Source organism: Giraffa tippelskirchi, chromosome 13 (genome assembly GCF_054371585.1).
Source record: "Giraffa tippelskirchi isolate mGirTip1 chromosome 13, T2T-mGirTip1v1.2.pri, whole genome shotgun sequence".
Taxonomy (NCBI): Eukaryota; Metazoa; Chordata; class Mammalia; order Artiodactyla; family Giraffidae; genus Giraffa; species Giraffa tippelskirchi.
The window spans coordinates 99,735,147-99,805,465 of NC_137287.1; the positions used below are offsets into that span (position 1 = coordinate 99,735,147).

Consider the following 70,319-nt stretch of genomic DNA (forward strand, 5'->3'; position numbering starts at 1 on the left):
CAAAGTAAATGAACTCATTATGATCGGCTTTTTATTCCCAGCTTGTCAAGAGTCATAACTGTATGAAGCTTTCTCCATCTCGATCAATTGGAAAATCAATACCTCTGTATTTGCAGAGAGCATCTCTGATGGGGAGAAATGAGAGGAAATGTTTGGGAGACAGGGAGGAGATGTTATCTACTCCTTCTGACAGGTTGAGTGAACAAGCAGGCCCCCCTCCCTTCATAAGAGTTGGTGCTGAAACCAGTGTTTTCTGTTGGGAAGGGGCAGCTTGGCGGGCTGATCACCCAAACCACAATGCTGCTGGAGAACGGCACCTGGAGGGTCTGGGTGTCCAGCAAAGTTGTCTGCCTAGCGGGCAGCACCGGGAAACAGGGCTTCTGCCCCAGACGGCACTGACGTGGGTTTTCTGTGCTTGGCGGAACCAGCTGGCTGTCCTGGCCCTGATGCCTCTGGAGGTGATGGTGAGCCAGCACCAGAGCGTCGTCCGGCTTCGGGAAGGACTGCCGGGGCCCCTCGCCAGCACCATCGCGGACACCGTCACCCGGGCGCACCTGGACCACAGGCTGCTGAGTGCATTGCAGTATTTTGTCCACTTTGGATTTTACAAGTTTGGGCTTGAGGTAGCGTCTCTGCTTTTGCTTCCATTTATCAATTCCTTGTTTTTTATTTCTTTAAACAAGAGAAACATCTGGCATACACAAAAGTAGAGAGAACCATACCATCAGCTGCCATGCATCCTTCAGCATCTTTAGTGATGATCAGCTCACGGCTCACCTTGTACCCTTCTGTTCCCTCTCCGGGGTGTGTGTGTGTGTTAGTTACTCAGGAGTGTCCAACTCTTTTGCGACCCCATGGACTGTAGCCCACCAAGCTCCTTTGTCCATGGGATTTCTTGGGCTAGAATACTGGAGTGGGTAGTCATTTCCTTTTCCAGGTGATCTTGCCAACCTAGGGATCGATCCCAGGTCTCCTGCATTGCAGGTGGATTCTTTACCAGCTGAGTCACCAGGGAAGCCTCTCCCAGGATCCAGGCATTATTTTGAAGAAAAGGCCATACTTCATACTTCATGGTCATACTTCAAAGGTCATACTTCATGACTACTTCCGTGTTTATCTTTCAAAGATGCAAATTCTCTAAAATACAAAAAAAAGACCGTTACCTGCCCATGAAAAATGAACCATTCCTCAAAATCAAACATCGAATTTGTGTCCAGATTTTCCAGATTGGCTTATAACTTGAAAATTTGTCCCAGTCAGGATCCAAATAGACTACACAGTGTGACTGGTCACTTGGTCGATACATCCTTTGAGCTCTTCACCTAGAGATTCTCTATCACTGCAATTTGTGTAATCAAGGAAACTGACCAAAGGCTGTGGGATTTTTCATCATCTGGACTTTGCTGATTGCATCCCCATGGTTTCCTGTGAGACGGAGATGTTCTGGGTCCATCATGAGTTCTTTGTTTCGTAACTAAAGACTTCTATGAAGACAGACATCCTCTCCCCAACTATTCGATTTCCCTGAGATGCAGTTCGTTTTAAGTCAAGAACCATGCTTACAATTTTCAAATGTGGGAGCTGGTTTTGTAGAACCCTTCCAAGAAGCCCAGTGAGTTTCCAGCATTTTAATCCATTGTTATTGTTGTCCCAATAGTGCTCAGACCGCCCCATCTCTGGCTGGTAGGAATGTCCTGCTTTCACGGCCAGGGGGACTTTATAAGGGGCCCTGCCCTCTGCCTTGCTGTCTTGTTAAATCTCTGACCCACCAAGGGCCCTATGGAGCCACAGTGCTGACCACAGACTGTCCCCCAGTCTCCATAGCCCCTCTAAGTTGAGACTCTGCTCTTTTTTCTCCCTGGACCATCTTGAACAAACTGATCTTGTGATTTATCCAATTTGCTAACACATCAAATGATTGTGATGAGTTTCTGGGCTGTGGGGGCGCTTTGTAAAAGCAATAAAGCAAAAACAAGTGAATGAGCCCCGCTCCCCACGGTCCCCAAATCCCAACCACCACTTCATCCTGGGATGGTGGGGGGAGACAGCCTTTCCTGTCCCTGCTGTCTGCTTATTCATGGCCTCAGCTGCATCTCTCGCTCTGCATTCCAGCTGTGTTTCGAAGCTGCCCTCCACGCCGTGGGGCAGCGCATGGATTTCTATGCCCTCATCCACATCATCTGGCTGGTTTATCTGCTGAACCTTCGGTGGAGAAAAGCCATTGCTGAAGTCTGGCCCAGATGCTGTGGTTTCCTTGTCAGTCTGATCATCTTCCAGTATCTTCTGTGTATGGGGCTGCCTCCTGCTCTTTGCAAAGGTAAACCAACCTGCCCACCATGGGACTTTTCCATGGAAACACTGAGTCTTGGCAAATGCTGACTTTGCCCTGGATGTATCAGGTCCTCAGGTGGAAGAACTAGGGTTCTGTGCCTTTTGTAGGGAGATCCCTGCACTGAGGAGTCACAGGGCCTCGGAGATGGTTTGGCCTAATACCTGGACCATCTGGTTCTGAGGATCAACAGCCACCATGATGTGGTCCCAGCACAGTCAGACCCACCAAGCTAACCCAGAGTTGCCATGAGAGGAAGGGTTTGTCCAACTCTGCCCCAAAAAGCAAATTAAACTGAAAAGAGCAGGAAATGGGAGGAATGATGCTCTTCCATCCCATACACCCTTCACTTTGCCCTGCTCTTCCCCACAGCAGTCCTGTCCTGTCATGTCAGTCAGACGTCTGCATCCCCACTGAACAGATGAGGGAGCTGGGCTGGATGGGAAGGGAGTACCAGCAGCTGTCACCTCTCTACTGGGGAAAATGGCTCTTGGGGGCCCAGGACTAAGGAGGACCCTGTCTGCGGACTTTGATCTGGGTCATCTTTCCTGTCCCCAAACAGTAAAGAGTCAAAAACCTTGCCCTGAGTCAAATTGACAGTCTCTTCTCTCTTCTTGGGTACTGTTTTCTTGGCTCACACAAGTGATGTCTGCTAGTGACCCTCCCAAGGACATGTCCACCGTCTCCACCCTATTCTCCAGGCAGAGCTCCCTTCTCCCCCTCCCCCTCTCCTCCTCCCCCCTCTCTTCCTGCTCCTCCTCAACTCTTCCCAACGTGAGATTCTTCTTCCTTATGTCCCCTCTTCTCCTCCCGTCTCTTTCTCTTGCCCTCACTCTCCGCCCTCCCTCTCTTTTTCTCTCTCTGGTTCCCCTCTAGGCTCCTTGTTCCTTACCTTTCCACCTTTGCACAGTCTCATCACTTTCCCTCCTGTCTTTGCCCCCTTTTTCTCCCAAATCAAGGCTGAAGATTTTAGCCTGATCACGTCTTCCCCTCACCCCATAGCCTTCCTCGGCCCCCGCCCCTCAACCCTCAGCAGGACTGGGGAGTCCACCCGGGTCTGCCCCCTGCAGATGGAGCCTGAGTGGACAGCTCTCTCCAGGAAGGACCCCCAGCACCACGAGGTAGACCCCTTTGGGGTCCCCAAGCAAGTCAGCCAACGGGGGTCGGAGGTTGAAGGAATTCCTAGCATCCTCTGAACTTAAAATCCTTCTCTTGACCCAAAATCATATCTGACACCTTAGTCATTCCATATAATTTGAAAGAAGCATTATTAGAACACAGACTTGATGATCTTTAGAAAAATAATGAAGATGAAAAGACAATTCCTCCTTCCTTTACAGATTACCCGTGGAGAACCACAAGTACAGAAATACATTCAAATCTCATTAAGTGGTTCTATCTCCCTGATTATGCCAAGAAGCCAGATGCCAATCTGTTATTCTGTGAGTACTGAGGGGGTCCGAGTACTTCTACACTCGGGCAGTTGCTGGAGAACTTGGGACATGCCAACTGCCATTTCTGACTTGCTTCTTCGTCAACCTTCCTTCCAATATTTCTCCATTTCATCTTCTTGTAATCACCCAGGCAGTACTCAGCGAAGAAATATAGTTACCAGGTTCCAAGGTCTCAATCTAATTAAAAAATGCTTGCGTCGGAGAGAATTTTAATTCATAAGCATTATTCTGATGGGGCTGGGGTGGGGAAGGATTTTTCAGTAGATGATTTAAAATCCAGAGATTCAGTTAGACCCTAAATACAAAGTGGGTGGCTGATTTGCAAATCAGATTTCCAGCGGTTGCCTCAAAGAAAGCCCTTCCAAAACATGGATATTGTCAGCTCCACCCATCCCAGAGTGAGCACTCCATATTCTTTTCAGGATTTGTCCATCTCAGTCTAGAAAACAGCCACCTTCTTGAACATAGGCTGAGTCTTACGGAGAAGATGTAACTGGAAGCTGTGGAGATGGCCTATGTTTTTATTTCCTTCATCCACCTCTCACCTTTTTGTTAAATTTGATCCTGTGCAAAATCCATTTTTTCATTCACCATCCATCCACCAAATGCTGATAGACCCAGACTGTGCGCCCCTCCCCAACCTTGGAATCCAGTGGTCCACTGGGGCCGCGTTTCTCTTTCCGCCTGTGACTTGGATTCACGCTTTGAGTGGAGTGAGAGGGTTCCAGGAGTCACAGCACCCTTTGTGACCTTTGAGGGCTCCCAGTGACCTCTGGAAACTCCCACAGTGTTCCTGTCCTATGTGCCCCACCAAAGGCGATGGGGGCAACCAAGCTCCCATGTGATGCTAGAGAAGGATCAGGCCACCTGAACACTCAGCCATCCTGGCCCTAGGTGGCTCCTTGTGCTGTGGACGTCCAGACCATGGGCAGGGCAGCCCCTCCTGAGGACCACGACCCCTGCCTCCTGTCTTTGCAGTTGACTTCCTGCTCCTCCTTGCGGCCTCCCTGCAGTGGCAGGTGTCTGTGGATGAGAACACAGGGTCCATGAGGCTGTGGGCAGGGGACAACATGGAAATCAGCCATGAGCTCAGGCCGGCCAACCTCGCCCAGCTCAGCCCGGTCCTCAGCTTCATCTTCTGCTGGTGAGAACTGGGTGCCTGGTGGGTGGGCTGTCTCCACTCCTGCCTAGCATCCTGGGCTCAAGAATTCCTTACTTTGGCAAGGAAGTTACTAGGCTTTTCTTTTTAAATTAAAAAAATTGAATTGATGTCTAATTTCCATACAGTGAAACATCCAGATCAGAACTGTAACATTCACTCAGGTCTGGTGGGTGTGTTTCAGGGCACAAACCCTCCATCCGCCCAGAAACACCCCTTTCTCCTCTTCCTAGGGAGTTATTTCCTCAGGCTACCACTGACTCGATTTTTGCATGCAGCTTAATTTTACCTGTTGTAGGATTTCATCTGAATGGAATTGTGTGGGATGTGCTTTTTTGTGTCTGGCTACCTTTACTCATCATAGTATATTTTAGATCCATCCATTTTTCAGCGTGTTTCAGTAAATCATTCCTTTTTATGGCTGAATAGCATTCCCTTGTATGAATATTCCACATTTTGATTACCCATGAGGAGCTGAAGAACATCAGCTGGTTGTTTCCAGCTCAGAGCTAATATAAATAAATCTTCCAAGAACATTCCTGCACAGGATTTCTGTGGACATATGTCTTATTTCTCTGGATAAATATTTAGGGGTCAGATCGCTGGATCATGGGGGAAACGCGTATTATTGGTTTAAGAAACTGCCAAGTAGTTTTCCCAAGTAGTTGTATGACCTTCTATGAATTTCTGAGTGTCCCACTCCTAGAAACATACCACAAGTTGACTGGGTCCCTGCCCTGTGCTATCCATTCATTCTCACATTCTAAATTATTTATTGAGCATCTGTTATGTGCCAGGCACTGTTTAAAACTCTAGGAATTCAGCAGGAAGAAAGATCCTTGCTCTTACCCAGCAGGCATTTTTTTTTTTTTTTTAAGAAATCAATAGGGACTTCCCTGGTTGTCCACTGGCCAAGACTCCATGCTCCCAATGCAGGACCTCGCATGCCACAACTAAGACCTGGTGCGGCCAAATAAATAAACAAATATATATTTTTTAAAAAAGAAATTGATAAATTTATACGGACAAGCAAAGGACCTAGGATATCCAAAACAATTACAAAAAGAGAAGAACAAAGCTAGAGTACTAATATCACTTGATTTGAAGACTTTAAAGTCCAATCACCAAGACTATACTATTGGTAAAAGGCTAAACACCTAGATCAATGGAACAGATGGTTCAGAAGGGATAATCTTCTTATGGAAGGTGCTGGAACATTTTTGCAGCTTAATTTTACCTGTTATGTGCATCCCCAATGCACAAAGAAACTTTTATCTGTACTTCGCATCATATGCAAAAATCAGCTTGAAATGGATTGTGGGCCCAAATGTAAAACCCAAAACATTTATTAAAAAAAAAATTGGAGAACTTCTTTGTGACCTTGAGTTGAAGAAAGATTTCTTAAATAGGACACAAAATGCATGAGCCACCATAGGAAAAAATTGATAAATTGTACTACATCAAAATAAAAAATATTCTGCTCTTCAAAAGACACTGTTAAGATCATGAAAAGATAAGCCAATGACAGAGAGGAAAGATTTGCGAAACACATGTCTGATAAGGACTTGTATCCAAAACATATAAAGCATGTCTATAGTTCAATATGAAGGAAACAATGCAATTTTTAAAATAGGCAGAAGATTTGAACAGGCACTTAATCCAAAAAGATAAGAGAATAAGCATATTTTGAAATGATGCTCAACATCATTAGTCACTAGGGAAATTCAAATTCAAATTAAAGAGAGATCATACTAACACACTTATTAGAATGGCAAAGATTTTTAAAAACCCCAAACACCGAAAACCTGACAATACCAAGTCCTGGGAAGAATGTAGACAGAAGAAATGCTCATGCAAAGCTAGGAGGAAGGCGGCATGACAGAGCCACTTTGGAAGATAGTTGGGCAGTTTATTTTTTTTTTTCAGTGATAACATTCAACTTTCATGCTGATCTTACTTGCTTTAATTTGTAAAAGTAATGACACTTACTTGCTATAATTTGTAAAAATAAGAAAATTATAAAGATTTCCTTCCCATTTAGGTCACCACAGAGCGCTAAGTAGAGTTTCCTGAGCTATACAGTAGGTTCCCATTAGTTATCTATTCTATACATAGTATCAATAGTGTATATATGTTGATCCCATTCTCCCAATTCATCCTGTCTCCCCTTTCCCCGCTTGGGGTCCCTATGTTTGTTCTCTACCTCTGTGCCTATTTCTGCTTTGGAAATAAGATAATCTATAACATTTTTCTAGATTCCACATATACAAGTTACTATACGATATTTGTTTTTCTCTTCTGACTTACTTCATTCTGTGTGACAGTCTCTCTGTTCATCCACATCTCTACAAACGACCCAAGGAAATCCAAAAAAGTGGGGATGTGTGTATGCATATAGCTGATTCACTTTGCTGTCCAGTAGAAACTAACATAACATTTAAAATTAACTACAATAAAAGCCAATAAAATAATAAGCCAATAAAAAGTTAATCTGAAAAAGAAAATCACAAAGAAACAGAAAAAAAGATTATTGTAATTTCAGACATAGTTTGTTAAAATCTTAGCATATTTCCTTCCAGTCTCTTAAAATAATTTTTATATAGTAGAGTTCATGTCCTGTGAGCAATTTTGTATTCTAATTTTTTGCTAATAACAGCCACCACAGATAGATCATTTGCCATTGACTTGTAAGCATTTATTCATGACTTCAAATGCTTTGTAATCATAATTGTAAAGGCTATTTTATATTCCATCATTTGAATATGTCCTAATTTGCTTAATTGGAAATTACCTTGACATGTAATTATTTAGACTGTTTTGACTGTTATAAAGTATGTGTGTATATATAAATATATATATATATATACTATATATATATATCATTGAAGTACAGTTGATTTACAATGATGTGTTAGTTTCAGGTGTAAAACAAATGATTCAAATATATATACTGTATATATACACACATTTGTATATATATTCTTTTTCTATGGAAGTGTAGTTGATTTACAATGTTGTATTAATTACTGCTATTTAGCAAAGTGATTCAGTTATACATATATATACATTTTTAAAATATTCTTTTCCATTATGGTTTATCAAAGGATATTGAATATAATTTTCTTTGCTCTACAGTGGGATCTTGTTTATCTATTCTATATATAAAAGCTTATATCTGCTAACCCCAACCTCCTACTCTATCTCTCCCCCAACTCCTCCCCCTTGGCAACCAATAAATTCCTTTTTAGAAGGTATTAAGTATAGTTCCCTGTGTTATTCAGCAGGACCTTATTTTCTGGCAGGTTTCTTCTAATGTTAAATGGACTTTGGCTGTGTAACCCAGCCACTGCACTCACAGATATTTACCCAAGTGAAATGGAAACTTAGTTCCATACAAAAACCTGCCCATGAATGTTTATAGCAGCTTTACTCATAATCACCGAAAATTGGAAACAATCCAAATGTCCATTAACTGGTGAGTGGCTAAATTGTGGTGCATCCATACCACGAACCACCACTCAGCAGTAAAAAGGGATGACTTATTGACACGCATGACAACCCAATGGGACTCGCAATAGCATCGTGCCACACACAAAAGGTGACACGCTGCCTGGTGCTGTCTGCGTGCTATTTTGGAAAAGACAAGACTATAGGGACAGAAAACAGATTGCTGGTTGCCCGGAGGGGCGGGGGGGGGGGGGAGGATTGGCTACAAAGGCACAGGGAAATTCGAGGCTGATGGAAATATTCTGTATCTTGATCAGGATGGTGGTTACAGGACTGTATTCATTTGTCAAACCTCAAAGAACTATACCCTTGAATGCAGTCTGCACCTTGATAAGCCTGACATTGCAAAAGACCCTAGGCTCGTGGATGTTCCCATCTCATGGGCATGGCCATGGGTCTCTGAGGGTCTCCTGCTCGCTGCATTTTTCTCTTTGTCTGTTTTCTGTGTTTCCTTCTATTTTAAAATGACCTGTGGGAGGTACCTTTGTGTCTGTTAAATGACATCATCTTTCCTTTTCACTGGCCTCTTCAGTCTTCCAGCTCCTATCTGGACATGGTCAAGGTCGCTGTTTTTCGCTATCACTTCTGGTTTGTGCTTTGCCTGGTGTTTCTTGTGGGAACGACATGGATCCATGTCCTGAGTGTCGGGTACCTGGTGGCCTTTGGATATTTCATGCTGCAAGGGAGCCATCTCCTCCTGCAGCCAGTGAAGACCATCCTCCAGCCGTGGGACCGCCTGGTCGCCTGCTCGGCGCTGGTGGTTGCTGTGAAGACTTTCCTGTCGGTATGGGATAGTCCTTCTCTCAAGGCTGCTCTTTGTTTTCTTAGCCTGACTGTCTTAATACCCTAAAAAAGGTACTGCCAAAACCAACAGTCATCTTAAAAGGCCTTTTTCAAAGATATGTTTACCAAAGGTGGAAAGAGGTAAAACGATCCGCTGTGTGTCACGCACGATGCCGCCCGTGCTTCGGGGAGTAGCTTTTGATGTTGAAGAGCTCTGAACCCAAGGAAATCAGGAGGGGAAGGGGAGGACGCACAACAGAAAACACGCTTTATGGTCTAGCTAATCACCTTAGACGATGCTCCAGAGAACCCGTGTTCATTGCGCGGGACCGCGCTCACATTTCAAAGGGAGAAGTGGAATAACAGAGAACCGTGTAGATTAATGCAGCAGTTTGAGGGCTAGGAAAGTCATAGGTCTGAAACTGGAAGGGGCCTCCCTCCCTGCCCCCATCTTGGGTTGGTAGAACTTAAGGTTGCCACACATGAGATGCAGACAGAGAAATACCAGAAGAGGCCAGTCCAGTACCACCCCCTTGTCTAGCAGACCCTGGGAGCCCTGTCTCCAGACCCCAGTGCTGGTTGTTTGCCTGACTGGCTGTGCCTTGGGCACAACTCGCAACTCAGGGACACATTAGGACTTTGCTCTGCAGGATAGAGTCATTCTTTGGAGGTCTACAAGCCTCAGGTCATCCTTAAGAATATCGGTCCTCATTGGCTTGAAAAGTTACAAGGATTGCCTATCAAACAAACCAGCTTTTACTGGAATGGTGACAATCGTCACCTCAATTTATCTTCTTGCATCTCCGTGGGTGGGGATACCACCGTGTCCTTTCCTGTCATACATCTTAGGACTTCATCCTCCTAATGGCTAGTAGGTCTTCCTTATAAAATCACAGGTTGTGAGAGTGGGAAGGAGTCTCCAGAGATGACGTGGTGACTTTGTCTGAGAAAATCAGGGAATCAGGGGAGGGAAGGGCAGTGATCCACTCGGGGCCACGCTGTTGCTCATGGCTGTTCGACTGCTGTCTCTGGGTTCCTATCGACACGGAAGAAGCTTCCATGGCCTCTGGGTTAACCCCTCCTTGTGTTCTTGGGAAGAAGCGTGATAAGACCTCCCAGGCTGGATGGCCAAGTGCTGCTCTTCTCGGGGACCAGTGCATTGGATGTTACAACTAGGGAGACAAATGGTAGATGACACTGAACAGCAATCCATGCTGGGAATGGAGCAGGCAGCATGTCTTTCCTCCTCTCTTGCAGGTCGGCGCGTGTGTGTACCTGAGGCCTTACTCAAATCGCACTGCTGGCTGGTCCACAATTTTGGCCTATCCTGCACGGTCCCAGGTTACCAGTTAGGTAAGTGCAGCCAACCCCCCACCACCCCCAGTTCAGCACAGCCCATGTAGAGCCCACGTGTGTCACCAGAATAGGAAGATGAAAGGCACAGAAGAGTGGAGAGAATTGCACAATGGCCACCCACCCCCGCCCGAGAGCTACAGTGTCCTCTGCCATCTTTGCCCCACCTGTGTGTAGGTGTGTGTACATTTCTTTTGTGAAATCGCCAGAAGGAATGGAGCACACATCAAGACGTTCTCCTGCAGAACCAGGTTCTCATCAGCTCATCCTGAGAAAACCAGCTCCTGTCCCCCAGTCACCTAATACCCAGCCTACATGCCAGCTGCTTCTCACTGGGTCCTGACAGCTATTTATTATTATTATTGTATTATCTGGACTCAGGATCCAATCCAGGTTCAGGGCTGCATTTGACTGTTTTGCCAGACCACCTCTGATGGAAGATGGAGGAGACCCCAGTAGAAATTAGGAGACCTGCATTCTCTCGGATAAAAGCCAGGCACCAGATGAAAAGCAGGGAGAGAGCAGGGTGGTTCTGCCTTGCACCCTGATGCTGAGTCAAGGGCACGGTGCCCTCCGGTCCACAGCCCTGGGCTTCGGGGGCGATTCCAGGTCTGTGCCAACAGCACTTCCGTGGGGTTTGCGAAACCCCAGCCACGCTGCCGACTCCTGGGCTTTGGGCCTGTTTGGAGAGGGAGGAGACCCGGGTTCTGCCCGACTGGAGCTGTCACCGGTTTCCTTTTATGAATGGAGGGGAAGGAGAAATGTGTTTGTTTTAACTTTTGCCTCTGAGTGACATCCTGGCCTCGGCTCTCCCTCTTTCTCTCTCGGTTTGTCAAAAAAAAACATGTGAGATCACATTTCTCGTCTTTCACGATCAAACCTGAAGCTTCAGGGCTTAGTGCCATGGCCATAGGGAGTAGGTTTCTGAAGGTCCCTGTGAGGCTGAGATGGGGGGGATGGGGGGGTTGGTTCTCAAGTCCTATGGATTACCGGTCCCCCTCACTGTCAGCCCCACTGCTCACCTAGGGCTCTGCCTGGGTCCCCTCAAGGAATAGGGAAGGGAGGGCCCGAGACTCCAGGGAGGGGCTGGTGCAGATGGGGGGCCTCCCCTCCTGGTTCCCTGAGAAAATCACTAGCGGGGGCAGGAAGGGGAGGAAAGGACAGAAGAAGTCGCCAGGAAACAGAGCAGGCTTTGCCCACGGGAGCCTGGGCTCCTCCCCTGGCCACAAGACTCCTGGTTTCTCCTGTCTTCCTTGCAGCCATCCCTGAGGATGAAGCCTGTGAACCCCCAGAAAAGGAAGCGGGGATCCTGTGGGACGCCACGTGTCTCATCTTCCTGCTCATCCAGCGACGGATCTTCCTGAGTTATTACCACCTTTACGTGGTGGCTGATCTGGAAGCTGCTCAAGCCTTAGCATCCAGGTACCAGGAAACCCAGGAGGAAGACCTCAGCTGTCAGGGGCTCGACCAGACATGAAGGAAGCTTTAGCTGAAGGATCACCACCCTTTAGAATGCTCAGAAACCTCAGACCATCTCATCTTACCCCTCCCCTCAGCAGAGGAAGAGCTGATGCTCAGAGTGGGTCACCTGCCTGGTGATGCAGCCCCTCCAACACATGCTCCTTCCTCCCAAGTCTGGGATTCGATCCTGGTTAAATTGTGTAGGGCCATGAGATCTTAGAAGGTACTGTACTGACTTGTAAACACAGAGGAGGGGCAAGGGCAAAGGACCAGTTCTCTTTGCCAACAGTAACCCCATGTCTGTAAGGGACCAAGTTTAGCTCAGAGTAGAAGGAGAAAGTTGGTGGACTTCTGTGAAGAACAAGCCCAGCCCTGCAGAGGTCCAGGGCTTCCAGAACTTCTCTGGGCAGCCCTGCCACCCTAGTCTCAGGCTTCTGCCCCAGTTTACATGTCGGTTTGGCCAGCTTTCCTGACAGCCCCTTCTAGTGTCGGTTCCTCATCTGATACAAACTGATCATCCACCAGCCCTTGGGTGCTCGCCTGCCATGATGGGAGCCACACCTGTGCCACTCCCAGGGAAGGGACAGACTCAATTCCCAGGGGTCCCCCACTGTTTCCAAGGTACAGACCAGAATTCAGATGTACCTTGAGCACACTGTCCTCTCAAACTCCACTCAGCCTCTCACCCTGAGACCCCATTCGAGCATGACCCATCCTCAGGCAAGTTGAAAGCATCCACTCCCATACAAAACCTCCATGGTTTGTTGGGTGTTCTGTCCTCAATCTGTTGAGCTAAATTTGGTCTTGATGCTCTGGAGGTTTATGCTCTTTGGGGAGAAAGGAGGAAAAAAATCCTTTTGAGCAGCTGGCTGGACCCCATCCTGTTTTATGAATTGACATACGGTTGACACATTTCACCTTGAATTTCAGTGCAAAACCTGACAGTGATAGTGATGTTTTACCAACAGAATCAACAAAGATTCTCTATAAGGCACATATAAGATAAATCTATCTTATATACACATATATCTCCTTTATCTCATATATCTTGGAAGATACATAAGATACTTAAAATACATACAAGATAGTTTCTTAAATGTACTTCTTTGCCCACACAGGGGTGCTGAGCTCTTGGCACTGTCCTTGAGGGAGGCGTTGGAGCGCAGTGAGGAAGATGAGAAAAAATGCCTATGGGTCATCACGAGGCAGTTATGTTGGCTTTTCTTTCTTCATCCTGGAAGCATGGCCCTTCCAAAGGAGATGCCATCTTATTGCTTATTTCTTTCTTTGTTACAGACTTCTTTCTTTTTCTTAGTTTTGAATTTCTCCAAGAAAAAAAGCCTGAGACCCGAGATGCGCCATTGTTCAGCTTATGGGGTACTAGCGAGCTGTGAATGTGGGTCAATCAGTGGATGGAGGTGGCAGAAACTGCAGGCTGATTCTTCCAACCTGAAAACAAAGGCAGGGCTCTTGAGTGTGATGGGAACATGAGTTTCCCCTGGAAAGATCCATCACTTAATGTAATTCTTAGATGAGGAGGAGATGCTTTGAGCTCGTGATGGCTCAGACTTTCTGCTTTGGCTAAAGTTATTGTTCCCCAAAAAGGCCATTTGCTTTCTTTGCTGTGAGCCTTGATTCAAGCTGTCCCTGGCTAAGAGGGGCCACCTGCTACTCTGCTTAAGACATCCGTCTTCCAGTGCGCGACAATGCATGCATCCCAGGTGGTACCCGGGAAGGTTTTGGTGGTCATACATGTATGTATTTTTCATTTAAAGGCTACATCATTTATCTTGATGCACTTTTGAAGGGGTGAGGGGAACATCTAGACAACTTGTTGAGCGACTTTAAGGATTGCTTAGGGTAATGTCAAGTCGTAAAAGTGACTTGGCTGTAATCAACTTTAAAAATTATATAATATTGGAGAAGTCGTGATATGCGCATGATGAAGTTGGCAGAGTTCTTTCTGTTTTGTTGCCTGCTTAAGTCTGAATTCTCAAGCTATCTGAGTCCACCAAGACCCCCAGCCCCAGTCCCTCCACTGCCCAGCTGTCGTCTGGGGCTAGCAAACCCCACTTGAGATGCTGCCCTGTTTTCTGGAACAGAGAGCAGTCAGCCCTCATGCCTCCTACCATGGACCCCAGGCAGCACTCGGAGCAGGATCCCATTCATCTGGGTGCCCAAGATGCTAGCTGTTGGGTTGGGCGGGGGTGTCGCCTCCTAAGTTGGGAAAGGTGGGAGGGGACATCTAGGCAGCTCTTCCTCTGTCTCAGGCTTAGGGGAAAAGGTGTTTTGACCGCAGGAGAAGAAAACGGCCTTCTCTGTTTGTCTTCAATTGCCACGTTAGAGAAGATCAAAGCAAAGCAAAGGAAAGTGGCTGCTTTGCAGCGAGGCAGCAGGAGGCCTGTTTCCCCTGTGGTGGTTAGTGTGAGCTGTTTGTCCAGGGAGAACGCTGCCCCAGGGTCTAGCCCTCCAGGTGAGCTCGGGACATGACCTGCCTCCCCCCACCCCCAGCTTGAAACAGGGATGTTACACTGAGCCCTCTGCTATCAGCGCCACCAACTCCCCGCCCCCACCCCCACCAAAAAAAAAAAGCCAACAAGAAAACTGGTCTCTCCCTTCGGACCTGAGGTGTTAAGAGTTGTCTTTTTGTCTGATGCATCTGAAGAGTTTAGAATCAGAACGGTGCTCTGAGGTGAAATTCTGAACTCCGATTGAAGTCCCAGGAAGGATCCCTCCCTGTTTGCAAAGTGAAAACACACCTGACAGGCCCCGGCTCCCTGGAAATCCACGGATTACTTACTTAAACAGTATTTTCTTCCTTTCAGTTTTAAGATTATTTTTTTTTCTTCAGAAAATGAGTTCTTCAAAGGGCCAATGGCTAAAGACAAAAGTCGTTTCATTTTTTACTGGTCACGAAATATATAAAATATCCTTCAAACAGTTGTTCTTTTTCAATCGGACTGGATTTGCTCTTCCTTTCAGCTGAACAAGTTGAAGGGAACAGTGTCATCGCCTGGCTACCAACCTCTGAGATAACTGGGTTTTATCTGGCAATTCATATGCAGGGTGTCATCTATGGGTTAACCTTCCTAATTGGTGGACACACTGTCTAAATTAGTGACAAGACTGAATTACGGTGCTTTTAAGAAAAGAGATTCCATTTTAGTGCTTTTGAGTTCCTGAAACCATTAGAACTGGTCTCCTCAAGGACCTCCCAGCACAGATGTCCCTGGGAATCTCCTTGAAGCAGAGGAAAGAAGAGGTTGTCAGCTTACGTGCTAGGAAGTCTTGAAAACACGTATTATCTCCAGTCTCTTCTACGTTTCCTTCTCAGATTTTATTTGCACCAAATGATTTGTTCAAATGAATCATTTTGTAAGGATGGGGGAGGGCAGTCAGTAAACACTCAGTAAGGTGATGTTGATTTCTTCAGTAGACATTTCAGCCTAGTCCCTTTTTGGAATGACCTCAATGTGGTCCAGGGTGGGAACGGCTGATGGATTTGGGTTTCGTCTTTATTTAGATGATCTCAGTACGACAGAAAATGAAGAGGAGAAAAAATCGTGGCAGCCTTGGATGAAGCATCCTTCCAGTAAGCCGAGACTGTTAACAGCTGCCTGGAGCATGGAGCATGGAGTCTGAGAAGGGGGGGCCCACTAGGTTCCAGGGTTCCCTAAAACAGGTCCATTCCCTAGGACATGCCTGTAATTTGAGGCAACAAGGTTGTGGCAAGGAGGTAGGCAAATGGCTCATGCCGGCTGCCCCGTAAGGACACGAGAGGTCATGTGTTTGTGTCTTTGGGGACAGTGGAGGAGCAGGGTCCCCTCCATCTACCAGGGCAGCAGGTGAGCTGGCCATGGATGATATGGGACAAGACTCGTGGAGTGTGTGCAGCCAAGGAAGATGGGAGATTGCAGATTCCGTGGCTAACAAGGGAGATTGATGGTGAGGGGAGATGGAAATCCACAGGCGTCTAATGTGAAATGTCAATACTAATACATAATTTAAATCCAGTTAGGGAATGAGATACACCTGTTTTGACAGCCTTCCCTTCGGTGGTAGAATGTGCCAGAAGGGAGGAAACCCCACACGTAAAATAACCCGGTGCCCATCAGGTCATCGAGACACCCAGCATGTCTCAGGCGGGGCCGGGCTTATAGTGAGGTCTGTGGGCAACAGGGCGGGAGGGCGTGTCTTCCAGATTCTTTTTGTGGACATGCTTTACAGTTGTCCCAGGATGGCAGCTACGCCTTCTTTGAGACCGACAGCGAGGAAGAGGAGCTGCAAGAAGGAAGTGAGGCAGAAATAACAGATCCTCAGCCAAAGCCCAGAACAGCTTTCCAGGTAAGTGTTCTTTGCCTTGGACTCGGGCTAACGCAGGTGAAGTAGACACATTCTGTGGGCTGAGTGGTCCTCACCGAGGATGCTCTTGCTTTAGAAGCCTCCGTGTGTGCCCATGGCATGGCTGGACCCACATGTGGTGGAGCAGACTGTGCAGAACAACAACCTGAGCTTAACTTGAGCCCGAGTTCATTTGGATCCCTCTGGGAGATGTCCCATTATAAAAAGAACAGCGGGTGCCTCAGAGGCCTGTGGCTGTGGATGCTGGGTACTTGTTTACGTGTGATGAGGGAGTGACTCTGAGGGTCGCTGCTTCCCTGTAGGGGCTCCCTGCTGACTCTTGGGGAAAAGCGGTGGACTCATGGGGAAGCCAGTCAACTAGTCCTTCTGTATCAAATCGCTCAACTAGTCCTCTCGGTATAAATTACTCCTGTTGTCATGGGCACATGCAAAACCAAGTGGAGAACAGGGGTGCTCATTTGGAGATGTCAACCAATATTTTGGGGGTATATCAGGAAAAGGGATAAGTTATTTGAAGTCGTGTCTTAATTTTCTTTACCATGCCTACACATGTGTATCTTTGTTGCATCCTATTGTTTAGAGTTTTTCCTTAAGTGTGCATTTTAGTTGAAAATTACTTGGAAAAATCTTGAAGGAAGAGCAAAAATTCCATATATTACTTACTCTTTACTCCTGACTTAAGGAATCCATTTTTCAATTTTTTTTTTTTTTTTGTAAAGCCAGAACTACTTAAAGCAGACACAGGAAAGGCTGTCACCCACTTTAGCCTTTATACCAAGCAGCACTGACTTTTCCGGAAACAAAGAAGGAGATCATCCAGCAAAATTCCGTTTGGGTTTGACTTTGATGTTCTGATGTCTAGATGCAACTTTAAACATCTTTTAAATTCACAAACTGCTCCTAAGAGCCTTTCCTCTTCTAAGAGGAAATTACTTGGAACAAATATGACATTGATTTTCCATCTCCCTTGATTAGTCTCATTTGGTCTGATTTTTATTATTTAAGGCTTACCGACAACGAGAATATACAGTTAGCGATGGTTCTAATTAGATTTTGTGACCTTTAAAGAAGAAAAGGAGGGTCTGGGCCTGGCGATGCCTGAAACTGCCGGAGAACACAGCCGGGTTTACGACTGTCTCCCTGCAGCTCGCCTACAAAGCCTGGACCAACGGTGCCGCATGCGCTCTCCGGATGAGGATGGAGGTTGAAGAAGGGGTGAGGAACCCCGAGTGGGACGAAGAGGGGCTCCAGCGGCGCCACAGTGGAGGTACTACTGTCAATGGCAAAGCAGGGTTTGTGTGGTAACTTGGATCAACAGATGGTCGGCTAGGAAACACTGGCGTCCAACAGTACTGGCTGGTGACTGGGTCCATTGACAGCAAGTGGAGTGTGGAGGGAAGATGAGGTCATGGGTGCATATAGGAGCCTAGGGGAACTTTTATACATGCTGATGATGGAGGGAGTGCCTTATGGAGGTGTCCACACTGCTTGGACAATGGGATATTTGCTGACAGGCCAACTGGTTATTCTGAGATATAGGGGGAGGGGGTGGTGGTGGAGAATCTGCATTTTTCCAAGTGTGTTTTCCATAATGGCTTGAGATTTGGAACGCATCAACCAGACCCAGGGAGAGAGAAATATGTGGTCTGTCGGGTGTCCAATCTTTCCTAAGTGAGGCATTCACTGGTGGTAAGCCTTGGACCCTGACAAGTAGTGGTCAGCAGCCAAGACAAATTTGAAAGGCCTTCCTCTCTAGGTGGACCTGCTTTGCTGAGCGTCTGCAAATGAAGACCAGCTGATTTGACATCAGGGCCTGTAGAGTCCCAGCGACCCCAGTAAAGGGCCCACGATGTGATGTATGTTTCAGGAGGACTGTAATTTCCACACTCCCATCATTATGCCCACCTTAGACATACAGACACCCCCATGGGGATGTAACAAACATTTACCAAAAAAACGTCAATCGAAAACAGACGGGAATTTCCAGTCTATTTTGGGTTGTTTTTTTTTTGGTAACTCGGGAGGTGAGAGACTGGCAACTCGTGAGACTGAAGCTAAGGCCAGAGCAGAGAATTCAGATGAACATGGTAGGTATAGTTGTCCTGCCGTATTCTAAACAGAAAAAAAAAAAGAAAAAAACACTACAGGAGGGGAAACCATGTCATGGATCAAGACTGACGTCAGACATGGATCAAGGCTGATGTCAGATAACCTCACTCAGAGATGAAAGGCCAGTTAAAGAGGGTGATGGAGTGCTTAAATGCCTTGCTCAAGGCCCCTCAGCTGTATCAGGGCTGGGACCACCTCGGCACAAAGCCAGCCCCTTCCACCTCCCGACAAGGGATGTTCTCGTCTTCCAGCTCATCCCATGGAAAGGACGTCCTTTCCAGAGTCCTCCCTATCCCTTATCTCTAACGACCATTCCTTCAGGGCAAGTCTGGGTGGCCTGCAATCAGACTCACTCCCACCCCCTGCGATCAGATTCCCTCCCACCCACCCCCCTTCACTTCTCTGGCCCTCGGTTTCTCTGTCTGTGAAAGGAAGACAGTAAGAGACCATGAGCAAGAGGGATGCTGTAGGATTGAAGGGCTGAACCATAAGATCACGTCAGTTCCTGGTACACAGTAAGTGCCTAATTCGTGCTAGCTACTGAGAATGCTGGGTAAAGCCCCCGATGCTGGGAAAGATTGAGGGCAGGAGGAGACGAGGACGACAGAGGATGAGATGGCTGGATGGCATCACTGAATCAATGGACATAAGTCTGAGCAAACGCTGAGAGATAGGGAAGGACAGGGAAGCCTGGTGTGCTGCAGTCCATGGGAGCGCAAAGAGTCAGACATGACTTACTGACCGAACGTTCAGAATGCAAACGATAACAGTGTGGTCCTCTCCTCCGAGGGCGCTCAGAGACAGTCACTCTCAGGCTCACCCCGGTGCCCGTCTGCTTACCCCTGAGCCCCCACTTTGGATGAGAATCCGGGACGTCTAGGGAAATTCTTCCCACAGGGCAGTCCCCTCAGACTTAGTTGATGGACTGGATGGAGTTTATTGCCTTGTCGCTCCGAGGCAAGTTGGTGAAAAGAAAGAGCGATGGTCTCCGTGGGGTTTCATGGGCAGTGTGTGTGGTTCCTGCTCTCTCTCCACAGGAGGCCTGGCCTGGAGGCTCGTCACCGTGGCCTGGTTGTGCGGGGTCCCGGGACAGGTGTTGTTGGACGATGTCACCGAAGCCCTGTGTGCGCTGAGCGGGGACAGTGCCCAGGTGTCCACGGCCCTGCGGGGGTTTCACCATGGCTGGTGGCGAGCCATCACTCAGGCAAGCTTGGCACCTCTCGCCGTATCAATTGCCTTTAATTATTCCTTGCGGACAAGCCACTCCATCGCTGACTCATGATTTATGCCTCGCATTAGCCCCTCCCCCCCACCCTCCCTGCTGGTTTGGACCACTGTGGTGGCTGGTGGGGGGAGGGACGCGGTGCTCTGCCACCTGTGTTCAGAACACCCAGAGGGGCCTTGGGGCCCCTTGGTGGTCCCAGCTCCAGTCCTGAACTGCAGACTGTGAGGAAATGTGTTCCGTCCGTTTTCTGTCATGCAAAGTACACCCACTAGCTCCCTCCCGGACTTCCCCTTCCTTATCCACATCTGCTTCCCTCTCTGTTTTCCTTTTCCTTTTGGCTGCTTCTCGCATCATGTAGAATCTTAGTTTTCCTGACATAACCTGTGCCCCCTGTATTATAAGCATGGAGTCTTAACCAGTGAACTGCCAGGGAAGTCCCTCTTTTTTCCTTTTGTGTGACGAAACTGACTTTTCTGTGTAGGGGAAGAAATCCACCACAGAGGACACTCTGAGAGGCTGTCATGCCCATTTGCGAGAGTCCCCATGCACAGCCGCAGCCAGGAGGGAAGAGAGGCCCGAGGGGCATCCAGAAGGCAGAGTTACCTGGGTCTCGCCCGGAAGACGCCTGATTGCCTGGAGAAATGGCACAGGGCACGGCCCCAGAGGATCCTCGCAGAAACACCTGCAGGTCCAGGCAAGACCCCCACCCCGAGGAGGCACTGGAAGACCCCCTGAGGTGGGGAGCAGGTTGCCCTCAGCTCCGAGGAGCCTCCCTGCCCCAGGACGATCCCAGGTGCCAGGGGACCCCGGTGAAACCTTGGTCTCCCCGAAAGTCAAGACCTTGTGTTGTGGGCCAAGGACGTTTAGAGGGCTATAAAGGGAATCATTTTCGCTAATACCACAAAATTATACTCTGTGTCCAAACAACAGAGGCTGGTGGCAGGTAGAGAAGTAATTTTCCTCAAATGCGAAATGTGGCTGTCAGAGAGGCCCGGTGGATGTGGACGGGCCCCCTTATTCTGGGCATGTTCAGTGAGCCATGTGGGAGCTGTGATCTTGTAAACAGGTCCCTTTAAAAATGTCACCTGCGAGGCCTGGGTGGAGCAGGTGCCCCCTGCTCACCTGACTGGAGGGGGCAGCACTGGGGGGGATGCTCATGGAAGAACCTGAAGAAGCTCATCCCCTGACCGTCTCAGTGGTGTCCCAGACACCGGGGGACAGACGAGGACAGGGCCGTGGTGATGGCCGTGTGGGCGGGGACAATGGCCATTCCCCACGCTGACCCCTTTGCTGGGCCGGTCCTGAGTCATTTTGCATCAATTAACCCCCTTAGCTACCGAGAGCCCAGGGAGGAAGGTAAGAGTATTTTCCCCATTTGACACAAGAGGGAACTGAGGCCGGACAGAGCCCATGGCTCAAGATCACATGTGGCCATGTTCTGCCATCTCACCTGGACGTCCAGGTGCTGCGGACGCAGCCACGGCTGGCCCTCCATCCCAGAAGGAACACCTCATCTTCCCTTCCCCCATCTGCCTCCTTGCACTCTCACCGCTGTCCCAGGAGTTGGGTCTTCTCCCCCATCCTAGGCTCTCGCCCATCGCTCCACTTTCTCCATGGGTTCTGTTCCTAGCCCCTTCCCCTCCACTCCCTTCAGCAACCCAGCAGGCTGGGGTCCTCTGGGGGCTGCAGAAATCACTCCCCTCCCCCATGTCTCTTTGATACCAGACATCTTGAAAGGGCGGAGGGGCAGCATGAGCCTTGTGCTTCCTCTCCGTCTCCTGTGTTTTTACAGGACCCTTTGGCTCCTGCAGCCTCCACTCTGTGGGCCCCTCCCCCACTGTCCCCATCCTGTCCCTTCTTGCTCTTCCTCAGCACGTGTCCTGAGCTCCAGTCCTGGGGTCCTACCTGCTTAGGAGCCATCTTTGACCTTGTTAAACTCAAGTTCATTACTTCCTTTCTCCACAGGCTGGTGCCCCTCCCACCCGGCTCCCAGCATAGTCTTTGTTGGCGAAAGCCCTACTTGAAATCTCTCGCAAAGACTTCACAACCATCCAGCCTCTAGTGAAGTGTCCCAGGAGGAGATGCCAGTGTCATTCTTTTTCTTATTCATCATGTCCAGTAGGGGATGTGGTGCCCAGGGCTCTGTTTTGAAAATGTCTCTCTGGATTCCACCCACAGCCCCTACTCTGTGTCCACTGTCCTGCTCTGACCATCATTGCTTCTAGCCTGACCTACCAGCGCATCCTGCCCACCACCAGCTCCTCCATCTGATGCACCCTCCACACCAACCTCAACTCCCCCCAGCCGGCCCTTGTTACCTCCTTCTTCATCCTTCCAGGGCTTTCCTGTCTCCTGCAGAATGAAATCCAGACTCTCAGCCTGGTTTGCAAGGCCCCTCGTGACCTGACGGCTCTAGTTCCCAGGCTCTGTTTTCTGAATCACAAAGGATCTAAGACCTACCTGGAATGTCCATTCTCCCTGTCTCTCTACCTGGAGGGTTTGCCTCTTGTCCTTCAAGAGCCAGCCCAGCCACCCCTCTGGGAAGCCTCCCAGCTCCCTGTCCTCCTCTGGACTTCCTCAACTCCTCAGAAGTTGCTCTCACCCAGACCCTCGGCCCTCATGCCCCCGGCGACATGAGCCTCATGAGGACAGGGATCTGCTGTGTCCATCTCTGTGCGCCTGTGGCCCAACTCAAGGTCTAGAACATAATGGCCTTCCAGGGCCTGCTTGTTCAACCAAGCAATGCAGCCTTCATAAAGGAGGCAGGAATAAATCTCAGACCGTCCCCAGTGATTGCAAATTCCAGATGAGAGGAGTCTGGAATCCAAATTCATGAGGCTTTTAAAAAATTTTAGAATGTCCTTTGAAGCAAAAGCCCAATCAATTAGTCATCAAAAGTTTTTTTTAAATGATGTCTTTAGGGTCTACAGAGGTCACAGAGATGGTAAGGCACAGTAGCTAGGGGTCAGCTGGGAGGGAGGAAGGGTTGAGCAGGACGCCACCACTGGCATGCTGTCCCTCAAAGACAGTGGGCTGGCAGGTCCAAGACCTGCCAGGCCCCTCTCCTGCCTGCCATCGCCACCAACCATCCTGTTCTATCCCAGTCATTCAGAGACTCAAACAGACCAGCAGCCCCAGCAGAAAGTTCCTTTTAGGATGATCTGTAACTTAAAAGGCAAGAATTATCTGTAAATCGAGTCAGAAACAAGCACATTTTTCTTACTCAATGTGGCTGCCCAATTGCTGTTCTTGGGTCAGAAGGTATTGCCCTCCACATGCCAGGAAGCAAAGCAAGTGGTTCTTTGAACTTGATTAGTTGCTTGAAAGACTACTCAATAGAGAAACTGTGAGCAATCGAGGTGTTTTTTTTTTTCTCCCCCAAATCACATATTTTTTTAATGCATCTGGGGAGTGTCAATAGAAAACTTTGTGGCTGAGCACTCTGGGAAAGTGGAAAATTGCTCCCGGTGTAGAGTTTGGAGAAACGCAGTTATTTTTTACCTACTGGATTTTCTCAAGCTCCAGACACACCTGCCCATCCAGGGCAGTGGGCCTATCTTTCCTGGACTTATAGCAAGGTATCTCCCTCCCTCTAGGCTGCCCCCCCCCGGATGACGAGCTAGAGCAGTCGGACAGGTTTTACCGGAGCCTGACTCGCTTGGTGAAGCTAACCTTCGCCTTGCACCAGGCTGCCGTGGCCAAGTCTGAGACTCTGTGCTACCTTGTGATAGTTCTCAACCACATGCTCTCGGCCTCCCTGCTCTCTGTAGTTTTCCCCATCTTGTCTTTCCTGTGGGCCATGCTTTCTGTCCCTAGGCCCTCCAAGCGATCCTGGATGGCAGCAATCTACTACACAGAGGTAGGTGCCAGGGGGCCCCCTGGCAGACCCAGCCCCTGCCAACGGATGGACACCCCACCTGCTGCCATTGTCACCACCCCATGTGTCTTTTTTTAAAAATTTGAGTGTATTTATTTGGCTGCTCTGAGTTTTAGTTGCACGTGTGGGATCTAGTTCCCTGACCAGGGATCGAACCCACACTGCCTGCATTGGGAGCAGAGTCTTAGCCATTGGATAACCAGGGAAGTCCCCGTCTCACACACTTTTGATGCAGCCTTGGGGGCAACACATTGAGTGCTGGTGTCAAGTGAGTGAGGGGGCTGGGGGAACCCAGAGAACAAATGGAACCCCTAACGTTCTGCTCCGGCACTCACACCACCCCCCAAGGGCACTGCAGCTTTCAAGAGTCAGATGCGGCTATGAACAGTGTTCCCATGCACCGTACATGTAATAGGTACACAATAAACACGTGTGGATTTATCCCGTTGGGCTCTGGCAATGCATGTTTATATTATTTTAATTTTTTGACATCTTGGACATAATTTACCATCAGCCTTGCTCTCTGCTGCACTTTCTGACTCAGATGCAAGATTTGTAAACTTGAAGACAGCCTGTCCGTGAAATTAATCAGTGCAAAAGTTAAGTACCCATCATTAGGTTGTTTCTCCCATCACATCATTTTTATCATCCTAGGAGGGGTGTGAATTTTGGCTCCCTTGCCTCCCAGAGTCCCGGACAGGGAGGGAGGAGAGCCTCCTGCCTCTGGGTTTCCCCTACCTTCCCAGGGAAGGTAGCCACCAGCCTGGGTTCTGTCTGCTAGGGCCCCTTAAGCTCTGCCATCCTAAAATTTCTGAGCTGGGAAGAAAGCTTTAGGTTTAAAAAAAAAACCAATAAACACTCTTATAAAGAATATTTTAATCCCCTGGAAGGAATATGCTTTTAAAAGTCTATGGTACATTTTGTGTATATAGGAAGATCCTCCTAATTACAAATGAAGCTGATCTCTTTGGATTTACTGCTTGTAACTGAGTCCAATAAAATTTAATCTCCCTAAAAGTCTTCTGACAATTCTGACTTTCAGTTAATACCATCTTGCACTTGAAGGGCTTAGTCTGGATAATCTACATGTTCCACTGGGGCCTCTGGGTTGGGTGTTTGGAAGGCAAGTCAGGTCTTGTCTCTGATTGTAGAGAGAGGGGCCACCGGGCAGAGGGTGACAGGCCTGAGGTCACTGACAGTCCCCCTTCCTGCCTCCATGCTCCTGGGCGTCTGCTCTCTAGAGGGAAAGGACCACACTCTTTAACATGCACCCAGGTAGGGCAGTCTCCCCCATGATGCCCCGTTACTGCCCCAGATTTACCTTTACCTCCCAGGAATCTGACGTGGTCCTCAGGGTGCAACTCCAGCCTCCTGGGTGGCCGCAGAAGAGGGCCGTGAAGTATGGGCTTGGAGGCATCGCCACATTTGCTTTGGTCTTCCTCATGCGGTTCCCCCTGATTTTCATGTCCCTGGTGAAGACGGTGGGCGGCGTGACCAATCAGCCCCTGCAAGTGTCGGTCAAGATCGCCATCAACAGTTACGAGGTGTCTGGAGGGGAGGGCAGGGAGAGGGTGCCAGTGCTTGGATGGAGGAAGGAATGGGCTGGCACTTGCTTCCTTGTTCTCCAAGCTGTGGTCCTAGGTGTGGGTTCAGAGCTCAGACTCCAGCTTCCGAGCCTTCGTCCGTGTTCTTTTCCCCCATGTGTACCCTTCCCCTCTCCTCCTCCTGCTGGTTTCACAAGAGAAGAGATCTGAATCTCTACCCAAAGTCTGACCTCTTGGCACCTTAGCTCACTGCAACTCGTGTGCTTAGTTCCGACCCCCATCACCCCAGAGAGAACAGAGGTCTTTGAGCACAGCTCGGCGGTTTTGCCCCCATTTCCATCACTAGCATGGTCAGCTTTCTGAAGCCCACCTACTTCACCCTCCTCCTCTCTGCCAGAACTTGTTCTCCATGAGCGCTCAGCAGCACAACCTGGTCCCTTTCTCAGACGCAGACTACGACCGGCTGACCCAGAAATACGCTCTCCATCCCGTCAGTGTCTTGCGAGTCCAGAGGAGACCCCAGCCCCCTAGGCCCCACCTGTGCATTTCCTTCTCTCACATCCCAACCAGATATTGACACTTCATGACACTCCAGCTACTAAAATGCAACAGATCTGGTGGGGGAAAGAGGAGGCAAATCAACACCACAAGCACACAGAGATGAACCCACATGATGATCCTAAAGGTACATTGTCCCCTGATGCACGCTCCTCTTCTCCCTTTGCCCCCAGTCTGCCATATAGTTTTTAGCAGACTATAGACCCGAGGACTTCGTTCTCGCCAAGATCAAAAGTCATGCCAGCCTTCTGTGGGGCGTCAGCCCCACCGACTGATCAGCCATGGTCCAGGAGCTTGCCGACACCACTGCCATCTGCGTCACCACCTCCTGGGCTGTTCAGAGGTAACCTGGCACCACACAAACCCAGAGCCCTGTCTTAATTCTCCTCCACAGCTGTTTGTGAGATCTTACAGATAAACCTTGGGAAAGTAATAGTCGTAATGACTGACCTTGAATGAGGACCATGCGAATGTCAGGCACAATGTCCATCCTTCTTTCCTGTCTCTCTGACTTCTTTGCTCTTCTCTCTTTCAAAAAAAAAACCAACTTCTACTTTGAATTTATTCATTGTTAGCTAGTCTTTCACTATGGTTAACTTTTAAGGGTTAATTTGTTTCTGTTTTTAATTTTATACAAGTACAATTGAGAAACACTGAGAAAAGTGGATGCATATATATACATATATACACGAGCATATACGATAAGCGCAAAGTTTGATGAATTGTTACACGGTGAATACATATGTGTAATCAGCACCCAGATTAAGAAACAGAACCTCGCCACCCCTTAGGAAGCCTGCCTTGTGTTTCCCTCAGTTGTACCCTCTCCCAAGGGAAGCCACCACCCTGACTTCTAACAATACAGATTAGATTTGCTTGGCTTAAAAAAAAAAATCAATCACTGTATTTTGCTTTTATTTTGTGATACAGAATACCAGAATAAAACAAAAACTATTTGTTTTATTTTTAATTATATGGTTAGAAAGACATGTTTTTATTTTTTTAACATTGTGTTTCCTTTTCATTTAGCAAGTTAGCATCTCTTTATTTTATTTATTTTGGCCGCACGATATGGCACGTGGAACCTTAGTTTCTCAGCCAGAGATGGAAGCAGTGCCTCTGCATTGGGAGCACAGAGTCTTAACCACTGGACCACCAGAACCCAAGAACATGGTTTTAAAATGGACTTTCTAAGGGACAAACAATATGTTACTTGTCCCTCAAATATTTTGACATTGTGTTAATAGACTGTTTGTTTATTATCGTTTGGCTTTATGATCTCTTTTGTGTTTTGTTGTAGGTTTTTTGGGGAAGGAATTTGGAACTTTTGGGGATATAACAACATGTAACAAGGCTGAACAACAACGTATATTCATGACAACTGTTTCACTGAGGCAAAAATTACATACAGTAAATTCACAGATAAGAGTACAATTTGATGAGTTTTGACTAATGCAAATACCATGTCACCACCACCCCAGTCAGAAGATAGCATCTCTACTGGCCCAGAAAGTTCCCTCGTGGAACTTCTAGTCCATGCCCACTGCAAACACTGCTTTAATTTCTATCACTGTTAGATGAGTTTTCCCTGTTCATGAACTCCATATACACATAATCATAGGATATGTGCTCATTTGTACAACATGATGCTTTTCAGATTCATTTATTTTGTTGCTTGTATCAGCTGTTTATTCTTCTTTCACATGCTGAGTAATGCCTCATTGTATGCATATATACAACAATCTAATTACTTATTCTTCTATTAGCAGACATTTGGGTTGTATCCACTTTTATAGACATATGTTCTCTTTTCTCCTGAGTGAACACTCATGGGAGGGGAGTTGTTTTATGATGGGATGGCTATATGCTTAACCTTTAAAAAACTTAGGAACAGTTTCTGAAAAGAGTAGACTGTCTTACACTCCCCTCAGCAATGCAAGTGAGTTCTCATTACCCCATATCCTTACCAACCACAGAAAGCATCAAGCTTTTGAATCTGACCATTCTAATATAAGTGATATCTCATTGTGCTTTCAATTTGTGTTTCCCTGATGACTAACGATATTCAGTAATTTTACGTGTTCTTGTTGTCCATTTGCGTATCTTCTTTGTGTTTACTCAATCTTGTTCTTTTTGTTTGTTTGATTTTTGAATTGTAGGGAATTCTTTAAATATTCTGGATATAATCCCTTTGTCAGATATACGTATTTCAAATATTTTCTCTCAATCTGTGATTTGCCTTTTTGTATTCTCAGTGTGGAGTTTTAATGAACAGAGGTTTTCGGTTTTGAAGTCCAATTTGTCAATATTTCCTTTTGTGGTTGTGCTTTTGTGAGTCCTTTCTAAGAAATCTTTGCTGGTCTCAAGTTCATGAAGATATTCTCCTACTATGAATTCTGCCAGGAACTTTATAGTTCTAGTTTTTATGTCTAGATCTCCTGTCTAGCTCAAAACTAATTTTAATATGTGATGTGAAGTAAAGGACAAGGGTTATTTTTTTCTGTACTTTTTCCTAGTTTTTACAGCCCATTTGCTGAAAAGATGTTTCTTTCTCATTGAAGGTGCCATTTCCGTGATACTTTTGTAAAAAGTCAATTGACTGAGTATGGATAGATCTATCTCTGTATTTTTCATTATGATCCATTGATCTAGTTCTCTGGGATACCATCTTGATTACGGTAGCTTTTGACACACTTTGAAATCAGGATGTGTGAGTTCTCCCACTAGGCTGTTTATTTTGAAAACTGGTTGTTTTAGCTACTCTGTATTTCTGTTTAAATCTTAGAAATAACTTGTCAGTTCTGAAAAAAAAAAGTCTTGTTGATATTTGGGTTGGAATTGTGTTGAAACTATAAACATTTATAGTTCAATCTGGAGAGAATTGCTTTGTAACAATATTTAGTATCCAAGCCATGAACATGGTTTATTTATTCATTTAGCTCTTTAATTTCTCTTCACATTACTTTCTACTTTCTAGTCATTTATTTTTGGCAATGATTTTTAGAAAACTAATTTTGTATTGGGTTATAGCCTATTAACAAACAATCTTGTGGTAGTTTCAGGTGAAGAGTGAAGGGATTCAGCCACACATAGACATGTATCCATTCTCCCCCAAACTCCACTCCCATCCAGGCTGCCATATAACATCCAGCAGAGTTCCATGTGCTAGGCAGCAGGTCCTTGTTGGTTACCCATTTTAAATACAGCAGTGGACTTACTTGCAAAAACAGAAAGAGACTCACAGACTTAGGGAACAAACTTGTGGTTGCGGGTGGGGGGACGGAGAAGAATGAGGGAAAGGGATAGTTAGGAATTGGGATGAACACATACATTCTACTTTCTAATATACAGGTCTCGCACACCTTTAGTTATCCTTAAATATTTCATGTTTTTATACTATTATCATTGAAATTGTTTAGAAATTCATTTCCAACTATTTGCTGCTAGAATTGATTTTACATATTGACTTTGTATCCTATGATCTTATTAAAGGTATTTATGAGTCCTAGTAGTTATTTTCACATATTATTTAAAAATCTTCACATAAATAATCATCGACTCTTTGAGACCCCATGAACTATACAGTCCATGGAATTCTCCAGGCCAGAATACTGGAGTGGGTAGACTTTCCCTCTCCATGGGATCTTTTCCTAACCCAGGGATCGAACCCAGGTCTCCCGCATTGCAGGCAGATTCTTTACCAGCTGAACCACAAGTGAAGCCCTTACATAAATAATCACGGCATCTGTAAGTTTAGGGGGTCTCGTTCTTTCTTTCCAATCTATGCAACTTTTTCTTTTCCTTGCTCTATTATACTAGCCAGGAATTTCAGTACACTAGTGAAGGAGAAAGGTGAGAGCAGACGTTCTTGCCTAGCTCGCAATCTCAGGAGAAAAGCCTCCAATGTTTCAGCAATAAATATGATGTTAACTAGCATTTTCACTTTTCTCTTCTCAGATTGAAAAGGTGCTCTTCTCATTCAAGTTTGCTGGCAGTTTTGGTCACAAATAGGCACTGAATTTTGTCAGATCTTTTGAAATGATCATATTATTTTACCCGTTTATTTTGTCAATATGGTCAATTATATTGGCTGATTTTTAAATGTTATACCATCTTTGTGTTCCTTGGGAAAACTCTACTTAATTATGATGTATTATCATTTTATATATCACTGGATTTCATTTGTTAGTATTATATTAGGGATTTTTGTTTCATGAGGAATATTGGTCTGTACTTTTTTTTTTTTTTTACAATGCTTCTGTCAGGTTTTGGTATCAGGATTATGCTGACTTCCTAAGATGATTTGAGAAACATTTTCTTCTCAGTTTTTGGAAAGAGTTTGTGTAAGAGTTGTATTATTTCTTCTTCATGTGTTTAATAATACCTCCCCTCTGTAGAAAAGCACTCTGGGCCTGGAAATTCTTTTCATGGAAACAATAACAAACTCAGTTGTGTTAATAGTTATTGGACCATTCATAGCATCTATTTCAAGCTGTATCAGTTTTGATAAGTTTCTTTTTCAAGGAATTTGTTCACCTCATGTATGTAGCTGAGCTTGTTGGCATAGAGTCTCATAAAATTTCCTTGTTTTTTGGTGTCTGTAGGATCTGTAACAATATCCTCTCTTTTATTTCTGATCCTGGTTATCTGTGAGTTTTCCTCTTTTCTCTCAGCTCTGCTAGGGATTTTAAAAGATTTATTGAGGTATAATAGACATAATAAAATGAACAAATTTAAAGTATACGATTGGATGAGTGCTGACATTCATGTACATCTATGAAATGAAAAGCACAATCAAGGGTGGGAGGAATTGGGAGACTGGGATTGACACATATACACAGTTGATACTATGTATAAAATAGATAACCGATGAGAACCTACTGTATAGTACAGAGAACTTTACGTAATGAAATATGGTGACCTGAATGGGAAGGAAGTCCAAAAGGGGGAGGATATATGTTTATGTAAAGCTGATTCATTTTGCTGTACAGTAGAAACTAGTGCAATGTTGTAAAGCAACTATTCTCCAATAAAAATCAATTTAAAAGACCCCGCAATCAAGATAATGAGCACTTCCATTGCCCACAAAAGTCTACTCATGACTCAGCGCAACTCCTCTCTCCCTCCACTCCCATCTCCAGGCAACCATTGATTTGCTCTCTATAACTAGGGATTAGTTTGCATTTTCTAGGTGTTTCTATGTTTTCATACACGAGTTTTAAGAGTTCCTTCTGAATTTTAGAGAACAATCCTTCATCAAATATGCCTTTTGCATATATTTTCTCTCAGTCTGTGGCTTGACTTTTTATTCTCTTGACAATGTCTTTCACAGAGCAGACATTTTTTAATTTTAATGACATACAGCCTGTCAGTTCTTTCTTTTCATGAACTGTGCCTTGGCGAGATTCGCACATGCTCTGAATTCCCTCTGACTCCTTAAGTGGGCCAGGATGGCTGTTGTGGACTGGAGGTGGGTATTTTTTGTCCCCCAGGTCAGTTAGGCTCTGGTAAAAGCCCAGCAGGTTAAGCTCTGCTTAACTAGTTTCTTCGGAGGTTGTTGTTGTTAGTTACTAGGTCCAGTCCTACTCTTTGGTGACCCCATGGACTGTAGCCATCTAGGCTCCTCTGTCCATGGGATCTCCCAGTCAAGAATACTGGAGAGGGGGTTGCCATTTCCTCCTCCAGGGGATCTCCCAATCCAGGGATCAAACCCGCGTCTCCTGCATTGGCAGATGGAGTCTTTACCATCTGAGCCACCTGGGAAGCCCCAGCAAACTGCCCTCTCTGTTGCAAGCAGCATGCTCTTTCATATTTCAGAACAATTCCTTTGCCCCTACTCCTGCCAAGAGTACAAGGGGGGGTTTTCTCCATTTGCTGTGAGGACCTGGTCTACCTCCCGAAGGTAAAAGCCACAGATGTGTGGGTCCCCTTGGCATTTCCATCACTAAGACTTGTCCCCACTGAGCCTCCACGGTTTTACAGCCCAGCTTTCCTTACCTTATCACTGGTTCCCACCAGGTTTGTGCTTGTGGATTTCGACTCCAGTAAGCTGTGATTCTCTGTATTTGCCTCTTGGTCTTGGCAGTTTGGGGGGCCATAGTTTGCCCTGTGACCTCACCTCTCTGACAGGTCTAAGACGACTTGTTGGTTTTTCAGTATGCTCATCTTTGTACTTGTTTAAGTACAAAGAGTGGCCAGTTCCAGCTTCCCACATGCCAGACTGGAAACTGGAAGTCCACATTGTGTTTCAAATGTTGGTTCCCTATGTTCACTGCTGGTGTATACAGATGTGGTCAATGTTTGCATGCTGATCTTGCAACACTGCTAAATTCATTAATGACTACTAGGAGGGTTATTTGAAGATGCCTTTGGGTTTTATATGTAGACAATCATGTCATGTGCAAACACAGTTTTATTTCACTTATTTCATTCTTTCTAATCTCTATGCTTTATATTTCTTTTCCTTCTTGATTTTTATGTTTTTGCTTTGTTTTTTGTTTTTGGCTTGCAGGATCTTAGTTCCCTGACCATGGACTGAACTTGGGCCCTTGGCAGTGAAAGAGCAAAGTCCTAACCACTAGACCACCAGGGAATTCCCTTTTTATTGTCTTATTAAAGTAGCTGGAACTTTCAGTTCTATGGTAACAGTGGTGAGTTGGACATTCTCGCTTTGCTCTCAGTCTTACAAAGAAAGCATCTCTTCCCATGAATTATGTTAGCTAAAGATTTTTGAAGTGTTTATTAAAGGCTTAATATCTCTTCTATTCCTAGTTTGCTGAGAGTTTTTATTGTGAATGGATATTGAATTTTGTTAAAGGCCTCTCCCACACCTGGTGAGATGATCCTATTCTTCTCTTCTATGGTCTGAAGACAGGAATTACATTGATTTATTTTCCAATGTTAAACCAGTCTTAGTTCCAGAATAAACCCCCATTCATTATGAGTATTAGTATTATATATATGTATATATATCATTGGATGCAACTGGGAAGTATTCTGTCAAGGAATTTTGCATTTGTGCTTATGAGGGACACTGTGCTATAGCTTTCTGTTCCTATGTTAATCTGGTTTTAGTCTCAGAGTAATGCTGGTTTCATAAAATGAGTTTGGAAGTGCGCTCTCCGGTTTTCTGGAATTTTGCACAGAGTTGGTATTATTTCTTCCTTAAATATTTCGTAGAAGTCACCAGCACAGCCATTTTGGCCTGGAGTTGTCTTTGCCAGTTTTATTTTAGTTGAATTTATTGACAAATCATTACATTCACTTAATATCCTTTTCTTGCCTATAGGCTCTTTAATGATGTCTCTAATTCTGCTGTGGTAATTTATATCTTCTTACTATTCCCTCCTGATAAATCTGACAAGGAGTTTATAAATTTTATTGACATTTTTAATAAGTTTTTGCTTTTATTGATTTTACTATATTGTTTTTCAGTTTTCTCTAATACTTTGGGCTTATTTTACCTTCATTTATTTATTTTTGATTTTTATGGTGGAACTTTCGGTCTTTTGAGTTTTTCCCTACTTTTCTAATATAAGCAATAATGCTTGAGATTTCCCTTAAAGCATTAACTGCATCCCATAAATTCTAAGTCATGTTCTAATTTTGATTCAATTCAAATATTTGATTCAATTCAAATATTTTGTTATTTCTATTCTTCTTTAATCCATGGGTTATTTAAAAGTATGCACTGTAGTTTCAAAATCTGTAATTTTTCAGATATTCCAATACTGATTTCTAATTTAATTCCATTGTGGTGAGAGAATATTATTTGTAGAATTTTTAGTCTTTTTAAGTTTATTGAGTTATTTTAGGGTCCATAATATGACCTATCTTAATGAATGTTTCACGTGTCCTTGGTAAGAATTTTGTTCTGCCACTGTTCTTGATAGTATTGTTAATTCTTCTCTATCTTTACTGATTTTCCATCTAGCTATTTTATCAATTATTGAGAGAAGGCCATCAAAAACTGTAATTAACTCTGGATTTGTCTGTTTCTCCTTTGAAATCCGTCAGTTTTTTCTTCATATATTTTGAAGTCCTATTACTTGGTGAATAAATACTTAGTATGATTAGGTCATTTTGATGAACTGTCCCCTTTATTGTTATGAAATGATCCTCTTTATTTTTTTTAAAAAGCTTTCAATTCTGTATTGTTAAAAAAAGTGAAAGTGTTAGTTGCTCAGTCGTGTCCAACACTTTGCAACCCCATGGACTCCTCTGTCCATGTGATTCTCCAGGCAAGCATACTGGAATGGGTTGCCATGCCCTCCTCCAGGGGATCTTTCCAACCCAGGAACTGAACCCAGGCCTCCTGCATTGCAGGCAGATTCTTTACCATCTGAGCCACCAGGGAAGTCCAAGGAGTATAGCCAATTAACGGACTTCACAGATACACATAGCCAATTAACAATTTTGTGATAGTTTCAGGTGAACAGCAAAAAGATTCAGCCATACATATACATGTATCCATCCTCCCCCCAATCTCCCCTCCTATCCAGGGTGCCCTGTAACTTTGAGCAGAGTTGCCTGTGCTATACAACAGGTCCTTGTTGGATATGAAATGGTCCTCTTTAACCTTGTAATTGTCATTGTTCTTAAATCCACTTTGATCTATTCAATATAGCAGCTCCAGCTGCTTTCTTCTGGTTAGTGTTAGTAATGTATCTTTTTCCATCCTTTTATAAGTTTAGAAGTGGGTTTATAGACAGCACAGAGTTAGTTATTGTTTCTATATCCAATGTTACAGTCACTTCCTTGGTGCATCTAGACTATTTGCAGTTAATGTAATCATTGACATGGTTGAGTCTGAATTTTCTTGTTGCATTTGTTAATATGTACCATTGGTTTTCCATTTCCCTTTTCCTCTTTTTCTTTGTGGTTGGAAAGAGGTTCAAGGCCACAGCACAGGGAGTGGAACCGCAAATAAAGTCTAATCGTCCCCATGAGTTGAGCAGAGTTTGGGGTCTCTGGAGGCCATGATGGTGAGAGTTTGCAAGTCAGAGTAGGGAGGAGAGAATGCTGAAGACAGAAAAAATATTGGACATCTGTGGAGGGCTCCTCTGAGTCTGTAGCTTTGTGTTGATCAAGGAAGCTATCAAGGTAGTAAGCAAAAAACACTGGAAAGCAACAGGGAGAATAATATCTGGAGCTCCAAATGGCCAGAAATAATTTATAATCCTGTGACCCATAGTGGAAAGACTTCATAGAACATGGGGTATAGAGTATGGTCCCTGACCAGGGACCAGAGTCTCAGGTGTTGCTTGTTCTTTATTTAATTGGTTTCTGCTTTTATCTTTCTTATTTCCTTTATTCTCTTACTTGGGCTTAATTTGCTCTTCTTTTTCCAGCTTTTTCAATGGTAAATTATATCATTGATTTTAAATCTTTCTCTCTTTTCCAAAATGAATTAAAATCTATAAAAATCTCTCTAAGCACTGTCAACTGCATCTGACAACTCTTGTTGAATTTTCATTGTCATTCGTTGAACTATTTAAAAATGTTTCTTTGTGATTCCATCTCTGGGTCATGGGTTATTTAAACATTTGTTGCTTAATTTGCAAATATTTGGGACCTTTCCTATACGTCTTTTTTGATTTCTAATTCAATTCTATTCTGTTTGTGCATGCTCAGTCACTTCAGTTGTGTCTGAATCTTTGTGACCCAATGATCTGTAGCTGGTCTGGCTCTTCTGTCAGTGGGATTTTTCAGGCAAGAATACTGGACCGTGCCCTCCTTCAGGGGATCTTCCTGACCCAGGGATCAAACCTGCATCTCCTGCATTGAAGGCAGATTCTTTACTGCTGAGCCACTATTCTGTTTTTAGGGGAAAAGAAACCTCAGTAATTTTCAATCTTTTGAAATGTATTGAGACATTTTATGACCCAGCACATGGTCTATCTCGATACATATTACACGTTTACATGAAAGAATCTATATTCTGTAGCTGCTGGGTATGGTGTACTGACTATGTCATAAGGAAAAATAGTCGATAATGTTGAAATGTTTTGTATGTTTAATTTTGAGGGATCCCTAGTTTTACTACTGATTTCAGAGAGTGAGTGTTAAAATCCGTCTATGATTATGGAATTTTCTATCCCTTTGATTCTATCAAGTTTTTATGTTATGCATTTTGAAACTTCAGCTTTAAGACACATATACATTTATGGTTGTCATGTTTTCTTGAAGGACTATGAAATATTTTCATTATTGTTATGAAATGTTCCTTTTTATCCCTGGTAATATGTTTCTTGTAAGTAAGAAACCTTAACCCTATCATTTTGCTATTTGTTTTTAATCTTTCTTTCTTCTGCTTTTTGCCTTCTCTTGGGTTTAACACAAATTCTTTTTTGTATCTTTAATATTCCATATAATTCCTTATTTTCTTTTCAAATGTGCATCTTTAAGCTTCATTTTTAATGTCTGTTCCAGGGATTATAATAGGCATTACTTTTCCCCTTATTTTTTTATTTTGGTAAAACAGGCCTAAAATTTACCATCTAATCATTTCAGCTATTTTCAGTGGTCTTAACTACATTCATTACCCACTGCCATCACCACCATCCATTTCTTGGACTCTTTCTATCTTGTAAACCTGAAACTCTGCCCCCCTTAAACATTAACTCTGCATTCTTCCCTTTTCCCAGCATCTAGCAATTAGCACTATTTCTGTTTCTGTGACTTTGACTACTCTAAAAACCTCACATGTAGGTGGGATCATACAGTATTTTTGTAACTAGATTATTGTATTTAGCATAATGTTCTCAAGATTCATTCATGTTGTAGCAGGTGTCAGAATTTCCTGCCTTTTTAAAGCTTAATAAGTCTAGTATATGTATACACCACATCTTGCTTATCTGTTCATCCATTGATGGGCACGTGAGTTGCCTCCACGTTTTGTGAATGATGCTGCTAGGGACACGGTTATACCAATCTCTCGGAAACACTGTTTTCAATTTCTTTGGGTGTAAACCTAGATGTGGAATTGCTGGTTCACAGGGTGATTCTATTTTTAAATTTTTTAGGAATCACCATAATGTTACGTACAGAGGTTGTATCCTTTTACATTCCCACCAACAGTGCACTAGAGTTCCAATGTCTCTACGTTCGCACCAACAGTATTACTTTCTGATTTTTTTATACTAGTCACCCTAATGGGAGGCTTCCCTGGTAGTTCAGCTGGTAAAGAATCCGCGTGCAAAGCGGGAGACCTGGGTTCGATCCCTGGGTTGGGGAGATCCCCTGGAGGAGGGCATGGCAGCCCACTCCAGTGTTCTTGCCTGGAGAATCCCCACGGACCGAGGAGCCTGGCGGGCTACAGTCCAAGGGGTTGCAAAGAGACCGATGCAACTAAGCACAGCACCCTAATGGGCATTAGGGTAGTTAGTTCATTGTAGTTTTGATAGTGCTTTTCAAATAATTGTTGAGATTGAGCATCTTTTCATGTGCTTATTGGTCATTCATGTATCTTCTTTTGAGAAATATCTGTTCAAATCCTTTGCCCATTTTTTTTTTAAATCGAATTGTTTGGGGTTTTTTGGTAAGTTTTATAAATTCTCTCTGTTTTCGGGATATTAATTCCTTATCAGTTATACAATTTGCAAATATTTCCTCCCATTCTATGAGTTGCTTTGTTATTCTGTGGATAGTATCAGTTGAGGCACATGTTTTTAAAATTTTAATGAAATCTTTTTTTGCAGGTGTCTTTGGTGTCATGCCCAAGGAATTATTGCCACATCTAATATCATGAAGTGTTTTCCACTAAGAATATTATAATTTGTAGTCTTGCTTTAGCTTTTTTATGCATTTTGAGTTAGTTTGTGGACATGTTTTTCGATTAGGGTCCAACTTCATTATTTTGCATGTGCGTGTCCAGTCCTTTCCCCATTGAACAGTCTTGACATTTTCATCAAAAGTCATTTGACCATATATGCATGAGTTTGTGTTGTTGTTGTTCAGTCACTAAACCATGTCTGACTCTTTGCAATCCCATGGACTGCAGCATACCAGGCTTCCCTGTCCTTCACTATCTCCCAGAGTTGGTTCAAACTCATGTCCACTGAGTCTGTGATGCCATCCAATCCATTGGTCTATATGTCTGTTTTTATGCCAATATCACATTGTTTAGATTACTATAGTTTTGTGTTAAGTGTTGAATCAAGAAGTATGAGTCTTCTGTTTTTTTCTCCTTTTTCAAGATTGTTTTAGCTATTTGGGGGGCCCATGAGATTCCACATGAATTTTAGAATGGGTTTTTCCATTTCTGCAAAAAATGATATTGGGGTTTTGACAGTGATTCCATTGACTCTATAGGTTGCTTAAGGTGGCATTGACATTGTAACAATATTCAGTTTTCCAGCCTGTGAACATGGGATGTGTTTCCATTTACTTATGTCTTTCTTAATTTCTTTCATCAATATTTTGTGGCTTTCATTGTACCATCCTTCTCCTTGGCTAATTTAACTCCAAAATATTTTATCTTTTTTGGCACTATTATAAATGAAATTTTTTCTTAATTTCTTTTTTGTTCACTGTTAGTGTATAGGATGCAACTGCTTTTTGTGTATTGACTCTAAACCCAACTACTCTGTGGACTTCACTCATTAGTTCTAATAATTGTTTTGTGGAATCTTTAGAATATCTTACATATGAGATGATATCATCTGTGAACAGATATAAGTTTACTTCTTCCTTTCCAATTTGGAAGTCTTTTCTTTCTCTTTCCTAATTTCTTGGGCTAGAACTTTCTGTACTAAGTTGAATAGAAGTGGTGAAAATGGCTTGTCCTTTCCTTGTTCCTGATCTCAGAGGGAAATCTTGCAGTCTTTTACTATTGAACATGATGCTGTTTATCCAGTCATCTGTGATGGACACTTGCTCTGTGTTCACTTTTGGCCATTGTGAATAATGCTGCTGTGAACATGGGTATGGCACATCATCCAATGTCTTTAGTTTTAACATCAGGGGAATGCTCGTCTCATAAAGTGAGTTCAAAAGTGTGCTCACTTCACCTGTTTTCTGGAACAGCCTGGGCATTATTGGTGTTATTACCTCATAAGATGTTTGGTAGAACTTGCCTCAGAAGCAATCTGGGCCAAGTTTTCTTTGTTGGAAGATTTTAAGCTGAGAATTCAATTTCTTCAGTAAATTTAGGCATATTTTAGGTTATATCTTCCTTGAGTTTTGGTGTTTGGTGTCTTCCAATAATTTGTCCATTTCATCTAAATTGTTGAATTTATGTCATAGAGAGATCACCTTACCATCCTTGTGTGTGTGTGTGTGTGTGTGTGAGTGTGTGTGTGTGAGTGTGTGTGTGTGTGTGAGTGTGTGTGTGTGTGTGTGAGTGTGTGTGTGGTCTTAGTTGCAGCATGTGGGATCTAGTTACTTGACTGGGGATTGAACCTAGGTCTCCTGCATTGGGAGCCCAGAGTCTTAGCCACTGGACCATCAGGGAAGTCTCATCACAACATCCTTTTAATTTCTGTAGCTTCTGTCATGATAGTCCATTTTCCACTTCTGATATTTATAATTTGTGTCTTTTCTCTGTTTATTTTGGTGAGTCTGCCTAGAGTTTTGTCAAGTATATTGATTTTTCAAATAACTAACTTTTAAAAATTGATTTATTTTCTCTATTTTCGGTTATACTAATTTCTGCTCTTTATTGTTTCATTCCTTCTTCTTTCTTTGGGTTTAATTTACTCTTTGTTTCTAAAGTGGAATTCTAGATTGTTTATTTGATACTTTCTCTTTGACCTCTCTGTGATTTAGAGATGGGTTGCTTAATTTAAAAATATATGTGGATTTTCTGGGTATCTGTTATTGATTTCTAGTTTAGGTCCATCATGGTCTGAGAAAATACACTGTATAATTTTAATTCCTTTAAGGCTGTTAACTTTTTAACGGCCCAGAATGTACTTCATTTTGCTGAATGTTCCACTTACATTTGAAAAGAATCAGTGTTCTGTTACCATTGGCTGAAGAGGTCTATAAATGTCAACTAAGTCAAGTTGATGGTGTTGTTCAGCTCTTCTATATCTTTGCTGAATTTCTGTCTGCTTATTCTGTTGATTGCTGAGAAGCTGGTGATGAGGTTTCCAAATATAATTGTGGGTTTGTCTATTTCTTCTTCAATCAGGTTTTATCTTGTAGAGTTTGGTCCCTGGCCATTGGAGCACCCATATTTGGGATGGTTATATCTTTTTGGTAAATTCTTCTCCTTATGTAATGGCTCTATTTGTGCCTGGTGGTTTTCTTTCTACTGAAGTCTTCTTTAAAAGAATTGTTAACCATTAACAAATGGTTAATATAGCCACTTCTGCTTTTTTTTTTAAGATTTGTTATGTGGATCATTTTTAAGGTCTGTATTGAATTTGTTACAACACTGCTTGTTTTATGTTTTGGTTTTCTGACTGTGGGACATGTGGGATCTGAGCTCCCCAGCCAGGGGTTGAACCTGTACCCCTGCACTGGAAGGTGAAGTCTTAACCACTGGGCAGCCGGGGCGCTCCTTGTCAGCTTTGATTTGTGTTAACTGTGTATTTTTTTTCCCCTCCTTTTACTTTTAATCTATCAGTGTGAGCAGCCAGCAAACTTTTTCTTTAAAGGGCTGGTAAGTGAATATCTCAGGCTTTGTGACCACATATGGCCTCTCTCTCCTTTTCTTCCTCCTCTGCTTCACAACCCTCAGCAATTGTAAAAACCATTCTCTAAAACAGGTCATTCGCGGGATTTGTCCTGTGAGCAAGTTTGTTGGTTAAATTTAAGATGCATATCTTAGAGACAGCGTCTAATTGGATCATTTCCCTCCCCCAATCCAATTTCTGTTTTTAATTGCTGTATTTGAACCATTCAGGTTTAATGCAATTATTGCTACAGTTGAATTTAGGTCTACCATTTTATTATTTCTCTATCTTTCTCATTTTTTTCTCTGTTCCTTTTTCTGACTTCTTTTGAATTACTTGAAGTCCTTTATTTTTAGTATTCCATTTATTTTGTCTATTTGATTTTTGGCTGTATTTCTATGTTACTTTTTAGTTGTTGCTTTAGATAATATTTATCTCTCCAACTTTTCACCATCTGTTTAGTGTTAATATGTTACTACTGTTTGTAAAATATAGAAATCTTATAATCATCTTTATCATCTCGATTCTATACCTTACCTTCTAATTATTACATATCTTACATCTGCATACATTGAATTTCCCAGACAATGTCACCATGATTGCTTTTTAAAGTCATATATTTTTAAAAGTACTCAAGAGAAGAAAAGTGTCCATTATATTTACCCAGATATTTATCTGTTCTTTTGCGCTTCCTTCATTCCTGATGTTCTGAGTTTTCCTCTGATATCATTTCCCCTTTGCCTGGAGAACATTCTTTCAGATTTCTTTTTGAGCAAGTCTGCTGGTGATGAATTCTTTCCGTTTTCTTTTTTTTCTTCTTCTGACTACGTCTCTATTTTGCCTTCACTCTTAAGAAAAATATTTTTGCTGGATTTAGAATTCTGAGTTGACAGTTCCTTTGTTGTGAATTTTCAAGGATGCTATATTATTTCCTTGTCTCCTGACCACCATTGTTTCTGCTGAATGGTCTCCAGGCGTTACTCACCTTCAGGGAAGGCATCATTTTTCTCTGTCTGCTTTCAATCTTTATCTGTGGCTTTCAATCACTTGATTCTGATGTTTCTGGGTGTGGTTTTCTTGGAGTTTATCCTGTTTGGAGGTCTTAAAGCCTTTTGAACCTGTAAAATTTATGTCTTTTGACATATTTGGGAAAGTTTAGCCATTATTCTTTGAAAAAATTGTTTTGCTTGGATTCCGGTGGAAATTGTGAATGTTTGGCCACTCAAAATACATAAGTTCTGGAGATCTACTGTAAAACACAGGGCCTAGGATTAACAATACTGTATTGTATGCTCTATTTGTTTTGGCCACACCAGGTGGCATGTGGGATCTTAGTTCCCCAACCAGGGATTGAACGTACATCCCCTGCATTGGAAGCACCGAGTTAACCACTGGACTTCAAGGGAAGTCCTTGTATACTTTAAAAAGCACAAATTGTAGACTTTAAAAAAAATTGTGAAGAGGGTAGATCTTATGTTAAAAGTTCTTACCACAAAAGGAAAAAAAAAAAACAAACCAGTAGCAGGATTCTTTCCAAGGTGATGGGTGAGGTTAAGGCATTGATAGTGATCTGAGAGCGAAGATGGTGTCCCAGGGCATGTAGTTAGCCCAGTTGCAATTATCTATAATTTGTAATGTAAATTACAATTAAATATATAATTTACTGCATTAGCTATCTATAAAGTTTTATGTCAGTCATATTTTCCTAAAGTAGTTAAAAAAATTTTTTTTCTGACCCTGTCTCTTCCTCTATTAGGAATTTCAATGATGTATTAGGTCTTACAATATTGACTAACAAGTCCCTGAGGCCCTCATTTTTTAAAATCCTGTCTTTCAGTCCTAAGATTAGATCATTTCCATCGATCTGTTTTCAAGTTTACGGACTCTGTCCTTGTCATCTTCACTCTTCTCTTAGCCCATTCAGTGAAGTGTTTATATCTTCTACTTTGCTTCTCAGATCTAAAAGTTTTATTTCTTTTTAAATAAATGTTTTCTTTAATAAAATTTTACATTTACAGGAGGCTGTGAAGATAATAGAGAGTGTTTACAAATACCCCCCACCTAGTTTTCTGTCATTTTTGAGACTGCACCCAACTACTGCATTTCAGATTCTTTTGTTGAGTATAAGCGCTACTCTATTTCTTCTAAGGGACATGGTGAAGGACAGGAAAAATCTGGCATGCTGCAGTCCATGGGGTCGCAAAGAGTTGGACATGACCGAGCGACTGAGCAACAACAATTTTCCCTAATGTTAACATCTTTCATTGCCACCGTGGCATGTTTTTCAAAACGAAGATACCAACGTGGGTACATTATTATGCTAACCTCCAGACTGTACTCAGATTTCACCAGTTTTCACATGAATGTCTTTTTTTGCCGGGGATCGGGGAGTGGATTTCCAAAATTCAATCCAGGATACAAAACCACATCACATTTAGTGATTCTTCGTTATAGTTTGTCTCTTTTTGCCAAAACTTCTGTTTTTTCCATTCATTTCGAGCCTGTCCGGCTTTACCTCACAGAGCATAACTAGCACAGCCGCTGCTCAGGCCTCGTCTGATAATGCCAGCAACTGGCTCATCTCAGGGTTTTGATGGTCTTTCCCTCGAGGTTTGATCAGATGCTCCTGGTTCTTGGCATGCTGAGTAACGCGGGATTTTTATTCTGGACATATTGTTTGTTTGTGTTATGTGAGAAGACTGGATCCTGTTAAAAACGCCCTGGAGAAAGCGGGCTTCCTTCTTCTTTTTCCATTTCCCCCTCCCCTATCCTTTTTCTGGGCTTCCCTTGTGGTTCAGCTGGTAAAGAATCTGCTTGCAATGCGGGAGACCTTTAGCAGCAAGTTCTGTCTCTTTCTGTGGGTGCTGGCTCCTGCCCATTCAGCCTGCCAACCTCCAGTGGCACTGTTTTCCAATGCCCACGTGCATCCCACTTGGAGGTCAGCATGGACTTGAGTGCTGATGTCTCAGGCCTCAGCTCTGAGGACCTCCAGAAGCCCCTAGCCCTGGAACAGGGGCCTGTGGACCTGTGCTCCCACAGTACCCCTGTCCCTCCAGCCACGGGCCCTGCAGGACTCAGCTGCTGCCTCGGGGAACCTCAGCTGGACTCTGCAGTGCTCTCTCTGTGGGCACTTCTCTGCTTTCCAGGTGTCCATCCGGCAACCCTGGTCATCTCAGCCTACTCAAATCCTCAGCTCTGTTCCCCTGCCGCTCAGGGGGCCCCCTCTGACTGGGGTTCTGCGGGATGTAATGCACCCGGTGGTGAGGAGTGCTCTGGGCCACCAGCTGGGGCATCTGCGCTGCTCATCGCATTTGCCGCCCCCCCCCCCCCCGGGATAGTCCTCTCATGCGCCCGTTTTCTGGTGCCGGAAAAGCATTGTTTTTGGCACATTTGCCTGCTTTTCTTACTTGCTTAGGGCAGGAGAGTGAATCCAGTTCCCCTCCTTCGTGGTGGTTGGAAACGCGTATCAGACCCACTCAGGGAGGCTGGTTTAAACATGGGCTTTTTGCTTCTTTCCAGGCAGAACACCCAGCCCTACCTACCCCCACAGCCCCATCACCATGACCCTGAGCTCCTCTTGTGCGCCCCTGCCCATAAGACAGTGGCTTTCTGGTGGAATTCCCACCACCCCCAGGCTCGAGGGACTTCTCACTGTTTGTCATCCTCCAGTATTTTCAAATAGCTGTCTTTCCTCTTTGTTAAGAGTTTAGACTTGCCCACCATGGGTCTTTCATGACACCATTTGACCCTCTCAAGATGAATGTTGGACTCTGTTCTGTTTTTCACCAATGGAGGGACTCAAGTGTGGCCCATTAGGACACTGGGGTCAGGTCACATGACCAGGAAATGTCAGGACCACTAAGCCTGTCCCACTCGTGCCGTACACGGGACTGGAACAGGCATCCATGACTGCGGAGGCGGCGAACAGCTCTAGGACCGTAGGCTCTATGACACTGGCTCTCACCGGCCATCCTTAAGCAGTGACCTTCACTGCAGCCTGGTTGACCCCAGCCACCCCTGGGTGTTGAAGTGGGTTCCCTCTGCACATGGGAGTCAGGGGGCAGGTATCTGGTGATGTACATCAGAGGACTGTCTCAAAGGTGTCAATTCAACCTGCCTCTCACCTGCATGAAACTCATCCACAGCTCCCCTTGTGCTTAGAATAAAAACTTGGCTCCCGCCTGTGGCCCACAAGGCTGTGCTGCTCACACTCCGGCCCCACCCTCATCCCCATATCCCTCTCTCCTTTCCAGCCTCACTGGCCTCCTTCCTGCTTCTCCCATTTGTCACAGCCTCAGCCACCCCAGGACCTTTGCACAGGCCATTCCCTCTGCCTGAAATTGGTTTCCTCCATCGTCTGCATCATCTTACGCTTACTCATCCTTGCAATCTCAGCTCAGACAGCACTTCCTCAGGGCAAGCCTTCCCACCTGGCCCTCTCCTCAGACCCTTCTCAGAGCTGGACCATCCCCTCTGCCATGACTCTCATCTGTGGGCTGATTATTTATAGCACGTTTCCTCACCAGAGCTGAGGAGGAAGCGGGGCTGCCTTGTCTTCCATCCACAGGAGGAAATGACGCCTTCCTTGGGGCCCAGTAGGCCTGCGGGACTGTGTTCACCAGGTCCAACCCAAGGCGTGTTTGCTTGCTTGCTGACAACTCACTCATGCACCCCCAAGAGCCGAGGCTGGAGGGCCCTGCACTCAGAACCTTTTTCCCAAGGCTCCCAGGACAGCTGGCTAGAGGGAGGGATGTAGGGCGTCTGAGTTCTGTGCTGTCTCTTGCTCTGGGCCCGGAGGGTAGCAGCTCCCACACGTGATGGGGTCCCAATGCCGAGGACGTTCGCGTCTCATGAAATGTGGCCAGGCTACCTCCTGCGGTCTAAATGCCAGGAAACCCTCATTTCAGAGCACCTGCTCTGCTTCTGCCTCCCTCACCTTCAGACAAGGTGGAAACTAAGGCTTGGGGGCCAGCGAGGGGCTGAGGCAGGCAGCCCGGCTGTGTCCACTGTCCTTCTGCGTGGAGCGCCCACCTGGCGTCTTCCCAGCAGCCTCTGGGCGGAGGGAGCAGGAGGACACGAGCCTGACACCTGCCGGCCTCCTGGGCCTTCAGTGATGCTCAGCTGTGCAGAGCCACGGCGCCCGCCCAGGTGCGAGTCCAGGGCCGGGGGAGGCCCGGATGGAAGATGGACGTACAGGGGGCAGGGGGCGGGTGCTGCCTGATGAAGACCCCACACTCCCAGATGGCAGGGCCCTTTGTCACACTCTCGTCTGGCTTCAGGGCCTGAGATGAACACGGTGGTCACTCAATGCATCTTAGTGGCGGGAGAGGGGTCACTCAGTGCATCTCAAGGGAGAGTGCGGGCAGCTGGGCCGGAGGGAAGCTGCCCCACGTGCCCACCAGTTTGTTTCTCAGCCTCCTGTCTCCTTTCCCTCCCCCTCAGGAATGTGTCTCTGGTCAAGAATGTGGAAGCATCCAGCAAACACATGGTGTGTTACACAGACGCAGAGATACGGGACCAACTGGTGTACACACTCAGCCTCGTCGGAGAGAGCCTGTGTAGGTGTCCCTTCCGTGCATACACACATGTGTGTGTGCACACACACACTAGCTTCTGCACCCCTGGGTAGGAACAAGATAATTTGCCCTGCAGCAAATTGCTTACGAAATGCTAGTCTATTAGTCGCTAATGATATCTCCATGGATGGTACAAGGAAGCAGAGTGTTTGGGGTTGGCCTGGAGGCCCCTTCTGGCCTCACGCAGCCCAGACCCCCTCCCACAGGCTGGTTCTGGCTTGTCAGTTGGGAAAAGACTGAGCTTCTCAGGGGTGCATACAGGTGGTGCTTAACAAATACTTTGGGGAGAGGAAGCTGGCTTCCTGCGGTCCCTGCACTGGACCAACTTTGTGGACGCCACAGAAACTCACCCAACCCGTTAACAAAGCAAGGGAGTCAGGCATGATAAAAAAAGTCCAAGGTCACAGGGTTGGGGGAACTAAGTTGACTCGGGGGAGCGGGAGGAGGAGGTGTCTGAGCCACGGAGTTTCCCACGCAGCCAATAGGAAGACATGCTTTCAGATAGCGCCCCCTCCCCCAACCATGTTTGAATTGAACTAAATGTAGGTGAATGTAAACCAGACCTCTGAGTTTTTTTGACTTTGTTTTCTTGCCTGAAGAATGCTCCTTGGCCTTATTCCCAAAGCCCTGAGGACCACAGAGGGGACTGAAGTGAAAATGGCCCACCAGTTAGAAGTTAGTAAGGACCCACCCCCGCCTCGCATCCCTGCCCCTAGATGGTGCTGCCAGGGAAGGCGGGGAAGGGCAGCTCCCCCATCTCCTGAACCCTGCAGGTGGGCCTGAGCAAGGCCCCCTGTGAGCCTGCCTGGCTGGGGTGCAGGGCTGAGCCAGCCGCTGGCAGGTTGACACTGTCTCCAATGTGCGTGGGACCTGGTACTTTTCCAAGGGCTTTTAAATGCATTATCTCGCTGGAGGCTCATTTGAGGCGAGGCCTCGAAGCCGACTGGAAAACAGCTAATTTACTGAATCCTGAATGGAGAGGAAGCAGAAGGCGGCCTGTGTTTTTGCTGAATCTCAAACCAAAACAACCTTTTGTTAAAGAACAAACAAATAAACAAAACCGTTGAAATCAATTCGCCTGGGAACAGTACGAACAGAGGTTCTGGACAGAGCATCTCAGCAGCAAATTCCAGCTCAACGAATGTGGATTGGGGGAGGGGCTGCTGGGGTGACGGATGTGCTCATGGGGTGGGGGAGGTTGGGTGGGCAGAGCCCCTTGTAGGAGGGGCATCAGTGTGTACCAGAGGACCAGGCTGACCCTCCCAGGGAGACCTTGAACACTGGCTACTCCGGAGGTGCTGCTGGGGAGGGGGGCCTCCAGATGGGGGGCCCTGAATAAGGCAGGAAGAAGGGGTGCGTTGGGGGCAAGGGGCCAGGCTTCGTCTAAGCAGAGGTTGCACTGCCTGCAGGGAGGGCGGGAGAGCGTCAGAGGTTTTGCTCAATCAGCATCCATCCCAGCCCCTTGGAGGCAAGTCCCCTGAGGTAGTTGCCATGGGTGACATGGGGTCTTCCCAGCCTGCAGGCATCCCCAGGGCCTGACACTGCCTCTCCTACACAGCCCACTCCCACAGGCCACGGGGCATGGACCGCCTGGCCTTCTTCTGCAACGCCACCATCCAGCTGCAGCAGATGAGGCCAGTGGAGGCCCCCATGGCCAGCCCAGCCGCCGAGTGGTGGGTGGTCCAGGAGTGGCGGCCAGGCTGTGACCAGAGCCGGGGCTGCAGTCAGGACATGGAGCTCATCATCTTTAATGACAAAGTCAGCCCCCAGAGCCTGGGCTTCTTGGTAGGCTATGGGTAAGGCTGCACCGGCTCCAAGAACCTGCCTTGTGTCCCGGAGGCTTCAGAACCTGCCCATTCTTGTCCCTGCTCACCAGAACTGCCTGGGACGGGGGGCACAAGTCCCTGTTCCCTTGGCCCCAGAAATACACCAGGGTGGTGACTTACTGTCACACAAGCTGCTAGCAGAAATGGGCATTCCCACTGTCCCACCCCTCATTCCTGTCTGTAGGGTCACGTGTCACCCGGCCCTCCAACCCCAGGTGGGGGCTGGAACCCCAGCCCCACTCAGAAGAGGTCGTGGGGGCTGAGAGTGGTCAGCACTCACACTTCTATCCCACCGGGCTGAGTAGGGGCTGTGCCCTCCTCTCCTGGGACAGCAGTGCCAACGTCCCCTCATCCCCCCAGCGTTGTCGGGCTCTACATGTCGGTGGTGATGGTTGCAGCCAAGTTCATCCAAGACCACTTCCTTGGCATCGCCCGCTCCATCATGTATGACCAGCTGCCTGATGTGGACCGCGTGCTGGGGCTCTCTATGGACATCTTCCTGGTCTGCAAGCTGGGTGAGCTGCAGCTGGAGCAGGAGCTGTTCGCCAGACTCACCTTCCTGTACCGCTATAGCCCGAGACCATGATCAAGTGGATGCGCCAACGCCCACCGGCTCCCTGCCTGCCCCCTGCCGACCCTGTTGCTGGGGCGCCAGTGGAGTGGCTGGAAGCAGCCGTCGTGTCCTCAAGCCCTTTGGCCTCAGAGAAGTAGGGTCTTTGCCTCAGCCTTGCGTCCCCCCAATGCCAGGCCCTTGGCCTGCAGCTGCTGCCCAGCTGGGTCCCCGGGCCTGAGGCCCCCTTTGTGCCTGCACAAAGAACACTCAGTCCCCCGGCTTCCTGTAGCCCCTGCAGGGGGTGTGGACAGTGCCAGCGGCCAGGAGAAGGAGCTGGGCCACCTCAGTGACCTCTGGCTCCTTCAGGGCTTCTCAGGGAGAAGCTGGATTGAGCTGCCAACACCAAGGCCATTAAGCACGCTAATGACCCATGAAGGCTCCTAGCCCCTCCGGCCCCCGTGCCTCCCTGAGCCCACTGATTGCCTTGTGACCACGATTACTGCAATTTAACACGTCGGGCCAGGGCTTTCCCAGACGGGGCGGGGGCCCTGGGACTGCCGCTTGCCTCTTCCAGGCCCAGCCTGGGGCTGTGCACACAGCAGGCAGTTAATAAATACATGCTTGGAATCATGCCCAGAAAGAGTCACCTTGATTTCAGGGCAGGGGAAGGGACTTGAAGTTTAGGGAGCCTTGGGCAGGGGTGCAAGGTCAAGGAGCCCGGACGTAGCCAGGAGACGTGTGGCCTGCAGCCATGTTCTCACCCTGCTGTCGCCTGCAAAGAAGGTGCCGGCTCTGTGCCAGGCAGAGCCCGAGTCCCAGATCTCCTCTGCAGGGCCCAGGCTGGGGGTCTCCCTGACACCTGGCCAGGCTATGCCCTTCAGCTCCTAGGATCCTGCCCGGGGGGCTTTCGGTTGACCCTGTGTAACACTTGCCTTGTGCCGTGCTCGGGGGGTCAGGACACCTTCCCTGCAGAAGGCAGGTCATGGGAAAGTCTGAGGTGCCCGCCCTCCAGAGCCTGCACTCTGAACCTCAGAGTCCAGCTGGCCCCGGGCTCTCATCTGCAGGAATGAGGTTGGCAAATTTCACCTCAAAGTCAGGTGCTGGTTTGAGAGGAGATGGTGGCACCTGGAGCCTCAGACCCACTGGCAGGCATTGGGCTGCTTTCTAAAACGGGCTGGAGAAAGAGGGAGATAGAGGCAGAGGTGTGATGTGGTTTAGCCATGTTTAATTCAACCTGCAGTGAACTCAGAGGGGCCCGAGTAGACATTCCTCTTGCTCCAAAAAACCTGAACCAAGTCACCCCATCTTTTCAAAGGGGTGATCTGTTGGAGGCAGGGGCTGCCCCAGCTGGAGTGGGGCCTGGGTGCTCCACAATGCGGGTGCCGTATGCAGGGCCTGGGGCTGCAGACGGGGCCACGGGCACCCACCATGGGCCCCAGGCAGGGGCAGGGGTCTTGAGGGCCACGCGGCCAAGAGCATCGGGGCCACGCATGCATCCCGGGGCCCCTGGGTCGTGCGGGGGCCCCAGGGAGGGGCATGGTCTGCAGAAGCTGGCGGGGAATCAAACATAAAACAAGCTCAGTGCTGCCCACTCTCCCCTCCCTGGGCCCCCCAAACCCTGAGCTGTCTCCTAAGACACAAGAAGGAGCTGTTTCCATCACCATGACAACTAAAAACAAAACAAACTGCAGCTCATCTTAAGGTATAATCTTCCAATTGCTTAGAATTAATCAGTGCAAAGTGAGGTAAAGCGCCCAGTGTCACCGGGCAGGGCGGCTGCGTCACACGAGCCTGCGCCTCTTGGAGTCCCTCTCTGTGTCCCCCTCCTGGGCATCCACCTCGCAGCCAAGTGGGGACACCAGGTTCAGTAGAGGGTCCTCGGAGGCCTGGCCGAAGAGCGCCAGCAGGAGGGCCACACCGAAGCCCGTGGCACGCTCGCCCTGTGGGTAAAGACAGTGGAAACCTGTGTGGCCGAGCACCCCACCCCAGCAAACCCACCACCATGGGAGGGCTCTCACACCAGGGCGTCTGACCCCCTGTGTGTCCCCCAGCCCCCTTCACTGTCCTGTTCCACTCAGAGCCGGTGGAGGACGAGCTGGTGGACACAGCTCTGGGTTCTCATCCCCTCCTCCTCCTCCTGCCTGGCTCCTCGGGGAGGGAAAGGGTGAGACCAGGGCCCCTGGGCCTCCTGCCGAGGACAGGCGGGCTGGGAAGGACTGCACACAGCAGCCACACTGTTCCCATGGACGAGGAGACCAGAGGTCAGGGGGGACCACAGCTGGCCGTGTGACCCTCACACAGAATGTTTCCGATGAGCTCAGCCCGTGCTCTGGAGCCAGAGAGGGGGTCTGGATGCAGGAGAGAGTGGGAGCAGCCAGACCCGCGGGGAGGGGCCGGCAAGGGAAGCAGAGTGGCTGGCCGGCCAAGGAAGGCCTAACGGTGGGGTGGGCTGGGGCACCCGCGGGGCCCGGACTCACGGCGTGCACAGGCGCGGCGATATCCAGGTGGACCCAGACCCCAGGCCAGTCGAAGCCGATGTGTGAGGCGATGAAGAGGCCAGCGCAGGAGCTGGGGCTGTTGTCCCGGTCCTAGGGTAGAAGGCAGTCGTGACCTTCCACCCCAGCTGTAGCAGGGGTGGCCACAGTGGACACCCTGCGCCCTCCTGACCACCATCCTCAGTGACCACCTCTCCTAGTGTCTGCAAGAAGGGGCCTGGGGTGGAGGGCCCAGTAGAGAGGGTCCCCAAGGGCCTGGCAGCTGGGCTAGGGGGTCTGCCTTCACCCTGGGGGCAAAGGGGAAGCCAGTGATAGACCTGATGGGGGACTCCAGAGTGGGGAGGATGCCCCAGTGCCTGCTGAATGGACATGCTGCGGGGAGACCAGTGAGAGGGCCATCCGCTCCCCTGATTTCTCCCCTCCCCTGCTCAGAGCCCAGATCTGGGGCCTCATAGGGGGACCTAGGTCCACCCTGCTCCACACCTACCGCCACCGAGTTCTTCATGTCGGCCACGGCCGAGGTGAACTCGCTGAAGTGCAGCTCTGGGCAGTAGACCAGCGGGTGCACCAGGTCCCCGCACTGCCGCCCGGCCTTCACGCAGGCCGCCTCCCACTCAGCGCTGTTGGTGAGCACAGCCGCGTGGTACTTGCCTGTGGCAATGCCCTGGGGATGTGGAAGAGATGTAGAGAGCATCACATGGCAGGTTGGGGGACACTGAGGACAGAAGAGGGGCTGAGAGAAAACAAGGCAGAGAGAGAGACCGAGAAAGAGGGTCTGAGCCCCACCCCATGGGGGCCCTGTGCTAACATTCCCTCCCGAGTCCGTGGGCCCTGCGTGCCTGCACCATCACAGATAAGCTCTGACCTGGTGATGAAGCAGAAGGGACAGCGGGGCCCACCTGAGCTCCAGTCAGCGTGGCCATGTCCAGGATGATGTCAGCGCTTAGGTCCTTGCAGGCATAGGACACACCATCTGCCAGCACCAGCCTGCCTTCAGCATCCGTGTTGTTGATTTCCACAGTCCTGGGGACAGCAGACACCCCATTTAAGAGCCCCTCCCCCCTGTCTTCAACTGCAATGCAGTGCCTAAAGGTTGGAAAGGGCTTGGCCCCCTAAGCGGGGGGTGCGTCCCCAGACCCCACGGGCCCCCGACACCTCGAACAGGGACCCGGCCCCCATTGCAGGCACCCAAGGCTCCAGGACAGCACGATGGGGTGAGTGCTGTGAGGCGAGCAGGCAGGGTTGGCCTTACTTTCCGGAGTACAGCAGGTGGATGTCATCCGGCCTCGTGGCGTTGGGCCCCACGGAGTTCTCGGCCAAGCAGAACACCGCGTGGAGGGTGTCTTTGAAACCCTGGAGGCGGCATATGAATGGATAAGAAAGCTGTGGTACATATACACAATGGAATATTACTCAGCTATTAAAAAGAACACATTTGAATCAGTTCTAATGAGGTGGATGAAACTGGAGCCTATTATACAGAGCAAAGTAAGTCAGAAAGAAAAACACAAATATAGTATATTAATGCATCAATATGGAATTTAGAAAGATGGTAATGATGATCCTATATGTGAGACAGCAAAAGAGACATAGATGTAGAGAACAGACTTTTGGACTCTGTGGGAGAAGGCAAAGGTGGGATGATTGGAGAGAACAGCATTGAAACATGTACATTATCATAGGTGAAACAGATTGCCAGCCCAGGTTCGATGCATGAGACACGGTGCTCAGGACTGATACACTGGGATGACCCTGAGGGATGGGATGGGGAGGGAGGAGGGAAGGGGGTTCAGGATGGGGAACACATGTATACCCATGGCTGATTCATGTCAATGTATGGCAAAAACCACTACAATATTGTAAAGTAATTAGCCTCCAATTAAACTAAATAAATTTGAAAAAAACAAAAGCAAAACCCTGGAGGGACCAGGGCAGAGGCTCCAGTTATAGGCTGGGAGCATCAGGGGCAAGAAGGATGGTGACCGGATGGAGCTCTCCGACCCACAATAGACAGACAGAGGGGTCCAAGAAGCAGGGATCACAGCCCCCTGCACTCCCCACCATCCTGGTGGTGGGCTCTAGGGCAGGGTCCCAAAAGAGGCCAGGTGATGCAGCATGCAGCCCAGAAATGGAGCTGCCTGCTGGGTTCAAGTCCAGGCCTGGCAGTTCCCCAGGGGCCATGCTCAGCTCCTGCCTCCTATCCATACAACATGGCCAGTGGTCACAGTCCCTAACCGCACAAAGCTGCTGATCTGCAGCTTTTGAGGTTGGGCTTTTGACTTTGATGACCTTGACCCTTTGCTGTTTCCCTGTACCTACACTCAGGTTGAGTGCACTAAGTCCACGGAGGCACAGTGACCCCTGCCCAGTGTCCCTCAGGGCAGCCACAGAAACACCTGTGTGGGTGCACCACCTCACTCCCACGCTCACCACACTCAACTCTGATGTTAGCATCTGTTGATCATTCTCACCTGAGACAATTACTATGCTGTTGTTTGGCAAAAGGTGGTTTCCCACCTCTCTCCCTCATACTGTTAGCAACTGGGAGGCCACTGTGAGGAGATGACTTGTTCCTATCGGTATGAGTGTGGACTCTTACTTCATTCTGTGAGTGACGACCCTCATTATGTACTTTGGGGCTCAAATTGAGGCACATTCCTTTTCTTAAAAAATGAGTTACAAGCAGGAGGAATCCGAGGACCACTTCTAACCACCAGCTGATGAACCAGCCTTAATTGCCAAGTGGTTCCTTGCCCACAGGAAAGGTCTACCTGCTGGGGCACCTCCCAGCCACCTGTCCAGATGCCAGGATGGACCATCCGTAGGCACAGTCACCCCAAACCCATAGCTGAGACACCAGGCAGTGCAGCCATGTGGGCCCTCCAGACACCTCCCCATGAACCCTTCCCAGAGCGCCCCCCAGCCCCCGAGGCCGGGTATGTCCCTTGCATGCTTGACGAGCTCATTAATGGAGTAGGTAGCAGGCCTGGCTGAATCTGGTCAGATGGGCTGGGTGTTGCTGAACGAGGGCTGTATGATGCCCCCCAGCACAGTTGAGACACCCCCCCACCAGCACCCCTTAGGCCGAGCCCCTCCTCTCCTCCAGCCTTTCTGCTCCCCTCTTGGGCGTGGCTGGGCAGAAATCATTTGCCAAGATCTTTCTGTTTTTGTTTTCTCTGGAAGTCTCCCCCTGGGGGTCATGCTGCTCAGGCAGTGCCTGTGAGGAAGAGGGGCTTATGTTTGGTGACCGGAAGGGCTGGGCTTTTCAGAGGTGCCTGAAGCAGCCATGCTGAGAGGTGAGCTGGACGACCAGGGCGCCCTGCGCCTCTGCTCCATAAACATGCTCTACAGTGTCAAGGAGCAAACGCAGGGGAACAGCCACTGCACTGCTTATCGACCAGGCCCCCAGTTTGGGAATTTGATTCCAATTGTTGGGCTCTCTGAGGCCTCTATGTCCTGGGTAGGGAGCATGGGGGCCTCTGGCTGCCCTGGTGTCTGGGCTCAGTGTGGTCACTCCTGGTATCCCAGGACAGACCCCAGACCCTTTCCACCAAACAGCAGCCAGCCCCTCCCCAGACCCCTGCCCTGAGCGCCAGAGTCCAGGGGTGAGCGGGCAGGCAGACTGCTCCAAAGCACTCTTCCCGTTTTGGTCAGGATGGGAGAGGCTCTTAGGACTTAGCAGGAGGCCCATGATGCCAGCGGGCGTCGGGCAGAGAGGTGACATGCCTAGGTGGGGTGACACTCTTGGCAGGAGGAGCCCTGACTGCAGCAAGGAGCTCTGGGGGCCCCAGGGACCCAGTGCAACAGTGCGGAGGGGGAAGGTGCCAGCCATGTAGACTCAGGGGGCACTGGGGAGAAGGCCCAGGGAGGAAGACAGGGCCCCCCTCACCTGCTTGACGGCAGCTCTGAAGGCCCCCAGGACAGCTGCGGCACCCCCGCAGTCCCTCTTCATCCCCGGCATGGTGGTCTGTGGGGGCAGGAGGGGGCAAGAGAGAGGTGAGTGGATGCTGACCCCCTAGCAACAGTGCTCCCCACCCCGGTCCCCACACCAGGGCCCCAGAGGCACAGGAGCTGGCGCCAAGTCACCTGAGTGCCTACAGAACCCAGGAGACGCCACCTGGGGATCCTCCAGAAGCAATGAGAAGCCAGAGTCAAATTTGCCGGGTTGGGGGGGCATGTCCAGCTTGAGCAGAGCTTTGGGGGTTACTGAGCAGAACTGTGCGAGGTTCAGTGGGGACTTCCAGAGCGGCCTGGTTCAGAGGCTGAGCTGTGCCCAAGTCAGCCTGGGGGTCTGTCTGCAGTTCCTCCATGTCACGACCTTGACCACCCATCCAGGTTAATATGAGCTCTTCCCAAATGTCACTAGTCACTGTGACACCATCAATTCCACTCCGGCCCCGAGGGCCTGCCACCTGCCCGCATTCGCGTTTCCTGGGTGACGGGGTCTAGTGAGGGAGTCGCTGGAGACCCAAGTGCTCTCCTGCCACAGAAGTAAACACCATTTCCTATACACTAGTTGAGGGCAGCTAAGCACTTTTACGGTTTAGAGGCTCCTGATGCTAATTGACAGGCTCATATTTTAAATTAACAACAGGTCATCGGATGTAAGGATTCGGGACCAAAATGTACCAATTTTTCTGAGCTCTTACTGGATTACATGAGCTGAGAGTTTTAATGGAAAGTATTTTTAGATATAAACTGAGCTGTTTTTACAATTAAGTTGAGCAAAAATGACTCAGCTAGCACTACTGGAAATAAGCTGTTTTGACCTAACCTGCGAGAAACCACGGGATTGTTTAAATGGAATAACGGGGCCTCAAACCGAGAATCAACCCCCCTGCAGAATGGCCATATGGAAAATGGCTGGAGATGGGCAGTGAATCCCCATGTCCTGGACACAGAACAAATGTCCCACCACAAACGCAGCTCCATAGACTGAGTCAGCCTCATGGACCCCACCTGGCATTCCTGTTTTTATAAAAGAAACTATTTCCACGGGAATGCCTTCGTCACTGTTGGGTCACTGTTTGTACCGATGGGGCAGTGGTGACCTGGGGCCTGTGGGAATTGGCAGTCACTGGATTCATTTCCAGGCCTTTAGGAAACAAGGTGCTGCCAATTGCACTTGCGTCTCCTTGCCGAAGCAGTGAAATGATTAGCTTTTTAAAAACCTTAACTGTAGAGAAGAGTCATTCCCAACACTGTCTTGATGGCATGGAAGGGGTGGGGGAGGTCCTACACTTGCTCCCTGATGCCCGGCGCTCGGTTGTGGTCAGTCAGCTAGAGCCCAAGCAAGAGTGGGCACCAAGTCCTGAGCTCAGCAAGCCTCTGCTCTCCCAACACCACTGTCCTGGAGGTGGGGTGGGGGGAACCACTGACAGATTCTGGGGATCCAGACGCAGGTATATGCAGACATTTTCTTGAAAATGGCCAGAGTGAGCCTCTCACCTCCAGGAGGACAGCTGGCATCACTTGGTAAAACTGGAGCTTTCCAGCAAAAAAAAATCAGGGTTTTGGAAAACTTGTATCTGCTTCCATGATGGCTTCCTAATATTCAACTTTCAACGTGAGATAGATGCTGATATTAATGAATGTGACTTTTTAAAATATTGTATGCTGAAAAGCGTCAAAATCTGGAGGTTCGGCATAACTCTGTGAACAGTATTTTTTAAATGGTGCATACGTGATATCACAAAACCATGCATTCAGACTTCAGGATGGACCCACAGATTTCAACGTGGCAGAGCTCACAGGCTTGGCTTCAGATCCATCATAACTAACCTTTCAGAAACTCCCGCTTGTCGAGTTTTGGTGTAACAGCAAAGAAGAAGGTCCTCAGTTACCTGAAGAGGGTATTAAAATGCTTCTCCTTTTTCTAACTGCTGAAGGACTGGGACCAGATGCTCTTTTTTATATTTCAACTAAAACATATCGCAACAGACTAAATGCAGAAGCAGATATGTTATCACAGCTGTCTTCCACTAAGGCAGACAGTAAAGAGAGCTGCAGAAATGTAAAATGGTGCCACTCTTCTGGTTAATTTTTTTTTCATTTTGGAAAATACAGTTCTATTCATAAGACTGTATTATTTACAGTGGCATGCAATGGGGTCATATTGGTGTTTTTAATGAATTAATAACTATCTTTAAATTTTCCCAGTTTTAATTTCTAGTAGACAGCTAGCAGACATCGCCCTTATAAATAAAATCTCTTTCGAGATCAGTATTTTTTAAGAGTGAAAGAAGTCCTGAGATGAACACATCTGAGGCCCTTTAATTCACACTGACCCTGATTTGCCTTGAAAATCTTTGAAAACAGCCAGGACTGTTCCTGCAAAACTGGGAGAGGGTACCACCAGCAAAATGACTAACCCTCAGGAAGCCTTGCTTCTCACTCCACCCTCCAACAAGCCAACTTCCGAATGAGCCCACAAATCCATCCCCCAAAACGCAGCTGCTAATGGCGCAAGAGCCCCTATCAAAGGTGTGGGGGGAGGATCAACACCAGGTGTTAAGAATTTAAGAACAATAATAAACTGACTAAAAGCTGAGTTGGATCAGAAAGAATGCTGATCACCAAAGAACTGATGCTTTCAAATTGTGGGGCTGGAGAAAACTCTTGGGTGTCTGTTGGACTACAGGGAGATCTAACCAGCCAATCCTAAAGGAAATCAACCGTGAATATTCATTGGAAGGACTAATGCTGAAGCTGAAGCTTCAATACTTTGGTCACTTGATGCAAAGAGCCAGCTCATTGGAAAAGACCATGATGGTAGGAAAGATTGAAGGTAGGAGGAAAAGGGGACGACAGAGGATGAGATGGCTGGAAGGCATCACTGACTCAATAGACATGAATATGAGCAAACTCCAGGATATAGTGGAGGACAGAGGTGCCTGGCGTGCTGCAGTCCTTGGGGTCGCAAAGAGTTGGAACCAACTTAGCAGCTGAACAACAACAACAACAAAAGCTTGTTTGCTTGTTGTCATCAGTGGTAAAAGTATTCCTCCAGAAGAAACCCTGTTGTTGGTTGAATTGAGTCCTTACCACATAAATAAAAGCTTCAGACCTGCCTGTCTTAACTCCTCCTCCTTCCAGAAATATTATCCTACGTGGATATTAATCACTGCCAGGGGCACAGACTCCTCAAGGCACCCTGGTCCCGAGTCAGGCAGGCTCTGGAGATGACTGGTGTCCACGGCACCTCTGACAGTGAGTTCCTGCCTTCGGATAGTGGATTTGGCGTAAACCCCAGGAGCAGTGAGCCATGCTGCTGCCCATAGTCTAGGGAACCACCAGGGTTGTGCTGTATAAGACATTTTTACTCTACAGATGTTTGAAAGCTGCTGGAGTCCATGTCAAAGAACCAGAAACATGGACACTGATGATTTGGGGAGTTTCTTTGGAAGTGGGGTCTTTTTTGGTCTCTGTCAAGGGACCATTCTGTTAGAGACTTTCCCTGAGTATTCGTGTATCAGTTGCTTCATGTGACATAAAGTCTTCAAAATTAAAGTTAATTGTGCTCTTTGGATCAACTATGACTGCAGAGACTGACAAACCCGGGACCTCCATCTAGTGAACATAAACATGTGAAGAAGACCAATGTGATAGAGTCACCGACAAATCGGCAGAAGTGAAGGCTAGACTACAGGGCTGTGATGCTGGAGTATGTCACCAGGAGAGAATGACATGTAGGCGTCAGCTTCTTCTGTCAGAAATTACTTAATGCTATTTACAAGTGTAACCCGATGACTGTTTTCTTTATCTGTACTATAATACTCATAATATTTTATTGCAGATGGTCATGAAGACAGTGGGCATCACCCCAGGACCTTTTCTTCTTCTCCAGATTTTCTGTGTCCTGACTCAGTGCAGGCGCGAACTGTCTGCCCCTTGGAGGGGACGGGGCCCCAGGGCCTCCCTCCTGGACACCCCAACAACTTGCTCTTTCCTCCGACAACTGAGAAGGGGCTGCCCTCCCCCGCATCCCCAGTTTGGACCTCACCTTCCCCTTCATGCTGAGACCCCCAGTATCGTAGACGATGCCCTTGCCCACCCAAGCGATGGTCTGGGTAGCTCCGTCTGGGGTGTGGCTGAGGATGGCCAGGGCCGGGGGATGGATGGCGGCTTTGCCAACACCGTAGATTCCTAGGGAAAGCATAGGACTTGTCAGTGAGGCTCAGGCCAGGCCGAGTGGAGGACTCCTGGGAGTACCCCAGAAACACTGCTCTCCCCACAAACAGCTGTTGGCCTGTGGGTGTTCCTCTGGGCCACAGAGCCTGGCCATGTGAACCAAGTTCCCCGCCCTCTCCTGCCCTTGGCTGCTGTGGGATTGGGGGATGCAATTGAGTTCTAAGTGAAGTAGTGTTAGGCAAGAATACTCACTGAGAAAAAAAATTGTACCATTCCCAGAAAGCAGAGAACAGGACTGCAGAATGAAGGAATTTTGGATAATGCTTCAAGGCTGCTCCAGCCCCGCTCACCCTCCCATCACTGACCCTTCCATGCACTCAGCAGGCACCTCCCTTTCCCAGTTCACTCCCACTGCTGCCTTGTTGTCGGTTTACATGCCCCAACTTCTTGAGAAAACCATGGCTTGCTGTGGGCAGAGCCCACACCTCAAGGTCCCCTGATAATCTAACAAACCAGGACAAGAGCCAGTAATGGCTGCCTGACAAACTCCTACTTATCCTGTAAGACCTGCTGCAAATGTCCCCTCCTCTGTGAAGCGTTCCCTGAGAGGACTGCCTCCAGCTGCAACTGGCTTATCTGACTGTGGTAGGCAGCTTGATCAAGCCCCCATTGATCCCCTCTGGGCATTCATGATCATGTGGATCCTCTCCCCTCCCCCATGAGGGCAGGACTGCGTGCCTCAGTTTCTCGGGATGTGGCAGGAATCATCCAAGATGAGGTTACAGACACAGAACTGGCCTCTGTCTTGTTGCTCTTTCTTGTCTCTTGCTCAGAGACCTCACTCTGAGAGAAACAGCTGCCACGTTGCAAGCTGCTCAAGGACCAGCCAGCTAGGCCCCTGATGGCAGGGCCATGAGTGAGCCTTGCTGGGAGCCCGTCTTGTGCCCCGGTTGAGCCTTCAGATAACTGTAGCCCCAGTTAACACAGGTTTCATGGCCTGGAGAGACCCTGGGCCAAACCCAGCTAAGCCATGCCCAGTTCATCACCCACAGACCTGCACTGGAAGGACGGTGTTGCTTTCAGCTGCTGCCTTCTGGGGTAACTGGTTTTGAGGCCACAGATAACAACCACAGTGACCTTCCCAACCCTGTTCTAGTTGTCATTGCACCTTGGTGCCTGGGAGGTGGGAAGGATAGGCCTGGCAGTCAGGGAGGGCTCTCTGAGGAGGTGGTCTGTGAGATCATATTGGGGGAGAGTATCCCAGGGAGAAAAAGCCACGAAAGCAGGTCTTGATGGGGATATGAGCTTGCGTATTCGAGGAACAGAAAGGCCCTGCTGGCCTGGCCTGGGGAGCAGGAGAGCAGCGCGGGGGAGGCTGCAGAGGGGGTGGACGGGGAAGGACTTGGACCCTGTGGCTTCCAGGATCTGAATCAGGATCTGAATCGCTGCCTCCTCTTTCCCCCGGGGATGGGCTGCTTCCCAGGGTCTGGCCTAGGGGCTGGACACAGGCTGGTTTCCTGTGGGGTGAAGCTCGGGACAGCACAGCATGTGGCCTGGCAGCCCCCCAGCCCCCCAGGTACCCCAGGCCTCTGCTGAGGCCAGGACCCAGGAGGACTGGCCCCCACCCACCTCCAAATCCTCTCGCCTTCAGCTCTTCATCCCGGATAACGGTTGGGACGATCCCCAGTTCTTTTCCAACTTTCTTAATCTCCTGGATGTGTTCATGGAAAAAACAACAACACACAACACGTGAAGATGGCTTAAAATGAGGGTGAGGCCAGGGACAGGGGTGAGCAGATGCCTTGTGGTGGGAGAGGGGTGGGCCGGGAAGCTGAGGCCCTGACTCTCGGCTCTAAGCGTGATTAAACCCAGGAGAGGAGGTTTAATCTCCTCCAAACTCTGCGATTTCCTGTGGCTCATGGCTGGAGTCCTGCATGGGGGCCTCGAGGAGGAGGCTGTGTCCTCCCTCCACCCCTGGCTGAGGCCTGGGGGCCCCTCGGCTCCAGGCGGATGGCAGGACTCTGTCTGCAGCAGCCCGTGGCTTCCCCAGATGAGGTGTGGAGACTGTGGACCGTCCCCTGGCAGCCCTGGGATTCCTGACTGTCCCTGGGGTCGATCAACACCATCCCACCCCAGCTGGACCCCAGGGCCACAAACCTCAAGGAAGGTGTCTGTGTTCATCTCATTGCAGGGTGTGTCCACGATTCGGGCTGCGAGCCGCACGCCTTCCGTGGCGCTCGTTAAACACTAGGAGAAACAAAAGGCCGTCACTGGGGCCCTGGGACAAGGTGGAAGGTGTCCCTCGTTGCCAACAGCCAGGACCCAAAAGTGTCAGAGGCACACGTCTCCCGGCGGAGGCTGGGCAACAAGGGCAGGTGGAAGGGAAGCAAGAGTTGTACCTCAGCCATCTACAGAAAGACCCCTATGGCTGCAGAACCACAGAGGAGCCCTTTGGCCTAGCAACCTCTCCTGGTCTGCATGGGGCCCTCCTTGCTTTCTGAGCCTCGTCTCCTGTTCTGCCCCTTACTCTGGTGGCGGGTGGCCTCCTGCCCGGCCCTGAGTGCACACCTCGTCCAGCCTCTGCCAACCCCATCCCCCCCTTCCCAGGAGGTGATACCCTCTGTTACGGGAGTCTGAAGCCCTGACCACCAGGGGAGGGTATCAGGAGGGTTTTGGGAGGTGCTCAGTCTTCAGTGAGGTCAGGAGGGTGGGACCCCATGATGGGATTAGTGCCCTTGTAAGAAGAGGACGCAGCTGTGGAACCCATCCTGATCCGGGATGGCCAGCCTCTGGGATTTTGAGAAACAAGCATCTGTGGGTTAAGCCCCCATTGAGTGGCTGCTGTCATGGTTGCCCAGGCAGACCAAACACCCCCGCTTCTCTTGTCAGGGTCCCAGCCACCCTTTGAGGCACTTCTCAAAGGCCACATGCTCCAGGAGCCTCTTGGAGCCTCACAATGGAGAAAAGGCTCCTGGACCCACTGGGGAGGCATTTTTCCTGTGTGGCCCCTGTGGGAGTGTCCCAGACCCTCACCCTTCTTCCTGGGCACCTGATGCGACACTGTTCTGGCCACGGGGCAAGAAGGGAAGGACACAGACAGCTGGGCCTTGTGCAGAGGGCATGCTCATGTCTCTCTCCCCTCAAAGCTTCTGCCAAGAGCTACCATGCACCTGACTCAGCCCTGATGTTCAGCTCTGCCTCCCAGCTCTGTCCCACCTGGCCCCCAGTGCCCGCCCCAGGGCCTGACTGCCTTAAGAGAGAAATGCAGTGTAGGTTTGGCAGGGATGTGGACAGCATCCAGTTTCTTGTTGCCTCTTCTAGGCCCACAGGGGTGGGGAGGGCAGCTCTGGGTCCCTAACGCCAGCCCAGCCCCCTCCCAGGTTCCTGCCTGTTCCCAGGTAATTAACCCCCAGATCTCAGAGGCAGAGACTTGACAGCTCAGATCTGAGACGTGCCATGTGGTTCCCACAGCCTGGCAGCAGGCCCTCCTCAGGGAGGGTGAGGGTCCCCACCTGTGGGCATCAGAGACCCTTGGCTGCTGTCTGGGGAGGGCATCAGCACCCTGAGGGTTGTCTCAAGGGAGGTCTCGCAACCTTGTGAGTGCAAGGCTCCTCCACGTAGCGCAGCAGTGGCTCAGGTGAGAGGGCACACCTGCAGGGAGGGGCCCGCACCTCACTGTGCCTTGATCTCCTCGTCAGAAAGCAGCATCATTCACTCACTCATTCATTCATCCACGTCTATGTGAGTACCTGCTGTGAGCGGGGCTCCACACTAGACTCTGAATCCAAAGATGTCCAAGGACTTGAGTCCAGCAGAGACTCACAACATTGTTCCATTAAATGCTACGGAGGAGGAGGGTATGAGAGGCCACAGGGACCCGGGTGGGAGGGAAAGGCCACACGCAGTGTCAGAACCTCACACTTACGACCCCAGACAGGAGGGAAAGAGGGCTGATGGATGGCATCTGTGGTTAAGGCCTAGGTCTACCCCTTGCTGGTGTGGCTGCGTTCAATCATTTAGTGTCTCTGAGCCTCAGTTTGCTCAGCTCTCAAGTGGGGAGAAAAATAGGACCCATCTCACGGGGCAGTTGTGGAAATCAAGTGTGTGTGCACATGTGTGCTCGGAGCAGAGCCTGACATCTGACAAGCACCCAGGAAGCATTGGCCCTCCCCTGGTCGTGAGGTGGGGGAAAGCGGGAACCAGAGTGGGGCATCTTGAGGTAGTCAGGCCATTAGGAGGCTGCTGCCTGGTCCCAGAGAACCAGGCAGGTACCATAAGATGCGTGGCGTTTCGGGGCTAGGGAGACCCACCAGCCCACTGGCTTCATCACACACAAAGGGACTATTACGCACGGAACCAAGTGTCCGCCCTCTGGAGGTGGGCATGGGGCTCCCACACCAGTGAGAGGCACAGAGGCTAAACTCAGATGTACAATCTCAAGTGAGGACGGCTCTCAGCTGGCAGGTGGGAAGGGTGTGGGGAGGACAGAGGGCTCCAGGTGGGCAGGGACCCTTCAAGGAAGGATGACAAGTCCTTGAGTCTGGCAGGTTTGGCCCCTAGAAGACAGTGTCAGGAAAGGGATGGGCGAACTCCATGCTGGTGGGCTGAGTGAGGAAGGGAGTTAAGATAGGCCAAGCAATCAGACCATGTTATTAAAAGTTGGAAGAACAAGGTGGTGAGATAGTGGATGAGGGGGTGCTAACAGGGCCTGAGACAGAGTGAAGGGTGACGGAGTGGAAAGGACCGCCTGAGTCTGGCATTTGGAAAGGGGCTGCAGGTGGGAGGGCGAAATCACAGCCACAGGTCTGGGAGGGTCACCTGGCAGCCAGCCCACACACGGACTCCAAGCTGGAAATTACCTCCAGCCTTGCCTCGCTTCAAAAGGATTATTCGAAGGACCAAATGAAATAACATATGTAAAAGTGCACCATAAAGAGTAATGTGATATATACACAGGCGGGATTATTAGTATTAAAACATGAAAGCGCCTGGTGCGTGGTAGGCGCTCATAAACACTGGCTGAATGGAACTGAATCCTGAGAACAAGACCACCCTGTGGGAGGGAACCTGTGGCCTGGCTTTGGAAAGGCCCTGGGGGCCTGCTCTCTCCAACAGCAGCAGCCCTGTCCTGTCCTCCCAGGAAGTGTGGGGGAGAGAGCACTGCACAAGCTGGGGGGTGGAGGAGGCACGGTCTGAGCTTCCAGACACCCACTTGCAAAGTGGACACTTCCACTGGCCCGTTGTCTTGTCCAACCAGGAAAAACTCCACGGTGACGGTCTTCTTCTCCGGGCGCCGTGATGCCCCTGAGCGGTGGGTGAAGAGGGGGAAAGCGCGGGCCAGGGCGCAGGCGGAGGCGAAGGCGTCAGACCGCTCACAGACCATCTGCAGCACAGAGAGCAGAGCTGTGGTGAGGGGAGAGGAGCGGGGGAGGGGACCCTGGAGTTACCCCATGGGAGCCACTGTCAGGAAGTGCTTGGGCCCCACAGCCGGGTCAGAGGCCACTGTGGGAACAATCTGGCCAGAGATGCCCCAGCAGGGCCTTCATCCCAGGGGCCTTCCCCGGAACCACGGTCCCATGATGGGAGAAAGAAAATGTCAGCCGCCAGATGTGGTCCACCGCCTCCTGAGACCCAACAGCCGGACGTGCTGGGCCGCACGGTGGACGTGGGCTCAGGAGGTCTGGGTCGGAGTCTCAGATCTGCCACCCATACTGGTCTGGGGTGCTTACGTCTCTGGGACCTCAGTTTCCCTGTCTGTAAAGCAGGGGTTGCAATGTTCAGCTGTGGAGCAACGTCCACCTCTGAGATACTGTGGCCAGAGTGCTCTGTGGTCCCGTGGGCTGAGCTGTGGGAGACACAGGTCATGGCCAGCACAGCCAGCACACTGTGACCTGCAGCCCGGGTGGGGGTCGTGTGGGGCCAGCCTCTCAGGAGCACTCACCAGAATGCACCGATGGGTCCCCGGCGGCAGGCAGGTCCGCACCAGGCGGGTGATGAAGTGGGCGGCCGAGGGGCTGTTGTGGCGGCTCACCCTGGAGGGCAGGGCGGCCACGGTGGCATAGTTCAGGTAGAGGGGACAGCTGTCCGTGGGGTTGGGGTTGAGCGTGCTTAGCGCGGCCTGCCAGAGCTGGATCAGAAGGGGAGACATAAGACATACACCAGACTTCAAATGGCTGCCTGCTAGGAGCCCTGCGTGCGGACGCCGGCATCGCTCGCTAAATGGGCACTTTTGCAGCTTCCCTGGCACCCTGGATCCCTAATTAAGACGTGTCACATCTCACTAGATAAGCGCCGTGTGCGTCTGCTGGCACATGTCCACCCTCGTGGGATTAAGCACTGGGGACTTAAACGGCCAGTTTGGGGGCTGCTTTGCCACAAAGGCACTGGGGTGAAACCAGTCAGGGGTCCTGGAAAGGGGCGGGCGTCACCGCCACGAGGGCTCCGGAAGGAGGGTTCGGAAGGCGGCGTCAGGGCCCCTCGAGGGCACTTCCTTCGCGCCTAGTGGGCTCTGCCCACGAGCCTGCGGCCTGGGTGGGTGCGGGGCACGAGTGGCCTCCGGGCGGGGCTGCTGGACGGGAGCCCGCGCCTCGGCTTCTTGGGAGGCGGGCGGCCCCGGGCCTCGCTGGCAGGCCTAGTCCGCCAGGCGCACCCGGCCGGTGGGCGGGCGGGCTGGGGGCGCCGGGCGGCCGAGGCGGGGCCTCCGCGGCCTCCCCGCCTGCCCAGCCCCGCCCGGGCTCCGCTGGCCGGCGGGGCGGCGCATGGCGGCCGGCGCGGCCCGCTCACCTCCTCGGTGACCCGGGGCTGCAGCTTCCCGCGGACGTGGCTCCAGGGCACGCGGTGCAGATGGTGCAGCTGGCCCAGCAGCAACAGCGGCCGGCTCTGCGGGTCCGCGTCCCCGGCGCTGGCCTGGAACTGCAGCCCCACGTTCGCCATCTTCGCCGGCCCGCGCCCCCCGCCCCGGCCGCCGCGCCCGCCGCGCTCGGGCTCCCGCTCCGGCCGGGCCTCGGCGCCGCCCCGGCCCTGCCCGGCCGCCGGCCCCGCCTCCCCCGCAGCTCCGGGCCGCTCGCGAGACGTGCAGGGCCCGCCCGGGGCGCGAGGGGGCGCCGGGCCGGCGGGGCGGAGGGCAGGCCCCGGCCCGGAGCGGGCCCCGAGTTCCGCCAGGCCCCGGACCGCGCGCGGGGCAGGCCCGGCCCGACCAGGCCCCGCTTGGCCTCAGACAGCCGCAGGCCAGGCCCGCCCCGGCCCTGACCCCCTGGTCCTCCGCTGCCAGGGAGGAAGCACTGCACTTCCGGGATGGGGCCCCAGCCTTGGCAGGCTGCCGGTGGACCCTGGTGGCCCTGACCTCCAGCGGGTCCTGAGCAGATGCGGGCCCAACATCAAGTCTGCCCCAGCCCTGTCCCCCAGACCAGAGTCTCGGTGAGGCCTGAGCCAGCCCAGCCCCAAGGAGAGGCGCGCCCCACCCCTGGGCCTCTGAGCAGCCATGGTGGACCAGGGGAACCCGCCCCACACCTCTCCCCACCACACGCTGTCAGTTTGGGCTGGCTTGGGGATTCTTGGACTCCATGGTCCCCTCTCCTCACTGAATTCCTTAACCTTTCTCAGATCCCTACTATTTGCTGGGCACCGACAGTTATGTGAGAGGGCATAGGGGTCTGGGTTTCCATCCGGGTCGCTGCTTCTGGGATGGCCAATTATAAAGCCAGGCGTCACCTGTGGGTGGGTGTGTGGGGCCTGTCCAGCCCAACCCGGGCTGAAAGCTGTCCCTGCAGCCTCCCACTCACTCAGGGAGAGAGGAGGGCTACCTGGTGGCTTACAAGATCCCTGAGCCCACCTCTCACTGAGGATCTAAGGCTAGTGGAGGGCCCCTGGACCGGGCTGGTGGACCTGGATGAAGCTAGCAGGTGTCTGGTGGATGGTGGGTATGCCCAGCTCCCGGCTCAGATAAGAGGGTCGGCAGGTGGGGACGCAGTTGAGGAAGCTCCTCCACCAGGAGTCATTTAAAAAAACCTGTTGCCCCATGGTGTCCACATCCTCATTGCTCAAGGGCCCAACCAGGCACCCCTCTGTAACCTCAGCTAGTTCCATCACCCATCCTCTTATATTTAGAATTTCCTCTTCATAATCAACTTTAAAGAACAGCAAAGCCAACTCCCTAGCATGACAGCCAAGGCCACTGACCTCCCAGCGTGTCCCCGACTCCATGAACTGCCACCCACTCCCAAGCCACTCTCTCGTCTTCCCTGTCTGCTCCCTCCACGTCTGTCCCTGGGCTTTGAGCCATGGCCCCAAGCATCACCCTGGACTAGAGCTCCGGCCTTCTGAAGGTAGGCCTTTGTGTCTGCCTTTTTCTCCAGGGCCTTGGCACTCAGTTTCTGACTGAGTGTAAGAAATTCCTTCGAAACCCTCAGCTTTCCCGACACAAAAGTCGGTGCTAATTGGATCCTATTTTCCTCAAAAGATTTTACAGCAGCTGATTGTTTTCACACATTTGTAAAGGGTATGAAGAGCATGTACGAAGATCTATCACTTTCTTCTGTTTGCAAATACACTGCAGACAGGCAGTCGGGCGCTCTGCAGGGGAGTTGATTTCCTAGAAGGTGAGGGACATAAGCCCTGCCCAAATGGGTGAAACAGAACTTGCAGGCTAACAAGACAGACCCAGTGCCCACAGGGCTCTGAAACCAGAGCTCAGAGACTAGGGAACGGGAAGGGTGTGAGGGGGTGGGGGTGGAGAGGGAACACGGGGAGTCTGATTCAATCCACAGACTTTTGCAAACTGAGGGAGGATCCAAGCCACATTTTAGAAAGCCGGATCTGGCAGTTTTTGTGTACAGGGAGTTGGAGGGGGAGAGAAACTGTTGGTAGAGAGATCACCTTTCCCTTTAGAATTCTTCTATATTTAAGAATAGGCTGAATAACCCCCATGGCCTCAAGAAAGGGTGAACAAGATGATTCAATCCAACCAACATTTATTGAACACTTATGTACACAATGCAAGAGAAAATGGGAGACGCTTGTTAGAAGCAGATATTCCTGATTCTGGTTTTAAGCCACCCCTGAATTGAAGAAATCCAAACTAAACAGACATGGAGGAATGACTCCATTTCACATGCCTGCCAATTTCCTCAAGATGCTGCTTGTGACAGATGTAACTATATTCCAGGAAAGTACTTTCCCCGCTTTTCACTGTGGACTTTGCAGACTTCAACATAAATAAGGCAGGCCCCACTTTGTTTAGATAAGTTTTTATGAAGGTATTAATCCATGGTTTAGTATATACTTCACTGTCAATGAAAAATTCACCTAAATTTAATTTTCTTAAAAAAATGAAAATTTAAAACAACTTACCAGGCTCTTTAATGCAACCCAAGAAGTAACTCATGTTTCTGACGACTTGAAACTCATTCCAAACTCAACTGCGTCTTCAGACTTAATTTAGGAATTGAGGAAAAGACTAAAAACTTCTGGAAGAAATCAGAATAAAGTTCCCAGGACATATTAGGAAGATTTTGGTACAGGTCACATTCTAAAACATTTTTTTTTTTGTTCTCATTAGTTATGCATTTTTTATACATTTGTGGTTGTTCAGTTGCTAAGTCATGTCTGACTTTCTGCAGCCCCTGACTACAGGAACCCCAGGCTTCACTGTCCGTCACTACCTCTCTGAGTTTGCTCAAACTCATGTCCATTGAGTCAGTGATGCCATCCAACCATCTCATCCTCTGTCACCCCCTTCTCTTAACCTCAATCTTTCCTAGCATCACGGTCTTTTCCAATGTAGGGCATATATGTCAATCCCAGTCTCCCAATCCATCCCAACTCTCCTTTCCACCTTGATATCCATACCTTTGTTCTCTATGTCTGTGTCTCTATTTCTCCTTTGCAAATAAGTTCATCTAGACCATAGAACATATTTCTTAAGTCATATCATATTAGATGGCTCTCAGTGTATGACATGTGCATTTTTGTGTTAATTTCATGCCAGAGTATCTATATAAAATCAAAATATATAAGTTATCAGTTCTGAAGAGCTTCAGGTCAGATCAGGCTTGGGGATGGGGTGTGTGTGTGTGCGCGCGCTTTGGGGATGGGGTGTGTGTGTGTGTGTGTGTGCTTTGGGGATGGTGTGTGTGTGTGTGTTTGTGTGTGTGCTTTGGGGATGGTGTGTGTGTGTGTGTGTGCGTGTGCTTTGGGGATGGTGTGTGTGTGCGTGCGTGTGCTTTGGGGATGGTGTGTGTGTGTGTGTGCGCTTTGGGGATGGTGTGTGTGTGCGTGTGTGTGCTTTGGGGATGGTGTGTGTGTGTGTGGGTGTGTGTGCACTTTGGGGATGGTGTGTGTGTGTGTGTGTATGTCTTGAAGGCAGATGTGTGTGGGTGTGTGTGCACTTTGGGGATTGTGTGTGTGTGTGTGTGTGTGTGTGTGTGTGTGTCTTGAAGGCAGATGTGGGCCATTCCAGAACCACCATGGCTCCCATGGCTGCACATACAGTGTGCCTTGAGATGTATGCTAAGCCCTGGCCTTTGGACTTGACCTTGTGGCCACTGAAAGCCAGTGAATATGCCTCAGTCAGGATCAACCTGAAGTCAAAGAAGGGCTTGTTCCTGGTTGAGAATGACCTGCTACTTCCTATGCCCAGAGGATATGGAGGAAGGCTTAACTCCAACCAGTCTCCATGGGGCAGGTGGCCTGGAAGTGACCCCCATCCAAGAAAGGCGTGGGAGACCTGTGCATGTTCTCCCAAAAGGCTGCCTGTATCCAGTGTGTGCCCTTCATCACCACGCCTGGAGCTCCGGGAGCCTCCCTGTAATATTTAGTAAATACTGCATCTGACTTGCCAGCTGGAAGATTTGCAATCCTCAAAGGATTAAAAATTAACTAATTGCCATAAACATCACATTTCCCTAAACAGTTTTTTGAAAAATGCATGAACTTATGGGAAAGTTGAGAAACTAGTACAATGAACTTGTATACCCTTTACCTAGGTTCATATATATATGTGGGTGTGTATGTGTATTTGTGTACATATAGGTATTTTACTCTGCATCATTTAAAGTTAGCTGCATACGCTTAACTCTAAATGCCTGTGTGTATCTCTTAGAAACAGGGGACTCGAGCCCTCACGATGACAAGAGCCATGGAAATGTAACATTGAGGCCATTCTAAATGTTATCTAATATACAGTCCACACTGAAATTTCTTTAATTGTCCCCAAAATGTCCTTCATGGCCTTTTCTTTTTAAATCCAGGATCCAAATAAGGATCAGGCGTTCTGCTGGGTTGTCAAGTCTCTTTGGTCTCCTTTAATCCAGAACAATCCCTGCCTTTGTCTTTTCTGACATTGACTCAACTCCCAGAAGGTCCCACCGCCTGGATTCGCCTGATTGCTTCCTTATGATT

At 48.6% G+C, this 70,319-nt stretch overlaps 2 protein-coding genes across 5 annotated transcripts; one reads left to right on the forward strand and one right to left on the reverse strand.

The window, feature by feature from the left end:
• Positions 1-4,567: 4,567 nt before the first annotated feature.
• On the forward strand, positions 4,568-46,475 carry LOC145531020 (piezo-type mechanosensitive ion channel component 2-like). Of its 4 annotated transcripts, XM_081552351.1 has the most exons (11): positions 4,568-4,927; positions 10,490-10,585; positions 11,845-12,007; positions 13,165-13,254; positions 13,343-13,507; positions 14,317-14,519; positions 15,570-15,638; positions 16,274-16,390; positions 17,555-17,675; positions 19,555-19,721; positions 20,224-20,640. In XM_081552351.1, the coding sequence occupies exons 1-5, from the start codon at positions 4,867-4,869 to the stop codon at positions 13,359-13,361; spliced, it is 429 nt and encodes a 142-aa protein (XP_081408477.1). In that variant the 5' UTR covers positions 4,568-4,866; the 3' UTR covers positions 13,362-13,507; positions 14,317-14,519; positions 15,570-15,638; positions 16,274-16,390; positions 17,555-17,675; positions 19,555-19,721; positions 20,224-20,640. The 4 variants fall into 4 exon arrangements, with proteins under 4 accessions (XP_081408477.1, XP_081408475.1, XP_081408478.1 ...); XM_081552349.1 differs by having other exon boundaries at positions 13,165-13,507; XM_081552350.1 differs by lacking the exons at positions 13,165-13,254; positions 13,343-13,507; positions 14,317-14,519 and adding an exon at positions 45,785-46,475 and having other exon boundaries at positions 4,823-4,927; positions 20,224-20,436.
• A 3,025-nt stretch (positions 46,476-49,500) lies between these two features.
• Positions 49,501-65,938, reverse strand: NPEPL1 (aminopeptidase like 1). The gene is made up of 12 exons (XM_081559125.1): positions 65,706-65,938; positions 64,864-65,049; positions 64,135-64,305; positions 61,080-61,169; positions 60,552-60,633; positions 58,795-58,937; positions 54,682-54,759; positions 52,045-52,145; positions 51,692-51,815; positions 51,280-51,456; positions 50,775-50,885; positions 49,501-50,237 (listed from the first exon to the last, which is right to left on the reverse strand). Exons 1-12 carry the CDS (start codon positions 65,853-65,855, stop codon positions 50,079-50,081), a joined length of 1,572 nt encoding a protein of 523 aa, XP_081415251.1. The 5' UTR covers positions 65,856-65,938; the 3' UTR covers positions 49,501-50,078.
• Positions 65,939-70,319: the final 4,381 nt, after the last annotated feature.

Coding starts and splice junctions, on each gene's coding strand:
- LOC145531020 (XM_081552349.1), top strand. CDS start 4,867: ATGAGCTCAGGCCGGCCAACCTCGCCCAGCTCAGCCCGGTCCTCAGCT. Junction 4,928..10,489: donor CTCAGCTTCATCTTCTGCTG/GTGAGAACTGGG, acceptor CCTCTCTTGCAG/GTCGGCGCGTGTGTGTACCT. Junction 10,586..11,844: donor GGTCCCAGGTTACCAGTTAG/GTAAGTGCAGCC, acceptor TCTTCCTTGCAG/CCATCCCTGAGGATGAAGCC.
- NPEPL1 (XM_081559125.1), bottom strand. CDS start 65,855: ATGGCGAACGTGGGGCTGCAGTTCCAGGCCAGCGCCGGGGACGCGGAC. Junction 52,146..54,681: donor TCAGAGCTGCCGTCAAGCAG/GTGAGGGGGGCC, acceptor TGCCGCCTCCAG/GGTTTCAAAGACACCCTCCA. Junction 51,816..52,044: donor CACCTGCTGTACTCCGGAAA/GTAAGGCCAACC, acceptor TGCTGTCCCCAG/GACTGTGGAAATCAACAACA.